Here is a 65014-nt window from a genome sequence, read left to right as displayed (position 1 = left end):
ATTACTTCATTTAGAACTTTCTTGAATCTACGTGCCAAAACATCTGCAAATATTTTGTAATCCACATTTAAAAGGGAAATGGGACGGTAGTTCTTTAGTTGTGTCTTTTCGCTTTCCGATTTTGGTATCAATGTGATAAAAGCTTCTTTCCATGATTCCGGCGCCCTCTTCCCCTCCATAATTTCATTGCTGACCTCCAACAATGGTTGTATCAGGTAGTCTTTCAATGTCTTATAGTAGATGGAGGTCAGCCCATCTGGCCCTGGCGATTTGCCCTGTTTCATGTTCTGGATGGCCTGCTCAATCTCTTGTCGTGTTATTTTACCATTCAAAATTGTTTTGTTTTCTTCTGACAGCTTTGCTAATCCATTTTTCTCCAAGAATTGTTTAATCTCAATTTCATCTTGTGGCCCTTGAGTATATAACTTTTTGAAATATTTCTGAAAACACTTTCTGATCTCTCCAGGGTTCTGGATACTTCTTCCTTCAATCTCTAGGTTTGTTACCGTATTTAGTTTTTGTCTCTTCTTCAACTGCCAAGCTAGCAGTTTTCCACATTTGTTAGCCGATTCAAAAGTTTTTTGCTTCATTATTTTAATCTTCCATTCTATTTCCTGGTTTATCAATTTAGAATATTGTGCTTGATAAAGTTTAATTTCTCGTAGAATCGGCTGGGACTTTGGGTTAGATCTTAACTTCTTCTCTAGCTCTTTAATTCTTTCCAAAATTTTGTCCTTCCTTTCATTCTGTGATCTTTTCTTTATGGTATTCTGTTGTATCAGGAACCCTCTCATCACGGCCTTGCTTGCGTCCCATATAGTTCTTTTTTCCACCCTGGTGTTCATATTAACCTCAAAATAGTCCTTTAGAGTTTTTTGGGCCTTCTTTACAATCTCTTGATCTCTAAACAGGCCGTCATTCATCTTCCATCTAAAGGAGCCGGTTGGGATCAGTGTCATGTCCATTCTCAGTGCGTTGTGGTCGGAGCATGTCTTTGGGCAGATTTCCACCTTTCTAATCTTAGGTGCCAGACTTCTAGTTATCCATATTTGGTCGATTCTTGTCCAAGTCAGTTGGGCTTCAGAGAAGAATGTTCCTTCTCTTCCCAGGGGGTTTCTCACTCTCCAAATATCAATCCAGTCCATATTGTCAGTCATTTCAAAAAAGGTCTTTGGTAGTCTTCCCTCTTTAGTAACATTTTGATTCTGTGACTTATCCATGTTGGTTGATACGACTCCATTCATGTCTCCCATCATGATGATGTTGTTGTAATCCAGATAATCCAGCATAGTCTCATGCAACTTCTTATAAAAATCCGATTTTCCTTCATTTGGGGCATAGATTCCTAATATCAAAATTTTTTCTCCTTGATGTTGTATTTCTATTGCCAAAATTCTTCCATTTTCATCTTTAAACAGAAATTTAGGTGAAAGGCTCTCTTTTGCATAAATCACTACGCCTCTCTTTTTAACTATGTCAGAAGATATAAATTCCTGGCCGAGTCTTTTATTTATTAACACTTTTCTGTGGAGCCTAATCACATGTGTTTCTTGTAAACAAATAATGTCCAATTGTTCCTTTTTTAAAATGTGAAAGATTTTTCTCCTTTTCTCCGGACTGTTGCAGCCATTTATATTCCAGCTCAGAAGCTGCAGAGACATCCTGAATAAATCTGGTTATTCTTGCTGGGGTGGTACCTTGTTCTCCGGTCCTTGAGGGTCCGAGGGCGCAGGCTCCCCTGAAGGTTCGGGCCCTGGTGCTCCAAGTCCTTTGTGAAGATCTTCTCCGTGTGCTTCCAGAAACTTGTCTCTATCCTCCAATGTTCTAATTTTGATCTTTTTCCCTCTGAAAGTAAAAGATAATCCTTGAGGAAACTCCCACCTGAAGATAATTGAGTTGCTCCTCAACAATCTTGCTAGTTCCGTGTAGTCAGATCTAAGGTCCAACAGTTGTTTAGGGATATCCTTGTAAATTTCAATTCTCTTGTCCAGAATGTCCAGTGACTTCCCGTAGTGCAGGCCCAAAATCTTGTCCCTTTCCTCCTTGGATCTCAGTATAACCAAACAATCTCTGGGCTTCTCTTTCCTCCTAAATCTTCCAAGCCTGAAAGCAGATACTATTTTAAAGTCTTTTTCCTCTAACTTCCAAAACTTGGAAAATTCTTTGGTCAAAAACTCAATTAAATTGTCTTCTTCTACTTCTGGTATTGACCGTATCCTCAAGTTGGCCTCCCTGTTCCGCAGCTCTGTCATCAAAAAGTGAATCTGATGTTCTCCAACTTGTTTGCTGAGTGGTCTAACTTCTTTCTCCAATTCTCCCAATCTTTGACTAGTATCCTCAGCCAATTTCCGGTTTTCACCTACAGCCTCCTTCAACTCTCCAATGGATTGGACATTCTGTGCAACTTGTCCAGTTAATCTATTCAGACTTTCTGTATTCTGGTCAATTTTAGCCGTTTGCAAATCAACCTTTCTATCCAAGGCCTCCAATTTTTCAAAAATTTTGTCTAAAACAGAAGCACTCCCTCCTGAGGCCATATCTTCCAATTGTAATTCTTCCGTTTCTCCCTCCCCTGCCTGTGACAGGGAAGCCGCCTCTATCTCAGGAGGCAAAGTGGAAGGCAAAGCAGGCACAGATGATCTACGCTGTGAGGCCGCAGATAAAGTTAAGGTTGTTTGTTTGGTTCTTCCCCTTTTCCTTGTTCCACTCATTCCAAAGTTATCTAAAGACCAAGGTCAAACTGAGTTGTTCCCATGAGAATGTAGAAGCCCAGATGCAACAGTCAAACAGAGGGCCGGGAAAAGGAAAGTAAAACAAAGTCACTGCTGTAAGTCCAAAATCCTCTAGAGGGAGCTTAAAATGTCTTAAGGGAGAAAGTCAAGTCCAATTCAAATTTATAGATCTAATTCAACAACCAACGACCTCCACAGAGTTGAATTTTTACAGAGTATACGTAAGGCAAAACAGTGTTTCAGACAGTGCCTAGACTGCAGATGTTTCAAAATAACAAGTTCCAGCTCAGAATGTTTCAAAGTCTAAATTCAAAGTATCCAATGTTGCAGACTGGTGCTCAGTTACTCAGGCAGCTCCAGCACCTGGGATTCTTATTTAATTTGTAATCCACTGGTTCAACAGAAGAAAGATATCCTTGTTCCCAAATAAATCCAAAAGCCAACAGCTTAAAGTCTTTCTGCCCTGGTAGCTATTTTAAATAGGTGCCAGCAATTGGTTAAAGCATCGCTTTTAGTCTCCACTCCTCCTGTTCTTTGCTTTCAAGTTCAGTGTTAGCGGAAGACGGGCTTCCTGTTTATCGTCACTCCGCTTTCAGCCAAATTCTAAGTTTTAAAGGTCTCCAAAAATTCTTAAAGTCCAAATTACTCACGGGTTGCAGCTTTTCCGAATTTAAAAATTGCAGGAAGAAAGGTCAGCGCTCACCGGCAACAGCAACGCGGCTTCGCTCCGTTGATTGCGCAACGACCCACAGCGCCGCTACCCCCTCCGCGATCCGGAGCCCCTTACGGGGTCCCTTCAACGTTTTGGGGGCTGCTTCTGGCGCCCGCCGGGTCCCGAGACTACAGGCTTCTTTTTTTTTTTTTTAAAGCAATTTATTAGGTTTTACAATAAAAATAAACATAATAAGCAATATAACATTGATCTTAGCATATTTTCACATTTTCTTTGGACTTCCTCACATCTCCCGCTCCCACTTTCATCGTTGTAAGATTTTGTCAGCAATTTATCATCTTATTTAAATTCTTATATCCCTTCTATATTTCATAATCTTATAATTCTCAGAAGGAGCTAAATTTCACAGTCTTACTTATTTTCTTAAAAACTTCTAAATTTAGTGGTGCTCAGTTATTTTGGTCTAGCATCTTATTTAGCATTCACTCAAATTACAATACTTTTGTAAATAGTTCTTAAATTTCTTCCAATCCTCCTCAATCCTCTCTTCTCCCAGGTCACGGATTCTGCCGGTCATTTCAGCCAGTTCCATGTAATCTATCAGTTGTATCTGCCATTCTTCCAGTGTGGGTAGATCTTGAGTTTTCCAATGTTTTGCGAGAAGTATCCTTGCTGCTGTTGTTGCATACATAAAAAATGTCTGGTCCTTCTTTGCCACCCCTTGGCCGACAATACCCAAAAGGAAAGCCTCTGGTTTCTTAGTGAAGGTATATTTAAATACCTTTTTCAGTTCATTATAAATCATTTCCCAGAACGCCTTCACTTTAGGGCAAGTCCACCAGAGGTGGAAGAACGTTCCCTCACACTCTTTGCATTTCCAACACTTATTATCAGACAGGTGGTAAATTTTGGCAAGTTTGACTGGGGTCATATACCATCTATAAATCATTTTCATTACATTTTCTTTCAGAGCGTTACATGCAGTAAATTTCAATCCATTACTCCACAACCTCTCCCAGTCCTCGAACGTGATATTGTGCCCAATGTCCTGTGCCCACCTTATCATAGCCGATTTAACCGTTTCGTCTTGTGTATTCCATTTCAACAGCAAGTTATACATCCTTGAAAGTACCTTAATCTTTGGTTCTAGCAATTCTGTTTCTAATTTCGATTTCTCCACCTGGAATCCTAGTTTCTTATCATTTTTAAAAACTTCTTTAATCTGAGCGTAATGTAACCAGTCTCGCACTTTGTCTTTCATTTTCTCCAAACTCTGCAATTTCCAATTGTCTCCATCCTTTTCTAGTATTTCCCAATATTTTGGCCATTTAGCCTCCATATTGGGTCTTTTTCGGGCCTTGGCTTCCAAAGGTGAAAGCCACCTTGGTGTTTTATTTTCCAGCAAGTCTTTATATTTTGTCCAGACATTAAACAATGATTTTCTGACAATATGGTTCTTAAAGGCCTTATTTGCTTTAACCTTGTCATACCATAAATATGCATGCCATCCAAAGGCATTGTTAAACCCTTCCAAATCTAACACATCAGTGTCTTCAAGAAGTAGCCAGTCTTTTAGCCAGCAGAACGCTGCGGCTTCATAATACAACTTTAAGTCTGGCAGGGCAAAGCCCCCTCTTTGTTTTGCATCGGTTAAAATCTTAAACTTAATTCTGGGCTTTTTGCCCTGCCAGACAAACTTAGAAATATCTCTCTGCCACTTCTGGAAGCACTCCGTTTTGTCCAAAACCTGAAGTGTTTGAAATAAAAACAACATCCTTGGCAATACATTCATCTTGATAGCAGCAATTCGGCCTAACAAAGAAAGTTTCAATTTTGACCAACTATCTAAGTCTCTCTTAATTTCTGTCCAGCATTTTTCATAATTGTCCTTAAATAGACTTAGATTTTTTACTGTTATGTTTACCCCTAGGTATTTTACTTTTTTAACCACATTAAGTTCCGTCTCATTCTGAAACCGTTCTGACTCTGTATCAGTCAAATTTTTCCCCAAAACCTTAGTTTTCTGTTTATTTAGTTTAAATCCAGCCACCCGACCAAAGTCATTAATCAGTTGTAATACTCTTTTCGTACTGGGCTCTGGCTTCTGCAAAGTCAAAACCAGGTCATCTGCGAAAGCTTTTAATTTATATTGTTTCTGACCGACCTGAATTCCTTCCACCAACCGATCCCCTCTAATCATGTTCAATAGCACTTCCAGAACCGAAATGAATAACAAAGGGGAAATAGGGCAACCTTGTCGTGTCCCTTTTTCAATTTTAAACTCTTCTGTAACCACATTATTAACTATCAGTTTAGCTTTCTGTTCTGAATATATCGCCTCAATCCCATTCTCAAAACCCCGTCCCACTCCCATCTCTTTTAAATTTCCCATCATAAATTTCCAGGAGATATTGTCAAAGGCCTTCTCCGCGTCTATAAAAATTAAAACTGCTTTTGTATTTATATCTGTTTGCAAAAGTTCCAAAATGTCAATAATGTTCCTTGTATTAGCAAACAGATGTCTACCTGGGAGAAAGCCGGCCTGGTCCTTATGAATTACTTCATTTAAAACTTTTTTAAATCTATTTGCCAAAATGTCTGCAAATATTTTGTAATCCACATTTAAAAGAGAGATGGGACGGTAGTTCTTAAGTTGTGTCTTTTCAGCTTCCGACTTTGGTATTAATGTGATGAACGCTTCCTTCCAAGACTCCGGTGCCCTCTTCCCCTCCATAATTTCATTGCTGACCTCCATCAAAGGTTGTATCAAATAGTCTTTTAATGTCTTATAGTACTTGGAGGTCAGCCCATCTGGTCCTGGAGATTTGCCAAGTTGCATGTTCTGGATGGCTTGTTCGATCTCCTGTCGTGTTATTTTAGAATTCAGGATTGTCCTATTTTCTTGTGACAATTTAGATAGTCCGTTTTTTGCCAAAAATTGTTTAATCTCAACATCGTCTTGCGGCCCTTGGGTGTATAATTTTTTGAAATATCTCTGGAAACACTTTCTGATATCCACTGGATTCTGGATGTTTTTTCCATCAACCTCTAAGTTTGTAACAGTATTTAATCTTTGTCTTCTCTTCAACTGCCAAGCTAGCAGTTTTCCACATTTATTCGCCGACTCAAACGTTTTTTGTTTCATTAATTTAACCTTCCATTCAATTTCCTGATTTATCAATTTAGAATATTGTGTTTGATAAAGTTTAATTTCTCTCAGAGTTGGCTGTGACTTCGGATTCACTCTTAATTTCTTCTCTAATTCTTTTATTTTATCCAAGATCTTATCTTTTTTCTCATTTTGTGTTCTTTTCTTTACTGCATTCTGTTGTATCAAGAATCCCCTCATTACAGCTTTGCTTGCGTCCCAGATTATTCTTTTTTCCACCATATTATTCATGTTTATCTCAAAGTAGTCCTTCAAAACTTTTTGGGCCTTCTTGGTAATTTCCTGATCTCTAAACAAATTGTCATTCATCTTCCATCTAAAGGATCCAGTTGGTAATAGTGTCATATCCATCTTTACTGCATTATGGTCGGAGCAGGTCTTTGGGCAGATTTCCACTTTTCTGACCTTAGGTGCCAGGCCTCTAGAAATCCATATTTGGTCGATTCTTGTCCAGGTCAGTTGGGCTTCAGAAAAGAATGTTCCCTCTCTTCCTAGTGGGTTCTTTGTCCTCCAAATGTCAATCAAATCCATATTGTCAGTCATTTCAAAAAAGGTTTTAGGTAGTCTGCCGTCTTTTGTAACATTTTGACTTTGTGACTTGTCCATGTTAGTTGATACGACCCCATTCATATCTCCCATCATTATGATGTTGTTGTAGTCTAGATAGTCCAGCATTGTCTCCTGCAACTTCTTGTAAAATTCCGATTTCCCTTCATTAGGTGCATAGATTCCTAATATCAGCAGTTTCTCTCCTTGATATTGTATCTCAATGGCCAAAATTCTTCCATGTTCATCTTTAAATAGGAATTTAGGTGACAGGCTCTCTTTTGCATATATCACCACGCCTCTCTTCTTAACTTTGTCCGACGATACAAATTCCTGGCCCAATCTTTTATTTATTAACACTTTTCTGTGGAGCCTCGTCACATGTGTTTCTTGTAAACAAATAATGTCCAATTGTTCTTTTTTTAATATATGAAATATTTTCTTCCTTTTTTCCGGAATGTTACAACCATTAATATTCCAGCTCAACAGTTGCAGAGACATCCTGAATTATCTGGTTATTTTTCAAGGGGTGGTAACTTGTTCTCAGGATCTTCAGGTTCCACAGGTGCTGATGTTGGTACTGGCGTTGCCTCAGGCCCAGAAGGTAGTTCAATTCCTTTTTGAAGGTCCTCTCCGTATGTAGACAGGAATTTGTCTCTCTCTTCCAGTGTTCTTACTTTAACCTTTCTCCCTCTAAAGGTAAAAGATATTCCTTGGGGAAATTCCCACCTGAATGGAATTGCGTTGCTCCTTAGTAGTTTAGCAAGTTCAGAATAGGCGGCTCTAAGATCCAGCAGTAATCTTGGGATATCTTTATAGATTTCAATTCTTCTATCCAAAACCTCCAGTGATTTTACGAAATGTAGGCCCAAAATCTTATCCCTTTCCTCCTTTGATCTCAATGTTATCAAGCAGTCTCTGGGCCTCTCCTTCTTTATGAATCTTCCAAGTCTGAAAGCTGACACGATTTTAAAGTCCTTTTCTTCCAAATTCCAGAACTTGGAGAATTCTTTGGTCAAAAACTCAGTTAGATGTCCTTCTTCTGCCTCTTGTAATGATCTAATCCTCAAGTTATTCTCACGATTTCGCAGTTCTATCATGGAGAGATAAATCTGATGTTCCCCAACTTGTTTAGTGAGTGGTCTTACCTCTTGCTCTAAATTTTCTAATTTTTGTCTGGTATCCTCAGCCAATTTCCGATTTTCTGCTGAGGCCTCCGTTAACTGTCCAATTGCTTGTGCATTCTGTACCACTTGTGTAGTTAATTTATTTAGACATTCTGTATTTTTGTCAATCTTTGCTGATTGCGCATCTACTTTCTTGTCCAAAGCTTCCAATTTTTCAAAAATTTTGTCTAGAACAGAAACAGATACTCCTGAGGCCATATCTTCCAATTGTAACTGCTCTGCTTCGCCCTCTCCCTCCACTTCTGAGGGCAAAGTAGGTACAGATGATCTACGTGTCTGTGAGGCTGAGGTTAGAGTTGTTAAAGTTGTTTGTTTAGCTCTCCCTCTTTTTCTTGTGCCACTCATTCCAACGTTATCTGTCAGTCAAGGTCACACTGAGTTATTCCCATGGGAATGGAAAGGTCCAGAGCAAGCAGACAACAAGGGAATCGAAAGTAAAATGTGCATGTAAAGTCACTGTTTTATTTTTTATTTTTTTAAATAATGTTTATTAAAATTTTCAAAAATACAGAAAGTAAAAAGTTAAAATACATTCAGAACCTTATTTTCATATATCCACTTTCTGGGACTCCCCCCTTCCCCCACCCCTATCATATTCCTGTTTCATATTGTTGGCTCCACAAGCTCTCAATTCTGATTAAAAACTTAATTTGTTTAGACCATTGTTCGAATTTAAAATTTCTACACTCCTCATCAATACCCTTAATAAAAAGCCAAAAGTTTCTTTCCCAGGGCCCACCCCATTTTTATTCCACAATTTCCCTTTTTTTTTTAATAATAAAGACTCCCCACATAATAAAAATATCAGAAATAAGAAATAAAAGATAGAATAGATGAAACAAAACCAGTTCAAAGAAAGAAATTGACAAGCCTTTGGATTTTAGTTCTCCCCCTCTGTCCCCGGTTTAATTTCCCCCTGACCACCAAACCATGTTATCCGCCTGGAATTCTTACAATCCATAAATCACCTATTTTCCCCCAACTCCTTGCTGGTTTTTTTTTTTTTTTTTTTCCCTTACATAATTTATTTTTTAAAGCACTTAGCTTCAGATCTTTAATAAAGCTCCCCCCATTGTTCTTTCCAAATTGTAGTCCAGTTTCCTCTTGTTCCGCTGCTGAAACGTTCTAATTCAGAAGCTTAGTAAGTCTGCAGGGATTATTGTTATTCAGGAACAAAAACTTGCGTTCAGTCCCTTCCTTTCTTCAATAGAAAATTCTATTGTCTCCTTTAGCTGTACACCCTGTAGACAAAATATTATTTCCGTTTTGCAGCTTTCCCAGAAGATAACCAGTTCTATAAAATTCCAATGGTATTTTTCCACTTACAACCATCTTTGTAATGTCCCGAAACTCCTCTAGGGGGATTATTGTAACTTTGTTTTCTCTAGTCCAAAAGTCCGATTGTTATCCATGTTTTCGCCATTTTGTATCCAAGTTTTAAAAAGTTGTAGCAAATTGTAACAAATTTAGCCAGCAAAGTTCTCATAATAAAATCCTCTCTGCTTTCCGACTTTGACAGCTACTTTGACAGCTGTCAAAATCTCCGACTCTTTTCACCAGGCTCTCTCTTCAATCACCCCGGTTCCCAGGGGGGGGGTTACGTTTCTTCTCCCTCAATTCGTCCTCCAGCACAGTTCTTATAATTTCCCATCGTGGAATTCTTAGGTTTTATCAGCAATACAAATCTTTTTGGACCTTGGTTTCCCCGTCCTTGTCTTAGAAGGTTTACAATAGGGGGGGGGGACTGACTTCCTTTTTGGATCCCCCCCCGCTCGTGTCCAAATCGAAAGGAAATTCTTTTTTTTTCCTCCTTTTAAACCCAGTTTCCAAATTACTCACGGGTTGTTGTTAAAAAGTCCGAATTTTCAATGGAAGAAGTCAGCGCTCTCCGCCGGATGGCATGCGGCTGCGCTCGGCAGGGATAGCAGAGGACTCAAAGCACCACGCTTCTCCCCGGCACCCGATCCGTAGCCTTTAAAAAGGCTCCTTCACGAGTCGGGAGGGCGCTGACGGTGCCAGCCGAGTCTCCATGTCCACGGCCCTTGTGGCCGTGGTTTTTAAGGGTCCCCGCATCGCCGGTGCGGTAGGACCCAGCCCCTGCCGAGCAGGCTCCCTCCGGAGCTCGGAGGGAGTCCGCCATTCGGCGATGGCGCCAACCCGGAAGTCTGTAAAGTCACTGTTTTAATCCAATCCTCTAGAGGGAGCTTAAAATGTCTTTCAGAGTCTAATTTAATGTCCAAGAACCTTCAAATACAAATGTTTAGCAGAGTTTATAAATGGTCACTTTGTTACAGACAGTGCTTATTTATCTCCAAAAAGAGTGTTTCAAATTTAAAAGGTCTCAATACCCTCAGATTGTTTCAAGTTCCAATATACAGTATCCAAATCTGCAGTACTGACAGCTCCCTTAGTGCTCAGGCAGCTCCTGACTCTGGGTTTCACCTTCTAATTTGTAATCCAATAAAAGGAGGAAAGTCAAGTGCAAGTAATAATCCCAAATCTTTAGCTTAAAGTCTTTACTTTAAGATGCAAGTTCAATAGATGCTTAGATCTGTAAAGCTTAGGATCTCTTTCTTTCAGCCTCCACTCCTCCAGCTGATTGCTTTTTTCAAGTTCAATGGCTGCGGAAGACGGACTTCCTGCTTCCACGTCTCTCCGCTTTCAGCCAAGTTCAAGCCAATTTAGATTTTCCCTTTAAAGTCTCTAATTTCAAGTGACTCAGTCTTTTACTCACAAGTTAGTTGCTTTTCGTCCGAATCCGTAATTTAGCAGGAAAAGGGATCAGCGCTCACCGACAATAGCAGCGCGGCTTCGCTCCTCAGGCTGTGAAGCAGCTCTCAGCGCCGCAACCCCCCTCCGCGCTCCGGAGCCCCTTACGGGGTTCCTTTTGCGCTTGGAGGGTCGCTCAAGGCGCCCACCGAGCCTCAAGACCCCAGGCTCTTGCCGCCTGGGGTTTTCCAAAAAGGGTCTCCGCTTCGCCGTAGCGGACGACCCGTTGCCTGCGGAGCCTCCTCTCCCGTTCAGAAGAGGACCGCCATTGCCGTTCGCGCCGCCCCCGGAAGTCTTAATCCCGAGACTACAGGCTTCTGCCACCTGTAGTTTTCCTTAGTGGGTCTCCGCTTCGCCGTAGCGGACGACCCGTTTTCAGCGGAGCTTCCCTCTCCTTACCAGGATCGGGCAGCCATTGCCGATCGCGCCGCCTCCGGAAGTCCTCAGACATTTGGGTTCCAAAGAAAGTTTGCAAACCAGAACACTCGCTTCCGAGTTTGCGTCGTTCAGGAGCCAAAACGTTTGAAAACTAAGCTATTCGAAAACCAAGGTACAACTGTACAGTGGTACCTCGGGTTAAGTACTTAATTCGTTCCAGAGGTCCGTTCTTAACCTGAAACTGTTCTTAACCTGAAGCCCCACTTTAGCTAATGGGGCCTCCTGCTGCTGCCACACTGCTGGAGCACAATTTCTGTTCTCATCCTGAAGCAAAGTTCTTAACCTGAAGCACTATTTCTGGGTTAGCGAAGTCTGTAACCTGAAGCGTATGTAACCTGAAGCGTATGTAACCCGAGGTACCACTGTATTTTTATTGTATTTTTATCCTGGGGCAAGGGCTCAGGGTTCCTTGCATTGCCTTTACTCCTGGAGGTCACTAGGCCAGTTGCCAGAGCCATCTTAAGCATATCCAGCGCCGTGGTGCAAATATCTCTCCGGCGCCTCCCATTTCCCAAAGTTGTCAACCTTTTAAAGGGCGGGGGGGGGGGATGAGGAGATTTCACCCCTCCCATTGCAAGAATCTGCTGACTTTCCAGAGAGGAGGGGGCGGATTGTGCTTGCTACTTATTCCGCTCCAGCCTCACTTCAAAGGGGAGACTGAGTGTTATCTCTGTGTAGATATGGTCACTGCAGAAAGCAGCTGTAACACTCAGTGCAGTCCAGCGTCTCCATTTGTATATAGTTTGTATAGTGAATAAAAGAAGATATTCTTCAGCGCTGTCGTCCGAGTGATTTATGCTCTGCTATACTCTGCTGTGCACTGCTGTCTTCTGGAAGTGAGTTCGGTGCTCACAGCTCTGAGTTGTGAGTCCACAGCACTTGGACCTGTTCCTGCAGAAGAAGGTCTCTGGAAGTGCTACCCCAGCTCGCCTCGCCCAGTTGGGGCTGAAGTGGTTGAGCCCAGTCGGTGGCACTGGCTCATAGGCGAAGCTGACATCAGTCCATCTCGTTTACATCACATGGTCCAACACGCGCTCGGCACTATACGTAAGTAAGAGGCACCCAGTTCGCAGCCCAAAGCCTCCCTGTAAGCGCCTGGCGCCCCTTAGCTACCCCCGTCCAGGGAAGTCCGCGTGACAAGAGGGCCAGCAAACAGATCAGGTGGCTCACTGGCTGTCCAATCCTTCCTCGATGCTGGGATTGCGCAGGGTGCGTCCCTGCTCCGTTCGCAGACTCCGCAGGGAGGCACGCAGGCAGCGAAGCAGCCAAAGAGGGGCAGAAGAGACACACCCTCCCCGGCCTTCCCCCACCCCCAATTGTACCCGCCAGGTGCCCAGGCAGCCCCAGCAGGAGGGGACGCAAAGGGGGCTCCCTGAGCCAGACACAGCGAGCTCCAATGGGTGGCTGAGAGGAGAGGAGCGGGCTGCCCCAGAGTGAGGAAGGGAGCGCGCCCTGACTCTCCTTCCCAGACACTCAGCCTGTGGCACCCTCCAAAATCTGGCGCCCTGGTGTCCTGTGCCACTAACGTCTATGGGTAAGACATCCCTGCCAGTTGCTCTGCTGAATGCAAAATTCTCTTAATGGTTCACACACAATGACTGCTTCCACACCTACAGAGACCAGCAAGACCCTACCACTATGTTGTTGTTTAGTCGTTTAGCCGTGTCCGACTCTTTGTGACCCCATGGACCAGAGAACGCCAGGCACTCCTGTCTTCCACTGCCTCCTGCAGTTTGCTCAAACTCATGCTGGTAGCTTCGAGAACACTGTCCAATCATCTCATCCTCTGTCGTCCCCTTCTCCTTGTGCACTCCATCTTTCCCAAAATCAGGGTCTTTTCCAAGGAGTCTTCTCTTCTCATGAGGTGGCCAAAGTATTTGAGCCTCAGCTTCAGGATCTGTCCTTCCAGTGAGCGCTCAGGACTGATTTCCTACAGAATGGATAGGTTTGATCTTCTTGCAGTCCATGGGACTCTCAAGAGTCTCCTCCAGCACCATAATTCAAAAGCATCCATTCTTCGGCGATCAAGCCTTCTTTATGGTCCAGCTCTCACTTCCATACATCACTACTGGGAAAACCATAGCTTTAACTATATGGACCTTTGTCGGCGACACTATAATCTTATTCAAATGAATCTACAAGCAACTTGTGGAGCGAGATATACCACCCTTAGAATACACACAGACCAGGACACAGGTAGTCCAAACAGTGAAAAGGTAAGGGACCCCTGACCATTAGGTCCAGTCACAGATGACTCTGGGGTTGCGGCGCTCATCTCGCTTTATTGGCTGAGGGAGCCGGCATACAGCTTCCGGGTCATGTGGCCAGCATGACTAAGCCGCTTCTGGCGAACCAGAGCAGTGCACGGAAACACCGTTTACCTTCCTGCTGGAGCGGTACCTATTTATCTACTTGCACTTTGACGTGCTTTCGAACTGCTAGGTTGGCAGGAGCTGGTACCGAGCGATGGGAGCTCACCCCGTCATGGGGATTCGAACCGCCAACCTTCTGATCGGCAAGTCCTAGGCTCTGTGGTTTAACCCACAGTGCCACCAGCGTCCCTTAGTCCAAACAGTAAATGTATATTAATCAAACAAACAGAGTAATACCCAGAACTGCAATTAGAAAGCTAAGTTGAAACAATAAAATGCCTTGTTGAAATTTGCTGATGTGCAGCCAGCAGTTCAAGCAATGCCAGCAGATATTCTTCCTTTCACAAGACAAGCCAGAGACTACTGCATTGGATGGGATTTTTTAGTTCCAGAATGCTGCAAACATTCAAAAGACTGGCTTCTCTTAGCTTAGACATAAGTTGATAATATAGCCCCATCATGTGGTGAAAAACTGGGCAGCCTCAATTCAGGAAACTGTCACCTAGAGCTTCATTAATTGGCATGGAAGGTTAATTTGGCTTGGTGTCTTCTGCAGTACAAATAATTAGCATTTGACAAATAAAAATATTGGCCCCAATTCAGCTAAGATTTGGAAGAAGGGAGTTAAATGTGACGACCTTAAGTAGCCCCATAGAACTAAGGTAATATAGTTAGCCGTTGGTTTTAGCAAGAGCAGGGGCAGAAAATATATGTTGGTGCAGAATATCTTCTAAAATTCCCTGACAGGAAAGTGATATTCTTATTGAAGGATTAATCTATAAAACCCATTTTTCTGCACCTTTAGGATTTTGCCTTGGGTTTCCTGGTTCTCTATTTCCAGATATGGTTTTTTAACTGGAGCCCTGCTCATTAGGGTCTAAAATACTGGTGCACACTTCTGGGATTTCTGCTGCAAAAAAAATCAGATAAGCTTAGAGATGCATATTGGTCTTACTAATGTAAATGAATAGGCACTCGTTGGAGAGTGCATTCTCCTTCCACTTGTGGACCTGACTTTCTGGGAACAATTTTTTTTTCCTTTTGTCCAAACAATACATAAAGGTAAAGGTAAAGGGACCCCTGACCATCAGGTCCAGTCGTGGCCGACTCTGGGGTTGCGGCGCTCATCTCACTTTATTGTCCGAGGGAGCCGGCGTACAGCTTCCGGGTCATGTGGCCAGCATGACTAAGCCGCTTCTGGCGAACCAAAGCAGCGCACGGAAACGCCGTTTACCTTCCCACCAGAGTGGTACCTATTTATCTACTTGCACTTTGATGTGCTTTCGAACTGCTAGGTTGGCAGGAGCAGGGACCGAGAAACAGGAGTTCACCCCGTCACGGGGATTCAAACCGCCAACTTTCTGATCAGCAAGCCCAAGAGGCTCAGTGGTTTAACCCACAGCGCCACCAGAATCATAGAATTGTAGAGCTGGAAGGTACCTCGAGAGTCATCAAGTCCAACCCCTTACGGGAATCCTGCCCACAGCTGTCCCTGGGTGGGCTCAAACCACTAACCTTCTAGCTAGGTGAAGAACCAGAGCAGTGCACGGAAACGGCGTTTACCTTCCCGCCAGAGTGGTACCTATTTATTTACTTGTACTTTGATGTGCTTTCGAACTGCTAGGTGGACAGCAGGGACCGAGCAACGGGAGCTCACCTCGTGGCAGGGATTCGAACCCCTGACCTTCTGATCAGCAAGTCCTAGACTCTGTGGTTTAACCCACAGCGCCACCCGTGTCCCCAAATAGTCCCAATACATAGTCATGTACAAAAGCAGCCGCAGCCTATAAAACAGACCTGTTGTGATAAAGACTTTGGGGGGGGGGAACATTTAACTAGTGGGCTTCAAAGGTTTTCTGAAAATAAATCTGTTTTATTCCTGTCAATTGTTGCAAATTACCAAGGCATCCGCCCTTTCTCAGCTTTTAAATTTAGAAGTTATGGAAAATTGTGAATTCACTTTGGACTCACTTCAGCGGGCATTGTTTTATGGTTATAATTACGTTATGTCTTTTTGTGTTTCTACATTGCAAACCCCCCTGTGATTATCAGACGAAGTGTGGTATAGAAATTTTAATAATGATAATATTCTTTAGCCTCTTCACACACCCATTCCCTCAATCTATTTTTTTTGCAGCCTAGGACTGCAAGAAGATCAAACCTCTCCATTCTGAAGGAAATCAGCCCTGAGTACTCACTGGAAGGACAGATCCTGAAGCTGAGGCTCCAATACTTTGGCCACCTCATGAGAAGAGAAGACTCCCTGGAAAAGACCCTCATGTTGGGAAAGATGGAGGGCACAAGGAGAAGGGGACGACAGAGGACGAGATGGTTGGACAGTGTTCTCGAAGCTACCAGCATGAGTTTGACCAAACTGCGGGAGGCAGTGGAAGACAGGAGTGCCTGGCGTGCTCTGGTCCATGGGGTCACGAAGAGTCAGACACGACTAAACAACAGGAAAAAAGGCACACAACTTTGAAACACCTTTGCTAAAGAATGTCATTGTGAGGTGCTATTTTCCCTTTCACGGGTCCATGTGTTTGTAGCCGTCTTTTCCTCCAAACTACCAGTAGAGCAAAAATATTGACTGCCTTCAGCTCACCACTATAATGCAGGACCCCATATCAAACATAACAGCAAATATATTTGCCATGATGCTATGTATTTGTACATGACTGAGGGAAGCAAACTGCAGTTCCAGTTGTTTACAACACAGCCCTGTACACATCTACTCAGAAGTCCCAATATTATAGAATTACAGGCTTAAATCAGATTGGGTATATTTACTGACAACTTGCGCAGTCAGTATCTCTGTTGACTTTTCTGTCCTCTTGTCTGGCAAACATTGTAGGGATGTGACTTCTTCCTGGGTCCAACTTGGCTCATCATAACCAAAGGCTAGACAAAATAAGGTGGGTCCTTCTGGGGATGGTTGATCAGGTCTCATGAGCCATTATACCGTATTTTTCGCTCCATAAGACACACTTTTTTCCTCCTAAAAAGTAAGAGGAAATGTCTGTGTCTCTTCTGGAGCGAATGCGTGGTCCCTGGAGCCAAATTGCCCAGGGGCAAAAGGCAGATTGTGCTTTTTTTTTTTTTTTAGAAAGAGGGAAGGGAGTGTTGAAACAAAGCCGCTGAGCAAGCGATCAGGAGGGGAGATAAGGGACTCTAGCGATAAAGGAGGCTGCCTGGGAGGGGGAAGGTAAAGATAGCTAACTTGCAAGGAGACAGGAAGATTAAAGCAATAAGGAGAGAAATTAGAAGAAAAGGAGGAGCAAAAAACTGCTCCAGCTAAGGAAAAGACACTAAGGCAAACAAGAGGGAAGGGGGTGTTGAAACAAAGCCACTGAGCAGCTGATCGGCAAGGGATCGGGAGGGAGATAAGGGATTCTAGAGATAAAGAAGGCTGCCTGGGAGGGGGAGCACAGGGATCCTCAGGATTTTTGCATTGGGTCACCCCAAATTCACCATCAGATCACATAGCATGTCCATGGCTATAGCCTGCACCAAAAAATCATGCATCCATTGTTTCGTGGGGCCGCAATGGCGCAAAAATGTGGTTACAAAGCACGGATCCACATGGATTCTCAGGATTTTTGCAGTGGGCTACCCCAAACTCACCGTCAAATCACATATCATGTCTGTGGCCACAGCATGAACCACAAAAATCATACATCCACTGTTTCATTCAGAATTTTTTTTTTTCTTTTCCTCCTCTAAAAATTAGGTGCATCTTATGGTCGGTTGCGTCTTTTGGAGAGAAAAATATGGTACTTCCCGCTTCACTGGAACAATCCAAGAGTGAGAAAACTGCCAATAAGAGGGACAGTGTGGGTGCATTATAGACTACAAAGGCGATGATAATCCTCTTCTGTAGTGGCTATTCATCGAGGAAGATTAAAACGCATTTGGTTTTGGAGAACCAGTCATTCCTGAAAGCCAGAATCTCTACTTCACACATACGGACATATAGAACGGGGAACAGCCTGTCCAACAGATTCACCGGTGAGAAGACAAAACCTTTCCCCCATCAAAACTGGCGCAATTAGCTGCGTTAGGCTGCAAAATACCAATTGGAACGGAACACATCTGATTTTCCCACTGGGGTTTCAGCACTGAGACAGTTGCATCTCATATCACCAAAACACGGACATATTACGACAGAAAAGGTGGCCTGGTCAGACACTGTGATTGTGAGTGGTAATTCAGAGTGTGGTTACTAAGTCTGGCTCAAACAAACTAATGTACAGTTTGGTTATCAGTACATAAAAAATGGATTTCCTACCAGTCATGGAATTTGAGGGCGAAGTCCCATTTGCTTTGGGAAGTGGTTTTGAAATCCCACAATGTAAGTTTAATTGAAAATCCATTAACTTCCCCCAAATAATTTCTCCAGGTGTAGCTGGGAAGAGATGCGTTGCAGAATTTGGGGAGAAATCTTAAGTTTGTGTGCCTCAAAGTTGAAATACACGACACAATATCCCTACAAAGAATGGTGAAAATTGGAAGGGGTGGGGCAGGCAGGAATATTTTTAAAATTCTTGGAGTTTTGACATGGGCCGTTTGAACTATAATTACATGTGTCCTTCCTGAGCTGCCCAGACCACTTTATTCAAAAAACAGCAACAAAAGACACTTACAAAAATGAACTCAAGAAAGCCTCTCCTCGCAGCTTTACACAAGGAATAAATACTGTCAAAGTGTCTCCTCACAAGGTTACAGTTCCATTGAGGAGATCACTTTCCCCCCAGAAATTAAATTACAATAACTTATACCTGGGGGAAAGTAGTGGGGCACAACGCTTACTGTACGGATTATCACAGGCCACTTTTGATAATGAGCAACACAGACCCTTCCACCCCACACCTGAAAACAAGTATTAAATTATTTTAGGGTTATGCATCTCCCACCATACATCGCCAGCACAAGAGAGTTCACCTTTAAATATTATTAACAACAGCTAGGTTATCCACCCTTCTCCAAGGTGTACCGCCATTTTGAAACAACAACACAAACTTTCTGTGGTGGTCTTGCTTTCTGCTTCTCCTGCACTGCAGCCAACTTCTAGACAGGTTTCTTCTTCTTCTTCTTTTCTTAGGTGGAACTATCAGCCTGGTTATACCTCAGCCAGTTATGTTTGAACCATGTTAGCACCATTCATAGGAACTAAAGGAGTGCATAGCACGATTTTTGAGTGTATTGGATAACGTCAGATTTTTGGTGAAATTGTGACTCCGCGGGTTAGGGATTTTTTGGAAAAAAATTGTGACTGCACGGGTTAAGGCGCCGAGGGCTGAATTTTTGGACTATAATAAAAACCCTTCTGTTCCCACTGCCAAACCTTCCAGGGGAGAACTTGCAACAGTTCGACACCATTCTTGAGTGAACTGGATAAAGTCAGATTTTTGGTGAAATTGTGACCCCGGGTCAGGGATTTTTTCAAAAAAAGGTTTTTCCGCAGGGTAAGGCGCTGAGGGCTGATTTTTTTCGGTCTGTGATAAAATGTTCTTTTTGCACTGCCAAACCTTTAAGGGGGAAATTTGCAAGTTTGGCACCATTTTTGAGTGAATTGGAGAATGTCAGATTTTTAGTGAAATTGTGACCCAGCAGGTTAGGAAGTTTTTCGAAAAAATTGTGACTGCATAGGTTAAGGCACCGAGGGCTGATTTTTTTATTATTATTTTTGTCTATGATAAAACGTGCTTTTTGCACTGCCGAACCATGCAGTGGAGAAGTTGCAACAGTTTGGGAAGCTCCCAAATGTATAAAGCAGATTTTGTCTGATCATATAGGTAAAGGTAAAGGGACCCCTGACCATTAGGTCCAGTCGTGGCCGACTCTGGGGTTGCAGCGCTCATCTCGCTTTATTGGCCGAGGGAGCCGGCATACAGCTTCCGGGTCATGTGGCTAGCATGACTAAGCCGCCTCCGTCGAACCAGAGCAGTGCACAGAAACTCCGTTTACCTTCCCGCCGGAGTGCTACCTATTTATCTACTTGCACTTTGACGTGCTTTCGAACTGCTAGGTTGGCAGGAGCAGGGACCGAGCAACGGGAGCTTACCCCGTTGCGGGGATTCAAACCGCCAACCTTCTGATCAGCAAGCCCTAGGCTCTGTGTTTTAACCCACAGCGCATAGGAAGTTCCTAAATACAACGTTGTCCTGTTTCATAATAAAATATCCTGCTTTTATATCTTAACAAAGAGTCCTTCAAAAAAATATTTTAAAGTGCAGGAGACCCTTTGCTGTTTAGTATTGCTCTGATATAATGGAAGCATAAGATGCCCGCAAAAAATCATCTACCTTTTGTGTTTTTCAAATATCTAAGAGACAAGACACACAGAACAGGGAAATTTACACTTTCCGAATTCTCATTACTACAGTTACAATGCAACTCTCTTTTTTAAAGCAAAGCAAGGGGTCAGCTGCGCTTGAAACAGCCAACAGAAAACATCCTTGCCACGTAAAATCAAAAAAACATTATAGCATCAATCAAAGCTGCAGCTATTTGTATAAATACAACATCCAGACCTCACCGGCATTTACATTTGCTCCTAAAGGCACACTTTGGTTCACGAATTCTGCTGTACATAAAAATACTACAGATTATTACATCAATTCCTGTAATATTTATATATAAAAAAATTCCTGCTTCTCTTCCATGCTGGCAAATTCAAAGTGGGTTATTGAAGCACTGAAGGGGATATGAAAAGCAGCCCTGTGAAAATCCATTATGTGCTTCTGGAAATTCCTGTTTTTCCCATGGTAGACAATTCCTCCTGATTTTTTTCACAGAATCAAGTCACAAACGCACAGCAATTGTTACACCTGCATCCATTTAGCCACATTGGTTTTCAAGTCACTAGCCCTCATGAGCTCCGTCAAGATGAAAAGGGCACTGGAAAGTATGGAACCTGCCTGCAAGCACCTTTTGACAACCTGCGGGGTAAAAAGAGAAAGTAATTCAGTCAGGATTTTTTACCGTGCAAAACAACGCTAAGCAGAAACAAGCTCCACGGTGTTCACTGCAGTCATTTCCAGGTTTGGAGGACTGTGTTCTTAATAAATCTGGGTCCCATCCTTCCTCCTCCCATCATTTTACAGAATCATGCCAATGGTCATTATCCCACAAGTCATGCAATTCCACAACCCCCCACAACTCCTATTCAATGACGCTGTCATCTGCACATGTGCAATGGATGTCTAAACTGTACACACCTCAGCTTAAGTTTTTGAATTGGGTGGAAGCTGGTTTGAGCGAATGTGAATCAATCAGCAGTACAGTGGTACCTCGGGTTAAGTACTTAATTCGTTCCAGAGGTCCGTTCTTAACCTGAAACTGTTCTTAACCTGAAGCCCCACTTTAGCTAATGGGGCCTCCTGCTGCTGCCGCGCCGCTGGAGCACAATTTCTGTTCTCATCCTGAAGCAAATTTCTTAACCTGAAGCAGTATTTCTGGGTTAGCGGAGTCTGTAACCTGAAGCGTATGTAACCTGAAGCGTATGTAACCTGAAGCGTATGTAACCTGAAGCGTATGTAACCCGAGGTACCACTGTATTTCTCAAGAAACGGCAGGATGCAGATGGATTGAGGCTAACATCTTGTGTACTCTAGTTTCAAACACCAGCAAAGGCTGTGCACTGGAGTCAGAGTAAAGCATAATGTGTACACAATCTGAATCTCCTAAAATACATGCTTAACTGTGCCTTCCCATAGTTAGAAATCTGGAGTTAGCTAGAACATAATGAGCCCCCACTCGTATTTTAGGAAAACGTTGACTAGCCTGAGCTCAGCTGGTTTGAAGACAAACAAGCTAGCCCAACCATTTTATCTGTCGCCTCAAATAAGCAAAGCAAGCGAAGAAGTAAATACCTTCATGCAATGTCTGTCTCTAGAATATCATCTGTTTTAATAGGCAGCCTCTTCTCAAATGTCATCATTTCTTCCTCTCTCCTCTTCCTGCGCCTTTTTTTACAGTAACTTGAAAAGCAATTTGCAAATATGTGTCATTAAGCGCACATCTAGTCCGTAAAATTAGAACAGAGAAATACGCACCACTGCAACACATGCACCTTAAACGTATTTTATTTCTAATAAATCTAGATCATCTTTTCAAGTACATTCCCAAGTAAGAAAGCAAGTGCTTTCTCCAAATGAAATCAGTGACAAAACCTGTTGTGCTTTGGCAACTAAGCAGACCATTGCCATAGTATTCAAACCCCACAGAAGTCAAAGGAATACAATGAGCCGTCATGTGGTGATTCGCAAGTTAGGCCAAAGTAGTCTTATATGCTTCATTTTGCCACATAACTGTGGAAGACTTTGAGGAAGGAATGGGACGCGGGTGGCGCTATGGGTTAAACCACAGAGCCTACGACTTGCCGATCAGAAGGTCGGCGGTTTGAATCCCCGCAACGGGGTGAGCTCCCGTTGCTCGGTCCCTGCTCCTGCCAACCTAGCAGTTCGAAAGCACGTCAAAGTGCAAGTAGATAAATAGGTACCGCTCCGGCGGGAAGGTAAACAGCATTTCCGTGCGCTGCTCTGGTTTGCCAGAAGCAGCTTTGTCACGCTGGCCACATGACCCGGAAGCTGTACGCCGGCTTCCTCGGCCAATAAAGCGAGATGAGCGCCGCAACCCCAGAGTCGGCCACGACTGGACCTAATGGTCAGGGGTCCCTTTACCTTTGAGGAAGGAACCATCGTTATTAGCCACTCAGAGGAATAAAAGGGAAAGGGAAAGGACCCCTGGATGGTTAAGTCCAGTCAAAGGCAACTATGGGGTTGCAGCACTCATTTCGCTTTCAGGCCAAGGGAGCCGGCGTTTGTCCACAGACAGTTTTCTGGGTCATGTGGCCAGCATGACTAAACCGCTACTGGTGCACGGAGGACTGGGGCGAGTGTCAGAGCGCACGGAAACGCCATTTAACTTCCCGCCGCAGTAGTACCTATTTATCTACTTGCACTGGCATGCTTTTGAACTGCTAGGTGGGACAGAGCAACGGGAGCTCACCCCGTCATGGAGATTCGAACCGCCGACCTTCTGACCAGCAAACCCAAGAGGGCGCTATTAACAGAGGCTTGCGGTGACATTTTTCCTAGGACGACAGTTAGGGTCAGAGTCGCATCACACCTCTCTCCCTAAGCTGGGCAGAAGCTTCTCCGGCTTTGGGGATGAGGTGCCAGGTGAAGATTTAAGAGACTAGCTTAGTTCCCCGGTCTACTGACCTCACACCACTGACTGTTAGCTTATCCAATCCAGCCTCAGGAGGGCTTTGTTTGCGTACTGGCAAGATACACAAAAGAGTTCAGTCAGGGATCAGAAGGCTGCCTAAGGGCTCATCCAGGCTTCCTTTTGAGCTGCACTTTTCAGGCAAAGGTCCACACTTAATATATTATTATTATTATTATTATTATTATTATTATTATTATTATTATTGGTATCCCACCCATCTGGCTGGGTTTCCCCAGCCACTTTGGGCGGCTCCCAAGAGAATATTAAAAACACGAAAAAACATCAAACATTAAAAGCTTCCCTAAACAGGGCTGCTTTCAGATGTCTTCTAAAAGTCAGATAGTTGTTTATCTCCTTGACATCTGGTGGGAGGGTGTTCCACAGGGCGGGTGCAACTACCAAGAAGGCTCTCTGCCTGGTTCCCTGTAGCTTCACTTCTCGCAGTGAGTGAACCACCAGAAGGCCCTCGGCGCTGGACCTCAGTGTCCGGGCAGAACGATGGGGGTAGAGACGCTCCTTTAGGTATACTGGGTCGAGGCCATTTAGGGATTTAAAGGTCAGCACCAACACTTTGAATTGTGCTTGGAAACGTACTGGGAGCCAGTGTAGGTCTTTCAGGCCCAGTGTTATATGGTCTGGGTGGCTGCTCCCAGTCACCAGTCTAGCTGCCGCATTTTGGATTAGCTGTAAAGATTATCTTCAAAGGTAGCCCCACGTAGAGCGCATTGCAGTAGTCCAAGCAGAAGATAACTAGAGCATGCACCACTCTGGCCAGACAGTCCGCGGGCAGGTAGGGTCTCAGCCTGTGTAAAGCTCCATGTCTGAGGTGTTTTTTTTGTTTTGTCCCAGCACTTTTCCCAGGAAAACCCACACTTTACCACCGAATTGAAGCAAACAGCAATCTGCAGAAAATCCGACTGATATTTGCACTGATTCAAGGGTAAAACATGGGTTTTTCTGGGAAAAGCACAGAGACAAAACAAGCAAACAAACAAACACAGAAACACGTAGCTAGAAACATGGCACAAAAGGAAGTCTGGATGAGGCCTAAGAGCAAGTTGCAATCTTTGCTTTATTCAGGTAGTTTGAAATGTGGCTTCCTAGAGAGGGATCTGCCTGAAGAAGGCATAAACTACCCCCTCAGATTTAGGGTACAGTAGGGGAGCTTGCAGATCAGAAGGTCGGCAGTTCGAATCCCTGCGATGGGGTGAACTCTGTTGTTCAGTCCCTGCTCCTGCCAACCTAGCAGTTTGAAAGCACATCAAAGTGCAAGTAGATAAATAGGTACCACTCCAGCAGGAAGGTAAACGGCATTTCCGTGCGCTGCTCTGGTTCGCCAGAAGCGGCTTAGTCATGCTGGCCACATGACCTGGAAGCTGTATGCCAGCTCCCTCGACCAATAAAGCGAGATGAGCGCCGCAACCCCAGAGTCGGTCACGACTGGACCTAATGGTCAGGGGTCCCCTTACCTTTAGCTGGGGGGGGGGGGAGAGAAGCCAAAAATTAAAAGTGGGTTTCAGATTGGGGTGACTTGTTGGTCCTAGGTTTGGAAACCAAGACCCAGACAGCTAACTTGAAAAAAGACAAGCAACATTTCCCCTTTTAGAAATAATATTATATAACTACTTTTGGAGCATTAGGAACCGTTTACAGTTGTACCTCAGAAGTCGAACGCCTTGCAAACCGAACGTTTTGGTCCCCGAAACACCGCAAACCTGGAAGTGAGTGTTCCAGTTTGCGAATGCTCTTTGGGACCCGAACATCCGACGCGGGTTCCGATTGGTTGCAGGAAGTTCCTGCAGCCAATCGGAAGCCGCACCTTGGTTTCCAAACATTTGCGAAGTCGAACGGACTTCCGGGAACGGATTCCGATTGACTTCCAAGGCACGACTGTACCTCGGCTTACAGCAGCTTCAGGTTGCGTTTTTTCAGGTTGTAGACCGCCGAAACCCAGAAGTACCGGAACGGGTTACTTCCAGGTTTCGGCGGTTGCGGATGTGCAGAGGTCCTAAATTGCATTTTGTGCATGTGCAGAAGCGCCAAATCGCAACCCGTGCGTGCGCAGACGCGGGTTGCGAACGCTGCGGGTTGCGAACATGCATCCCACACGGATCACATTTGCAACCCGAGCGTCCACTATACTGCTATTCGTGTAAAAGACCCAAAACACCAGAATCGACTCTCTGTGCTTTCGGGTCGGCATACTTACTGAGCGCAGGTGCATATACAGGCAGTCAGGACGATGAGCGTCACCATCACACCTATCAAAGACATCACCACAATCTGACCTTCATCCCCTCTCAAATAAAACAGATCCAACCTCTCACACCTTGCGCCGGTGTAGCCTTTCTCGCAGCTGTAAAGGAGGGAAAGGAGAAGTGAGGGTTGTGAGACGCAAAGGGCATTGTGTCAATGCACACCAATGGGCCCCATCAGTGCCGGATTTACATATAAGCTAAACAAGCTATAGCTTATGGCCCCACTCTCTTGGGGGCCCCAAAAAAATGTAAAGGGAAAAAAATCTGATGTTCATTACCAAAATATAAGATAAAAAACAAATAAAATAAAACCTACACACAGCAACAGTGTTTTGTGTTGTGTAGGCTCCTATGATGTAAGTAAGTAAAGGGTAAAGGGACCCCTGACCATTAGGTCCAGTCGTGGCCGACTCTGGGGTTGCGGCGCTCATCTCGCTTTATTGGCCGAGGGAGCCGGCGTACAGCTTCCGGGTCATGTGGCCAGCATGACGAAGCCGCTTCTGGCGAACCAGAGCAGCACACGGAAACACCATTTACCTTCCCGCCGGAGTGGTACCTATTTATCTACTTGTACTTCATGTGCTTTTGAACTGCTAGGTTGGCAGGAGCAGGGACCGAGCAACGGGAGCTCACCCCGTCGCTGGGATTCGAACCGTCAACCTTCTGATCGGCAAGTCCTAGGCTCTGTGGTTTAACCCACAGCACCACCCGCGTCCCTATGATGTAAGTAATGGGCCCCAATTGCTAGCCTGCTCCCTAAAATATCACTGGTTTGCTCAGTTCTATATATAGGGTGCCTACATTCTGCATGGACTTCTTAACTGTGTTTCAGTTCAACAATTACTTTGATAAAAATACATATTTTGTTAAGTGCAAATTTCGATACCTATTAGGTCAAAATATAAACAGTTAACTTATTAAACCTCACAATAATTTCATAATTATTGTATTTCTAATAGTATATCAGTAATTTTTATATAACTGTATAATCAAATCAATAATTTTTATATAACTGTATAAGCCACTCTGAAAATTCATTATTCCAAAAATGACACTTCATCTGGTTGTAAATATTAAGATTATACCAGCAAGAACGAGTCTTTTTGTAAAAAATATTATTTAAATCAAGTCTTACTGACGAGTGATTTAAATCAATTTGATTCAAATCAAATCCACCCTGGCAGAAACAGGGATCCTCATCTGACTACAAAAATTCTGGTCACTGACTGATATTAAACTGGGGGGAGACTTGACATCTTCACCTCTGCATTTCAGCAGCAGTGGTGGCAATATGCTTTTCAAAATATTCTGATGCTCTGGAACAGGGGTCAGCAACCTTTTTCAGCTGTGGGCCAGTCCACCATCCCTCAGACCATGTGGTGGGCCGGACTATATTTTGAAGGGAAAAAATGAACGAATTCCTATGCCCCACAAATAACCCAGAGACGCATTTTAAATAAAAGGACACATTCTACTCATGTAAAAACATGCTGATTCCCGGACCATCCGTGGGCCGGATTGAGAAGGCGATTGGGCCGCATCCGGCCCGCGGGCCTTAGGTTGCCTACCCATGCTCTGGAATAAGCCCCAGAACTGAAAGGCAAGCTGACGAAGAACAGGCTCAGTTAGAAACTACTCCATTTCCAGAGAGCCTGTCACGCCAGAATTCAACAGCGGACAAGTGACGCCTTTCTCTCTACTTCGGAAAGTCGACGTACACGCATGCCGGAATCTGTTCTGCCGCAACGTAACGGCATCTTCCCTTGATACAGTAGTGCTTGTACTCCTCAGGACATTTCGAAAAATGCCCTCTCCACCTCAGTCCTGTGGTGCCGCCTGGAAATAAAAAAAGGGAGATAAATTAGGGCAGGGAAGTCCAACACGGGACCTTCAGGGTCTTTTTGTGCAGTCCTCAAAGCCAGGTTAAGTGAGGTGCTGGGCTTTGGAAAGGAGGCAAAAAGCTATATGCTTTATAGGGGCGGTCTCTTAAAAAGCAGAGACATCACCTTGCCAACAAAGGTCCATATAGTTAAAGCTATGGTTTTCCCAGTAGTGATGTATGGAAGTGAGAGCTGGACCATAAAGAAGGCTGATCGCCAAAGAATGGATGCTTTTGAATTATGGTGCTGGAGAAGACTCTTGAGAGTCCCATGGACTGCATGATCAAACCTATCTATTCTGAAGGAAATCAGCCCTGGGTGCTCATTGGAAGGACAGATCCTGAAGCTGAGGCTCCAATACTTTGGCCACCTCATGAGAAGAGAAGACTCCCTGGAAAAGACCCTGATTTTGGGAAAGATGGAGGGCACAAGCAGAAGGGGACGACAGAGGACGAGATGGTTGGACAGTGTTCTCGAAGCTACCGGCATGAGTTTGACCAAACTGCGGGAGGCAGTGGAAGACAGGAGTGCCTGGCGTGCTCTGGTCTATGGGGTCACGAAGAGTCGGACACGACTAACTGACTAAACAACAACAACATACCGGGGCGGAGGAAGGGGCGGTGGGGGCGGTCCACCCCGGGTGTCTTCGCTGAGGGGGGTGACATTTGTGCGCCGCTCACCCGTGATTCAAAAGCCGTCAGGCAAGGGGGGAGCTGCGCCACTTTGCCAGGGGCATTCTCCCCTTCCCCCTTCGTTTTGACAGCTGGGGGAGGCTTGGGAGTCACCAGCGGGCAATGCGCCGAATGTCCGCTATCGTCGGCTCACTCTGCTCCCGGCTGCAGGACACACGGGCCGCTCCGTGCACCCGAGCGGCTAACCCGCCCCTGGGAGGGCACCTGTCAGGTGAGGAGGTGATTGCTCACGAGTAACCAGGCAGGACTCTGACCTGTCTTTTACAGGTTTTATTGGTGCAAACTATTTACAGTGCAGAACCCCAAAGTTCATGTCCGTCTTAGTCACTTGCAGATTCCGGGAGTGGCCCCTTCCGGTTTCTCCCCCAACATAATAACTTAGACACCCCAATTATATAATGTATAGAAATGAAAAGTATAATTAATTTTTAAAAAACACCAACCTGAAGAGTGGTGTTAGCCAGTGGCGACAGCTGGTGCTCCTGGCACAGGTGAGGTGCAAGGCATGGTGGCCAACAGTAGGTGGCGCCAGAGCCAATGACAGGCAGAGCTTGTCACTCTAGGAATCATAGAATTGTAGAGTTGGAAGGGACCCCAGGGGTCATCTAGCCCAACCACCCACAATGCAGGGATCTTTTAGGGCAATGTGGGGCTGAAACCCACGACCCTGGAATTGAGAATCTCATGCTTTACTGAGTGAGCTATCTAGGTCCATCCCCACCCTCTCCCCTGCTGATTTCCCAAGGACAACATTGAGAGTAAGGAGGAAGAAGCTGGCCACCCGTGCCACCACCCTAGACTAGCTGTTCTTACTAAGAACAGGAGTGTCACGGTCCGGTTCATGGGTGATCGAAGTCCCGGCTGGGGACGTCGGGCCTGGGGGCAAGATGGCAGGGTGGGAGAAGGAACAAGCAGTGGTGTAGCGTGGGGGGTGCAGGGGGGGCCGGCCGCACCGGGCGCAACATCTGGGGGGGGGCGCGCTCGCACTCGCAGCTCTCTGCCCCTACCTGGCTCACTCACTCTCTCTCACTGCAGTGCTGGCTGTGCGAATCCGATCCGAGCCGCTGGGTCGCCGCCCACTGTGGAGGGGGTGGGTGCCAGGCGTGCGGTGCGGAGAGAGAGCGAGGGACTATCTGGGGGAGGGACAGTGCAGCGGCCGCCCAGCGCAGCGCTGAGCGCGGGAGAGAACCACACCAGACCAGACCAGGCAGCAGCAAGAAGAAGCTGGCAGCGGCGGCAGGTTAGGGGTTAGGGGGCGCAAATTACTTGCCTTGCCCCGGGTTAGGGGGCGCAAATTACTTGCCTTGCCCCGGGTGCTGACAACCCACGCTACGCCGCTGGGAACAAGAGTCCAGAAACCAGGAGTCAGGAAGCCAAGAGTCTGAGGGTTAGAGGGCCGGGAGTCAAGAAGTCAAGGGTCCGAGGGTCAGGAAGCAAGGAGTCAAACACAGCAAGGCAGGGAACGTGTTGCTGTGGCAAAGAGCCAAAGGGAAAATGCTGACCTTATATCCCTTCCCGGCTCTTGCCACCAGGTGCTGTGAGTTACTAATCGGCCTCACCTGTGCGGCCGTGCCTTGCCTCTCCAGAACAAACTTAGGAAGGCCCCAGTCCTGCAAAGTCCTATTGGTCACAGGGCCTGGCTCCTGCACGCACACCTGACAAGGAGGCATGCAAGGGGTAGGTGGGGCAGTGCCCCATTCATCCCAGTGGAGCAGGCCCCGCTGCCACTATCTACATCTGCTTGAGGATACCCCTTTGTGCTTGCCACATGTAAAGTATCAGCTCCATCTACTATTCATGAAGGCTGCGGCACCAGAAAATTGAACTACGAAGCCTTGAATGTTCTGCGCCAGACTCTTTGGAAACCCAACAGCACAAGAGAACAGAAAACTGCTCCGTTCCACTCCGGGAACTATCATCACAGGGGTTAAAAGTTAATGCTGCTACAAAAGAATGATTAGCTGTGCGGATTGTGTTACCAGGCTGAATACTAAATGACGCTCTGCGAAGAATGCAGTCCGTACCGTGGCAGATTACACAGTCTCCACTCTCGACAGAGGAGATCTCTCACAGTGGGCATTTTCAAAGAGACGGTGCAAAGGCAAGGGAAACAGGTCACCAGAGGTTCACATCTCAACAGGAAACTCTGGGCGGCTCCCAACAGAATATTAAAAACACGATAAAACATCAAATGTTAAAAACTTCCCCAAACAGGGCTGCCTTCAGATGTCTACTAAAAGTCAGATAGTTGTTTATTTCCTTGACATCTGATGGGAGGGCATTCCACAGGGCGGGTGCCACCACCGAGAAGGCCCTGTGCCTGGTTCCCTGTAACCTCACTACTCGCAGTGAGGGAACTGCCAGAAGGTCCTCAGAGCTGGACCTCAGTGTCCAGGCTGAACGATGGGGGTGGAGACGCTCCTTCAGATATACTGGGCCGTTTAGGGCTTTAAAGGTCAGCACCAACACTTTGAATTGTGCTCGGAAACGTACTGGGAGCCATGATGGCCGTCCCCTGCTTCCACGCTTGGAGGCAATAGTCTTTCTGAATATTGGTTGCTGGAAACAACAGGAGGAAAAGGGCTCTTGCGTTCAAATTCTGCTTGCTGGTTTCCCACAGGCTACTGTGAGAACGGGGTGCTGAACTAGGTGGCCCATTGGCCTGATCCTACAGACTCTTCTTATGTTGTGCATTGACTCCTATTCTAGACATCTGGAGGAATCATAGCAATACACACGTTAGGGAAGAGAAGAGATAGGTCTGGGTTAGAAGTCTGGGGGATCCTTAAGAGTAAAAGGTAAAGGGACCCCTGACCATTAGGTCCAGTCATGACTGACTCTGGGGTTGCGGCGCTCATCTCGCTTTATTAGCCGAGGGAGCCGGCGTACAGCTTCCGGGTCATGTGGCCAGCAGGACTAAGCCGCTTCTGGCGAACCAGAGCAGCGCACGGAAACACCGTTTACCTTCCCGCCGGAGTGGTACCTATTTATCTACTTGCACTTTGACGTGCTTTCAAACTGCTAGGTTGGCAGGAGCAGGGACCGAGCAACGGGAGCTCACCCCGTCGCGGGGATCTGAACCGCCGACCATCTGATCAGCAAGTCCTAGGCTCTGTGGTTTAATAATAAAATGATTTTATTTATATCCCGCCCTCCCCAGCCAAAGCCGGGCTCAGAGCGGCTAACAACAGTAAAATGATACAACATTCTAAAATCAGTTCATTATTAAATCGGTTCAAATCAAATTAATGGCAACCATTGGGCTAGAGTTCTGTGAGGATTGCCAAAGGAGGGGGTCAGACTGTGCCTTGGCCAAAGGCCTGGTGGAACAGCTCTGTCTTGCAGGCCCTGCGGAAAGTTATCAAGTCTCACAGAGCCCTAGTCTCTTGTGACAGAGTGTTCCACCAGATCGGGGCCACAGCCAAAAAAGCCCTGGCTCCGGTTGAAGCCAGCCTAACCTCCCTGTGGCCCAGGACCTCCAAAATGTTTTTGTTTGAAGACCGTAAGGTCCTCCGTGGGACATAACAGGAGACACGGTCCCACAAGTACGAGGGTCCTAGGCCGTATAGGGCTTTAAAGGTTAAAACCAGCACCTTAAACCTGATCCTGTACTCCACCGGGAGCCAGTGCAGCTGGTATAGCATTGAGTGAATGTGATCCCGCAGCGAGGACCCCGTAAGGAGTCTCGCCGCGGCATTCTGCACCCGCTGGAGTTTCTGGGTCAGTCTCAAGGGCAGCCCCCGCACTGTGATTGTACTTCCGAAGAATGGGAAAAGGGGACTCCCATCCAGACATTCACGACAAAGAGATGGTGGAGGGCTATGTGCCTTAACTAAATTAAAACCACTGATTAAGAGCTCACCGTTAGTGGGAAAGGCGAACCAACATTTTAATCAATTTGGGAGTCTGAGATCTAGCGCAGTTTCTACCGCTGACCTAAATGGCTTCAAAACGAGCAAGATCGGCTCTCTTTGGTCTTGTGGAAGGTTCATATTGTCAGTGATTTCAGATGAAGACTCTTCACTTCAGATGCCCATAACTCTTGCTGCTAGGAAGACTAGAGTGATTTCAGCCTGAACTGAAAAAATACCTGCAGGCCTTGAATATATTCTACAAAAAATGCTATATTTGGACATGGGCAGAAAGTAGAGCAAACTCAATCTTGGCCCCAAACAATTCTAAACATTTTAATCTCCAGTTGACATTTGAATGAGTAATAATCTGTCAGTTTGCAGTGGTATCCCAAACTAAAATGAGACTTGCATAACTCAGGTGGGAGGCAACTGAGTAGCAAGAAGATATAAGGAAAGTAGCCTGCATATACCGTATTTTTCGCTCTATAAGACGCACCAGACCACAAGACGCACCTAGTTTTTGGAGGAGGAAAACAAGAAAAAAAATATTCTGAATCTCAGAAGCCAGAATAGCAAGAGGGATCGCTGCGCAGTGAAAGCAGCAATCCCTCTTGCTGTTCTGGCTTCTGGGATAGCTGTGCAGCCTGCATTCGCTCCATAAGACGCACACACATTTCCCCTTACATTTTAGGAGGGAAAAAGTGAGTCTTATAGAGCAAAAAATACGGTAGTTATTATTTATACCAGGGGTCAGCAAACCTTTTCAGCAGGGGGCCGGTCCACTGTCCCTCAGACCTTGGGGGGGGGGGCTGGACTATATTTTGAAGGGGGAAAATGAATGAATTCGTATGCCCCACAAATAACCCAGAGATGCATTTTAAACAAAAGGACACATTCTACTCATGTAAAAACACAAGGCAGGCCCCACAAATAATTGAAAGATGCATTTTAAATAAAAGGACACATTCTACTCATGTAAAAACACGCTGATTCCCGGACCGTCCGCAGGCCGGATTTAGAAGGCGATTGGGCCGGATCTGGCCCCCGGGCCTTAGTTTGCCTACCCATGATTTATACTTTTAACTCCCTGCCCTTAATACAGTGGTACCTCGGGTTAATTACTTAATTCATTCTGGAGGTCCGTACTTAACCTGAAACTGTTCTTAACCTGAAGCACCGCTTTAGCTAATGGGGCCTCCTGTTGCCGCCGCGCCGCCAGAATACGATTTCTGTTCTCATCCTGAAGCAAAGTTCTTAACCTGAAGCACTATTTCTGGGTTAGCGGAGTCTGTAACCTGAAGCGTATGTAACCTGAAGCGTATGTAACCCGAGGTACCACTGTATACTCATTCCTTGCTCTCCACACACCCCTCTCCTTTTTAAACCCTTTACACAGATATAGCCAGGGTGGCATGATGGCAAGAGTGTCAGACTATGGCCTTGGAAACGATGGTTCCAATCCCGACTCAGCCATGAAGATCACTGGCTGAGCTTGGGCCAGTTGCCATCTGTTAGCCTAAACTACCTCAAAGGGTTGTGTAAGGATGAAATGGAGAGGAGGAGACCCATGCAGGCAACCTTGAACTTCTTTGAAGATAATAGTGGTATTTACATGTAATAAGTAAATAAAATGGTTTTCCCAGTAGTGATTGTCAGGGAACTGCCATCGGAGCTAGAGGCGGAGGGAAGACTCCAGAGGGATGCCGGAGAGGGTCCCAGTAGGGAGAGGGGCAGCCCATTTGCTGGGGAAGGAAATCAGCATAACACCAGTGGAGAAGGGGGGCAGATGGGGGAATCGGAGAGGAGGCTCCAAGACTCCTCGCCGGAGACCAGCGGAGAGAGTACGGGTCCTCCGCTGCCCACACCCTCCCTGCGCAGAAGGCTTCCGCGCAGGGAGACTAGGCGGAGACTAGACGTCAAAGAACTTCTTTGCTGGAAGAAGTTCAAGAAACGCCCGCTGACGGATTCTGCCAGCGACTGAGACAGTCACGATGCTAGAGGCTGTTCAGTCAGAAAGGGTTCAACCAGGTAACCTAGCCAGGAGTGGCGACAACTTACGCACGAGCAACCCCTAAACCCATTACAGTGATGTACGGAAGTGAGAGCTGGACCATAAAGAAGGCTGATCGCCGAAGAATGGATGCTTTTGAATTATAGTGCTGGAGGAGACTCTTGAGAGTCTCATGGACTGCAAGAAGATCAAACCTATCCATTCTGAAGGAAATCAGCCCTGAGTGCTCACTGGAAGGACAGATCCTGAAGCTGAGGCTCCAATACTTTGGCCACCTCATGAGAAGACAAGACTCCCTGGAAAAGACCCTGATGCTGGGAAAGATGGAGGGCACAAGGAGAAGGGGATGACAGAGGACGAGATAGTTGGACAGTGTTCTCGAAGCTACCAGCATGAGTTTAACTAAACTGTGGGAGCATGCCTGGCGTGCTCTGGTCCATGGGGTCACGAAGAGTCGGACACGACTAAATGACTAAACAACAACAACAACAAATAAAATAGCTGAGGAGAGTGGGAGGAGACAATTGACTGGGAGTGGCTAACCATCCAATGTACTGTAGATCTGGGTTTAGAATAGCACCATCACATATAATCCATATTGTTACCTGTGCAATTTCCATTTGGGTAGCCACACGACAGCCTCTTTGTTTCCTGTTCAGCGGTTCCATTGCCATCGCCAGTCACACAGTCGAAAATGGCAAAGCCTTCAGAGGGGGTGGGTGAGAGAAAGCAAAAACATTACACACATATATTTCAAGGACCTCTTTACACCCATGATGTTTGTTTTGCCAGGCACCACCATGCATTGGAGTCAAATAGTAAAAGTAAAGGACCCCTGGATGGTTAAGTCCAGTCAAAGGTGACTATGGGGTTGCGGCGCTCATCTCGCTTTCAGGCCAAGGGAGCCAGCGTTTGTCCGCAGACAGTTTTCCAGGACATGTGGCCAGCATGACTAAACCGCTTCTGGCGCAACGGGACACAGTGACGGAAACCAGAGGACACGGAAACAGCATTTACCTTCCCACCACAGTGGTACCTATTTATCTACTTGCATTGGTGTGCTTTCAAACTGCTAAGTTGGCAGGAGCTGGGATAGAGCAACGGGAGCTCACCCCGTGGCGGGGATTCAAACCGCCAACCTTCTGATCGGCAAGCCCAAGAGGGTCAGTGGTTTAGACCACAGAGCCACCCGTGTTAGACATCCCATAGTGTAAACACAGGAGACTGAAGAGCACTCTCTAGCGCTACTCTCCAGTAACAACCCTGCATGTAGGAACCAAGCCATCAATATTCATCCTGCAGAGTCTGCCCAGAAGGAAACCAAGAGATAGACCAGAAATATCAGGGCCATACAACCCTTGTCCTTCTCTTTATTAAGAAAATCCATCAGGGCGGCCAAGGCTAATTCAATCTCCAAACCCAAGCAAGCATGGATTCAGGTTATCAGTCCCGTCTGGGAACATCTACAGTTGTTCCACCACAATCCACTTCATCACCTAGCTCAGAAATGAAGAATTTGCAGCCCAGGCTGTACAGTGGTACTTCGGGTTAAGAACTTAATTCGTTCTGGAGGTCCATTCTTAACCTGAAACTGTTCTTAACCTGAGGTACCACTTTAGCTAATGGGGCCTCCCGTTGCCACCGCGCCGCCGCCATACAGTTTCTGTTCTCATCCTGAAGCAAAATTCTTAACCCAAGGTACTATTTCTGGATTAGCGGAGTCTGTAACCTGAAGCGCCTGTAACCCGAGGTACCACAGTAGTTGCTACAGTCAAACCTCGGTTCCCGAATGACTCCGTTATCGTACGTTTTGGCTCCCGAGCACTTAAAACCTGGAAGTATCTGGTCTGGTTTTCGAACAATTTTCAGAAGGCAAACGTTCAACATGGTTTCTGTTTTGAGTTTCCCTATTGCATTGAGGCTTCCACTTTCAGTTTTTGGTTTCGGAAGTCAACGGTCTTCCGGAACAGATTACAGTGGAATCTCGGGAAAAGAACATAATTCATTCTGGAGATCCGTTCTTAACCTGAAACTGTTCTTAACCTGAAGCACCACTTTAGCTAATGGGGCTCCCACTGCCACCGCACTGCGGTGGCGCGATTTCTGTTCTCATCCTGAAGCAAAGTTTTTAACCCGAGGTACTATACAGCATCTTAAAAAGCAGAGACATCACCTTGCCAACAAAAGTCCGTATAGTTAAAGCTATGGTTTTCCCAGTAGTGATGTATGGAAGTGAGAGCTGGACCATAAAGAAGGCTGATTACCGAAGAATGGATGCTTTTGAATTATGGTGCTGGAGGAGACTCTTGAGAGTCCCATGGACTGCAAGAAGATCAAACCTCTCCATTCTGAAGGAAATCAGCCCTGAGTGCTCACTGGAAGGACAGATCCTGAAGCTGAGGCTCCAATACTTTGGCCGCCTCATGAGAAGAGAAGACTCCCTGGAAAAGACCCTGATGTTGGGAAAGATGGAGGGCACAAGGAGAAGGGGACGACAGAGGATGAGATGGTGGGACAGCATTCTCGAAGCTACCAGCACAAGTTTGACCAAACTGGGCAGGCAGTGGAAGACAGGAGTGCCTGGCGTGCTCTGGTCCATGGGGTCACGAAGAGTCGGACACGACTAAACGACTAAACAATAACTACTATTTCTGGGTTAGCGGAGTCTGTAACCTGAAGCGTCTGTAACCCGAGGTACCACTGTATGTTCGACAACCGAGGTTTGACCGTAGAATCCATTGGACCCAGGAAAAGCTATGTGACAGTAAGACAGCCTCCAGCCACCAATTCCAATGGACAGTCTTTACTCTAATCCCATCATAATACCCGTTTCCCATCTTTCAATTTCTCCCCCTTTAATTCACTACTTTTCCACCAGCAACCAACGAGAACAAACTGAGGCCAAGGTTTTTAAATCAACCAAAGCTCCAGGGCTATGGAAGAACAGGAGAGCAGCCCAAATGCACTCCCCCAACAGAGGAGAAAACTGATGACGACTTATCTCAGAATCACAGAACGGTAGAGTTGGAAGGGGCCACACGGGTCATCTAGTCCAACCCCCTGCAATGCAGGAATCTTTTTGCCCAACCTTAGGCTTGAACCCATGACCCCCGAGATCATGAGTCTCATGCTCTACTGACTGAGCTATCACCACTTCAGTTTACTGTATTTTTCGCTCTATAGGACGCACTTTTTCCCCTTCAAAAATGAAGGGGAAATGTGTGTGCGTCCTATGGAGCGAAGAAGTCATAGCCCCGCGACCCTCTCCCGGCTGGAGAGGTGACGCGCGGCTATGGCAGGAGCCTCTTTAGCTGCGCGCCACCACTCCAGCCGGGAGAGCGCGCGCGGGGCTAAAGAAGCCCCCCGCAACCCTCTCCCAGCTTGAGAGGTGACGCGCGGCTATGGCAGGAGCTTCTTTAGCCGCACGCCACCACTCCAGCCGGGAGAGCGCGCGTGGGGCTAAAGAAGCCCCCCACGACCCTCTCCCAGCTGGAGAGGTGACGCACGGCTATGGCAGCAGCCTCTTCGCTGCACGCCTTTCCGCTGCTCCCCACCTGCTCTTTGGGGCTGGTGGTGGGCTTCCCCCCGCCAGCTCCAAAGAGCAGGTCGAAAGGAACCTGAAGCCTGGAGAGCGAGCGGGGTCGGTGCGCACCGACCCCTCTCGCTCTCCAGGCTTCCGAGGTAGCCGCCTTGTTTTAGAGGGGGAAAACAAGAGGGGGGAAATTCTCCCCCTCTCTGCGCAGCGCCTCCTGCCGCTTCGCTGAAGGGGCGCTGGGCAGAGAGGGGGAGATTTTTTCCCCCTTGTTCTCCCCCCTCTAAAACAAGGTGCGTCCTATTGTCCGGTGCGTCCTATCGTGCGAAAAATACGGTAGCTTTCTGATATGATCTAATCCCGGGCTCTCTGACACACCAGGTAAGCTCAACCTGAGATGGAATCTACCGATAGAAAACTTGGCTGTGGAGCAGCATGAGAATGGATGGATTTGATGGCTAACCAGCAGCCAGAATAATAAAGCAATTGTTGGTGAACACAAAAGCGGGGAAGGCTCTTTGCACTTTCAAGCCTTCAAGGAAACACTTCATCCTCCCAGCTCAGACTGGGAGGCCTTCACCGGGGCCTGTTTCAATGGACTTCAATGGGATTTATTTCTGGGTGCAGGATCGCAGCCACGATTCAATCCATTTGCTCAGAGACCCAGAAGTCTGTGAAATTAGATTATATCAAGAATGAAATACAGATGGTTTATTTGATTTAAAAAGTACCCAACAGGCATGCATGCACACACACACACACACACACACATAGACACACACAGACACAGACATTCCTCCTGGCAAAAAAATTACCTGACAGCTTTTTAAAGAAGATAAACAGGTCGTAAAACCAAATTTAGACTTGAAATGTGGTTTGCACACCTGAGAGTAGCAAAGCTTCAAATACAGTACAGGTAAAGGGACCCCTGACCATTAGGTCCAGTCGTGACTGACTCTGGGGTTGCGGAGCTCATCTCGCTTTACTGGCCGAGGGAGCCGGCGTTTGTCCGCAGGCAGCTTCCGGGTCATGTGGCCAGCATGACTAAGCCGCTTCTGGCGAACCAGAGCAGTGCACAGAAACGCCGTTTACCTTCCTGCTCATCTCTTTATATTCAGTAAATTTACTTGTTTGATGCAAAGATCATAGTGATCCTGAGAAAGAATTTTGCAATATCCACCCATCAATATATGGGAGTCAATCCTATTGAACTGGTAAGACAGTTTGCAAAGGCTATCCCATCTTGTTTATCTGGAAAAAGGAACCCAAAGGACCTCCTGTTTGAGACAGTGTACCATTAGTCCCTGAACCTACATCTGATTCATAGGAACTGAGAGACAGGAATGAGCACTGAGCAGAAATTTACCTTATTTGATACTTGGAGAGAAACATCATGCAAACTGACAATATTTGCAGGACAGAAAGGCTTTAAAAAACCTATTGTTAGGTTTTCCTGCGATGAGGCTGGTGTACCTACAGATATACAGTAGTCGCTCATGAGAACATCAGCGTTCAAAATGGAAATGCGATTGCGCCATTAGGAAAATTTAGAGACCTAATAGTTCTGTAAGCCAACTCAAGTGTTAATTGAGTTTGTAATTTCACTTTTTAAAATGCAATGCAATTTTTGCTTAGTTTTTTTTCCATTTATGACATGCATTAGATAGCATTTTGATTTGTAGTTGACATGGGCCAGTTTTCCATGTTGGAGGGAATTTGAAATAAAAGAAATTTTTTTATATAAAAAAAAAAATACTCCGAATCAGAGAGGAAGAAGAAGAGCATTCAGTTCTGGGTTTTGACAGCTGGAGGGAAAGGGATTAATACCGAAAAAGCCATAACGCACGCCTGAGAGAAAAAAGGGTTATATATCTAAGGGCGATTTAGAAAAATAAATTGCAAGCACCATAGCACACTCTGCTATTTATTTTCTTTGCTGGAGCTCTTGTTTAACTGATCAAGAATGACCAACTGAGAGATCCTGCAAACCATTTTAACTTAATTATTACATTGGTGGCATATTTAAAAGTTGGAACATCTTCCAGTTCTGTGCCATTTACTGTACTTTGAATGATGAACCTGAATCACATTTTTTTGGAGGCGGAAGAATTCCTGGAATGTTCTGATACTAGCACTCTAAGCTTAGCACCGAAACATACCTTTCTGCTCTGCTCTGCTCACTTTCCCTGCGGGATGCCGCCAGTGTGCGCCTGCCTCAATAAAGTGTGCTTTCCTTTCTACAGGTTCTTCCCTGCTTCTGATGAATAGCCTCTAGATTGCAAGTGCTCCGAGGTAGAAATGGTAGGAATGCAAACTTCCAACAGGCTATGGCAGTGTTCTCCCTTCCCTGTTGGAAGCAAGGTGTCTCTGAATACCAGTTGCCGAAAAATTCACAAGTAGGGAGAGTGCCACTGTAGTGATCAGGTGGGATACATGCCACTGCTTTCTGCTCCTGCCCACAGATTTCCCATAGGCATCTGATGGGAACTGGATGGGCTACTGTCTTGTTCCAGCATGGCTCTTCATTGATAGATTAATCCGGAAGAGCTTTAGCTGCTTGTTTAGTATGGCCCAGCGACGGAGCTGTTTTGGTACTCTTAAGTTCCTCTGAAAGAAGAACAACCCCCTTTTTTAGCATTAATTTATTGTCAGCAGTAGTCTTACGCTTCCTTCCAAATCTGAAAAAAGGCATCTCTTTTGAAGGTGTTTTTTTTTTAACGATGTGGGCAGTTATTTAATTAATTAAAAGGCAGGTTAAACAAATTTATTTGCACTGATATTAGCAGCCATGCTGATACCTATTCAGGGGTGCCCAAACTTTTTTTCAAAGAGGGCCAGATTTGATGAATTGAACATGCCTGAGAGCCCGCCAAAGTTTCTGAGCTTTTTTTTTGGATTGAAGTTGCTAAGCTTTTTTTAGGATTTTACCCCAGGACATATACTGCCATGGGAACTGGATTAAATCACCCCTGGCCGGATTAGGCCCCTGAAACAGACTTTGGACATGCCTACTGTATTTGACGCTTTGCTACTCTCAAGTGTGCAAACCACATTTCAAGTCTAAATTTGGTTTTATGACCTGTTTATCTTCTTTAAGGGACGCGGGTGGCGCTGTGGGTTAAACCACAGAGCCTAGGACTTGCCGATCAGAAGGTCGGCGGTTTGAATCCCCGCGACGGGGTGAGCTCCCGTTGCTCGGTCCCTGCTCCTGCCAACCTAGCAGTTCGAAAGCACGTCAAAGTGCAAGTAGATAAATAGGTACCGCTCCGGCGGGAAGGTAAACGGCATTTCCGTGCGCTGCTCTGGTTCGCCAGAAGCGGCTTAGTCATGCTGGCCACATGACCCGGAAGCTGTACGCCAGCTCCCTCAGCCAAAAAAGCGAGATGAGCACCGCAACCCCAGAGTCGGTCACGACTGGACCTAATGGTGAGGGGCCCCTTTACCTTTACTGTTCTAATGGATTGTTGAATATTACTTATTTAATATAAGTTGCTTATTTTAAAGTTATTCTTTATTATCACATTTTTGTATTGGATTAGATTATTAAAAGGTGTACATTCTTTGATTCTTCAGCTTGCAAACCGCCTTGGGTATTGTACAGGTGAAACTTGAAAAATTAGAATATTGTGGAAAAGGTCATTTATTTCAGTAATTCAACTTAAAAGGTGAAACTAATATATGAGATAGACTCATGACATGCAAAGCCATAATCATCACAATTATAACAAATAAAGGTTTGACATATCTCACTTTGCATGTCATGAGTCTATCTCATTCATGTATTAGTTTCACCTTTTAAGTTGAATTACTGAAATAAATGAACTTTTCCACAATATTCTAATTTTTCAAGTTTCACCTGTAAAATAGAAAGACGGTACAGTGGTACCTCTGGTTATCAACTTAATTCGTTCCGGAGGTCCGTTCTTAAGCTGAAACCGTTCTAATCCTGAGGTGCACTTTCGCTAATGGGGTCTGCCTCTGGTGCGCGATTTCTGTTCGCATCCTGGGGCAAAGTTTGCAACCCGGAGCAGTTACTTCCCGGTTAGCGGAGCTCGTAACCCGAAGCGTGCATAACCAGAGGTACCACTGTATACAAATCAAAAGTGAAATGAAAATGAAATGAAAAGGCAGACTTATCCAATGACTCTTTCTTGGAAGCACGGCTGCTACATGGGATATAGTTTTGCCCTGAGCGCGTCTCCCAATCCAATCCAAGGCACATGATGAGCCAGCCTTTGGCGGGGTAAAACTATGTTCTCAGAAGCTCAGTGGTTCTTTTGACACCAGCGACATCGTGAAGGCTGTACGTTATGGAGTGTGAGGCACAGCTCACATTGACACCAGTTCAGCAAAATTCCCTGTACTATTGTCCTTGGGGCGTGTGTGAGAATGACCGGTGTAACTGGACACTAGACCCCATCCTATTTATGTTTCCAGTTTATGTCACCCTTTCTTCTCTGGGACTTGGGTTATGGTTTTTTTCCACACCTTTCACCCCTCTTCACTGTCAAAATCCAGAAGTGAATAATATTCTTCTCTCTGAATGGTTGTTCTTGAAGATTATTCTGCAGGGGTCAGCAAACTTTTTCAGCAGGGGGCCGGTCCACTGTCCCTTGTGGGGGGCTGGAATATATTTTTTTGGGAGGGAAATGAACGAATTCCTATGCCCCACAAATAACCCAGAGATGCATTTTAAATAAAAGTCCACATTCTACTTATGTAAAAACACCAGACAGGCCCCACAAATAACCCAGAGATGCATTTTAAATAAAAGGACACATTTTATGTAAAAACACGCTGATTCCCGGACCGTCCGCGGGCCGGATTTAGAAGGTGACTGGGCTGGATCCGGCCCCCGGGCCTTAGTTTGCCTACCCATGTTATTCTGCTTATGTTGCAAGTCTTCTCCAACAGGTAAGCTAGGGAAATAGAGAGCTAAGCCTCTGTGGATTGTAAACCGCACTAGTTTCTAGGAAGCAACTGTTCCATGAGTCTGCAAAGAACACAATTAACTTTGGAATCATTTGCTGCGTTATTTAATGCTGGTGGGTTTTGATATAAGTTTGTTTAACATTACAGAGCTAGGTTAATGTACACCTGCACGTCACAGCAAAGAAACATAATATATCCAGCAACATTCTCAAGCGAGAAAGGTTGTAAAACCACTTAAAACTGCATGTGATATACAACACCAGCACTCCGGGGCTCAGTCTGTTTTTAAATTCCCTGAACTACCGTTGATTCTAAGGCATCCTAAAATAAACACACAAGCTAAATATAGAAGACTGGCCCCGTTCAGTAGGTACCCTGCTGGACACGGCCACAGCACGGGCAGCAAACCCTGCTGGCCTGGCATAGCTTGATACATCAAAAAATAATAATATATAAAATCAAATCTCTCCTGCTAGGGCTGCTTATTCCCCCTCTCCTTAAACAAGCCGTTTGGGGTTGATTTGTGCTTTAAGTAAGTTCAGAACTATAATGCGCTTTTAGTATTAGGGCTGAGTCCCAGAATGAACTAAATTAAAAGCTGCATCTGAGCATACACAGAGTGCTTTCCTCCTTGTCATTAAGTGAACACAGCTTGCCTCAAAGATCAAGCAGCCAGACTTTTTAGCATACAAAATGAGCCCTGGAATATGTATATTTTTAAGAAGAAGAAGTGAAGCAATGGTCATATATATTAAGAAAGAAGATGTAAACTCCGGCCAACCACACTTTTCCAGATTGATGCAACTAACCTCTTTCATCCAGAGACTTCACAACCGCTGCTTTTCCCCCTGGTCCTTCCCACAAACCCTTCAGTGCTGCTGCTGACACCACAAGCAGAAATGGATCAAGGGAAACTGCACCTGCTGAATTTCTGCCTGATAGGTACCATAGAGGCTCAGGAACCCCTTGCAAGGAGGTGGGGAGGTAAGACTAAAAGGTACTCCTGCTAGTGGCAAGCAGTGTTTTTTTCCTGGGGGGGAGACGCTTACCCCTAAACCTTTTGTGAATCTAAGTTTGGCCTCATTGAGGGGCACTATTTCAAACTGAGTAGGAAAATGAGAGTACCCTTAAACATTTTTTTAAAGAAATAAAACACTGGTGGTATCGCTGCCTGTCACACACCAGACCAGGGTCTGATTCCCAGACAAGGAGACTGATATTATATAGACTAGCCTCTTCCTTTTTTCTTTTTCCTTTCTCCTCCTGTGACGAGGCTGCATTTTAATATTTTAATGTTGTATTTTAATCTTAAGTTGTATTCATTCAACTCGTTTTTATTATTGCTTGTTAGTCGCCCTGAGCCCGGCCTTGGCTGGGGAGGGTGGGGTATAAATAAAAAATATTATTATTACTATTATTATTAATCTCAGGGTCCTGGGTTCGAGAGCCACCTCGGGCAAAATATTACAGGGTTGGGCTAGATGGCCCTCATGGCCCCATCTACAATTCTATGGCCCCTCCATGAAAAGGAAGGCAAGGAATGGAGATGCCCTTGTCCCTTTTTCTTCCTAGGTGCAGCTATCAGTTTGGCAACACAGGCAGAGACGCTGCGGCTGCACCTGTTGGACACCTGCCTGCCGCGAAGCTCTTAAAGGGCCGGGAAGAGAGGAGAGGGACCACGCTGGGAAAGACCCCCCTCCAGCCCCACCGCGGACCCCCAGCGCCCCCCATCCTCACCCAGCAGCAGCAGCAGCAGCGGCGGCGGCGCCGGCTCCATGGCAGAGCGCAGTCCCGGGCGCGCACAGCTCCGCACCTCGCCGCGCGCCCGGGCGCCCAGCGCCGAAGGAGGCGCCCGAGATGCCCGGGGCGCTGCCTCCGCCTGGCCGGGGGGAGGAGCCGCGTCCCTCCCTTCTCGGCTGGCTGGCGGGCGGGCGGGCGGTGGGAAGGCGCAGTGGGTGGAGCAGAGGAAGGGCAGGGCGGGTCCTGCCCCACCTGGGGGAACCAGGGGGGTTCCGGGCGCAGGCTGGATGCAAAGAGAGTTGCCGGTGGTTGTCAGAGGTGTTGCTTTTTTATATATTTGTTGTAGTTTGCATTGTATTGTAATTTGCATTGTTGTAATTTTGCATTGAATATATATATTCAATGCTTTTGTTGTTGCCTATATATATATATAATTTGTAATTTGTTGTAATTTGCACTGAAATTTGTTGCAATTTTGCATTGAATATATATATATTCAATGCTTTTGTTGTTGCCTATATATGGTATATAATTTGTAATTTGTAATTTGCATTGACATTTGTTGTAATTATGCATTGAATATATATATTCAATGCTTTTGTTGTTGCATATATATATATATATATATATATATATATATAATTTGTTGTAATTTGCATTGAAATTTGTTGTAATTTTGCATTGGATATATATATTCAATGCTTTTGTTGTTGCCTATGTGTGTGTGTGTGTTTTGTGTTGAATATATGCTTTATGGTAATTTACGGACCTAATAGGTATCTAAAGCCATTTGCACATAACACATAGGAGCCTACACAACACAAAACACTGTTGCTGTATGTAGGTTTTATTTTATTTGTTTTTTTATCTTATATTTTGGAGATATATATATATATATATTAAAGGTAAAAGGACCCCTGACCATTAGGTCCAGTCGTGGTCGACTCTGGGGTTGTGGCGCTCATCTCGCTTTATTGGCCGAGGGAGCCGGCGTACAGTTTCTGGGTCATGTGGCCAGCATGACTTAGCCGCTTCTGGCAAACCAGAGCAGCTCACGGAAACGCCGTTTCCCTTCCTGCCAGAGCGGTACCTATTTATCTCCTTGCACTTTGACGTGCTTTCGAACTGCTAGGTTGGCAGGAGCAGGGACCGAGCAACGGGAGCTCACCCCGTCGTGGGGATTTGAACCGCCGACCTTCTGATTGGCAAGTCCCAGGCTCTGTGGTTTAACCCACAGCGCCACCCGCAACCCTAACAATTCCATTACAATTTGCCAAACTGCGAAGCCTGACTTTCGCTCCATTGTTTTTTCACTGCCAACGATCGAGAGGAGCGGGTATACAGTAGGAATACATTTGGCACCCCCCCCAGGATTGTATTGTAAGCCTCTGCACCACAGATACTACTTGCTAGAATACGCCAGCTTCCTTAGAAGTGAGTTGGAAGGAAAGAAGAGATTAAGCTCTGGCATTTCTTTCGGCTGTGAAAACCTGTTCTTAACCATCAGTATTTCCTAACAAGAGAAGCAACCAGAATGCAGTTACACCATTGTGTATATTGAAGAAGCAGGACAGGATTTTCAGCATCAGGCCTGTTCTCCCACTGTGAAATGAAATATCCAGTTACTACAGCAAGCATAGGATGAGTGAAAATATTTTAATCCCTCGTACCTGTAAAGGTTAAGCACTCTGAGCAAACCTTTGGAGTGAAGACATTCCAGTGCCTAAAATGTGCTTCTCCACCCCCAGAAGACGTTTTCCACATGCATTAATTTGTGGCAAAACCTGTGTTTGCTATGAAACTTTGCTCAGTTGGGAGCCATGCCTAATCCTGGTTCCCTAAATAGTGAACGTGTGTGATATACAGTGGTACCTCGGGTTAAGTACTTAAGTTGTTCCGGCGGTCCGTACTTAACCTGAAACTGTATTTAACCTGAAGCACCACTTTAGCTAATGGGGCCTCCTGCTGCTGCTGCTGCGCCATCACCACACGATTTCTGTTCTCATCCTGAAGCAAAGTTCTTAACCTGAAGCACTATTTCTGGGTTAGCGGAGTCTGTAACCTGAAGCGTATGTAACCTGAAGCGTATGTAACCCGAGGTACCACTGTACCGTATACATTGGAAAACACACAAATTAGTTCTCATGCGTTTTTCATACATTACACAGTTTCAAGGGCACACTTTAAAATACCCAGGTTTACAGTGAAAACAATAGTCACTTTTTGCAAATTGCTTCGTGTCAAGACACAAGCTAGGCTGAATCTACTTCATTGGTGGTGATGCTACCATCCATAGCAATTAATATCCAAGAAGGGTGTAAAAGCATACTGTCAGGGAACTGACATCGGAGCTAGAGGTGGAGGGAAGGCTCTCCAATGATGCTGGAGAAGGGCCCAGCAGGGAGAGAGGCAGCTCAGCAGATGGGGAAGCAATTCAGTGCAACACCAGGAATAAGGAGGGGCAGATGGGGGAATCGGAGAGAGGGCTCCCAGACTCTTCACCGGACACCAGCGGGGAGAGCACGGGTCCTCCGCTACCCACGCCCTCCCTGCGCAGAAGACTTCCGCGCAGAGAAAGTAGGAGGAGACTGGGTGTCAAACAACTTTTATGTTGGAAAAGGTTTAAGAAACGCCCACTGACGGATTCTGCTAGCGACTGAGGCAGCCACGAATTGAAGGGCTGTCCAGACAGAAAGGTTTAACAAGGCAACATAGCCAGGAGAGGCGGCAACTTACGCACGAGCAACCCCATACCATTATACATACCTTACAACATTCCTTATTTATACCCTGCCCATCTGCCTGGGTTGCCCCAGCCACTCTGGGCAGCTTCCAACATATACTGTATAAAAACATAATAAAACATTAAACATTACAGTGGTGCCCCGCAAGACGAATGCCTCGCAAGACGAAAAACTCGCTAGACGAAAGGGTTTTCCGTTTTTTGAGTCGTTCCGCAAGACGAATTTCCCTATGGGCTTGCTTCGCAAGACGAAACGTCTTGCGAGTTCTTGCGAGTTTGTTTCCTTTTTCTTAAAGCCGCTAAGCCGTTAATAGCCGCTAAGCCATTAATAGCCGCTAAGCCGCTAATAGCCGTGCTTCGCAAGACGAAAAAACCGCAAGACGAAGAGACTCGCAGAACGGATTAATTTCGTCTTGCGAGGCACCACTGTATAAAACTCCCCTATACAGGGCTGCCTTCAGATGTCTTCTAAAGGTTGTATAGTTACTTATCTCCATGCCCTCTAGCACTTCATGTGATCAGACTAAAGCTATAGGGAAGGAAAGAGGGAGACTTTTTTTAAAAAGCAAAAATGCTATCTCACAGGGAGGGGGACAGTTAAGTCCAGGCCGAGGGAGCCGGCGTTTCTCTGCAGTTTTTTCGGGTCATGTGGCCAGGATGACTGAGCAGCTTCTGGTGAAACCAGAGCAGCGCACGGAAACGCCATTTACCTTCCCGCCTAGAGTGGTACCTATTAATCTACTTGCACTTTGACGTGCTTTCGAACTGCTAGGTTGGCAGGAGCAGGGACCGAGCAACGGGAGCTCACCCCGTCGTGGGGATTTGAACCGCCGACCTTCCGATTGGGAAGCCGAAGGCTCAGTGGTTTACACCACAGTGCCACCTGCGTCCCAAAAAAGTGATACGGAAGGAAAGAGGGAGACTTTTTAAAAAAAGCAAAAATGCTATTTCACAGGAAAGCCTTGCCCAATTACCGTATTTTTTGCTCTACAAGACTCACTTTTTCCCTCCTAAAAAGTAAGGGGAAATATGTGCGCATCTTATGGAGCGAATGCAGGCTGCGCAGCTATCCCAGAAGCCAGAACAGCAAGAGGGATTGCTGTTTTCACCGCTTAGTGAGCCCTCTTGCTGTTCTGGCTTCTGAGATTCAGAATATTTTTTTTCTTGTTTTCCTCCTCCAAAAACTAGGAGCGTCTTGTGGTCTGGTGCGTCTTGTAGAGCGAAAAATACGGTAATTATTTTCTTCCCCAAAAAGTGCAAGGGGGTGGTTCAGGTGTGAGAATTACAGCTATTTCATTGAAAGGAGTTCCCCCGCCTCGCCACTTTTCATTAATTCGGATAGCCAGAAGATTCCTGCTTTTCTGAACTTCAGCTTTGTTGTGAATGGGGTGTGTGTAACGTTTGGGTGCTTGAAGCAGCACCATTAAGAACTTGAAGTGTGAGAAAGCCCCACCCCACACGCCTACTGCCGTTTTCCACTACACTTGCAATCACGTCATGAGGTGTGGCACCATAAAGTAAGTGCAGCTGACTCTGTGAAAACACACTACCCGAAAAAATGTGCCACAGCTGTCAGAATTATTACATCCCGTGGATGCGAGGCAAAATCTGTACTAATAATTATGAGAGGCAGGACCACACCGCTGGCACGAACTAGGCGCTGCAAACTGGCATTTTTAAAAACAGCATCCAGAATGCCCTTGAGGATTTAGAATTAAGTGCTTATCAGCCAACTGCATTATTCATCCTTCGAACCAGTTTTTTTTTCATAATTAACTGCACTATGCAAAAGTGCGATGAGTTGGAAACTGGAAATACGTTCCCAAATAACCCCTTGGGAGCAGACCAAGGCCATTGCCCTGTTTTAGGTTTCCCATTTCCCTGAATTTCCGGGGCAGGTTTAGAGCGTCAGTTTCTTGGAGGGGAGAAATGTATTGGTGGTGATTCATTCGGGTTTTCTTTTCAGCAACAGCTATTTATTTATAAGTATATAGGTAAAGCAGGTGGCAAACAGGTTGTGCTAGTTTGAAAGCGGCCTCGGCAATGTGCACGCTACAGCTGTAAAGCACATTTGAAACGCATTATTATTTCCCAGAGAATTCTGGGCCCTGTAGTTTACCCTTCACAGAGTTACAATTTCCCAGCAACACTAAATAAATTACAGTTCCCAGAATTCTTTGAGGGAAAGAACATGCTTCAGAGTGCTTTTAAAGGTATAGGGTGAGTATCAGGAGTTCAACCTACACTCGAGTAGGACCCTGGCAGAGACACATGCCCGACTGGCATGTTCTCTCCCTCCTGGTCAATCATTTGGGGAGCTTCATAAGCTTTCTTCAGCCCGAACATCACAGCGACCGATGCCAACCGACACCGGCACACTTAGGGATCCGCAGAGTCTGTGCATTTTGCGTGACAGACCTCAGCAACTCAGCATTTTGGCTAATCTACTTTATTTACATATAAACACACACAGAGCACTGCAACATGGCTTCCTCTCTCTCTAGCATCAGAAAGCAAAGAGAAAAAGAACACAGGACAATAGTCCCATTTCATGGAACACAGTAACACAAACACCCTGTCTCTGTCGCTTCCCACTCTGTGGAGTCAAAATATATACTGTCATGTGAAAGACAACAATCCCATGACTGCAATCACGGAGCAGGAATTCTAACAGTGAGTAGACAGCCTCAGTCTCCCCCCAAAAAACAACAAACCCTTGCAACAACCTCAAGCTATTTCCTGCCAGCTTCTTGTCAGCTTGAAAACTCATTCTGTTTCTCTAATTGCCTCTTTTTGCCTCCTTGTGGCCCTCACACACTTGGGTAGGTGTAACTTACATTCCAGACATTTAAAAGAACTGAAAATTATCGTAATGAACCATTATCTCAATGAACCATCAGTGGTTAGTGCAGTTTATCAAGTCACATCCTATGTTTGTTTATTCAGAAGTAAGATGTTTTGCACTGTTCTGTTTTTTTCCAGCTCCTAGCAAGCATTTCTAGGAGCTTCCAGATGACCTGTTTATTGCATTTCCATCCTGATTTGTTGGCAAGGAGATTAGACTACGTTGGCCATCAACTGAGCATTTGTTTGCAGGGAGGTTAGATGTTGTTGCATCAAAGCAAGTGTTATCTCCACACTTTCCTCTGCGCTTCCCATGGTGTACGAAATCCAGACTCTGGAGGAAGTGGGTTTGTCACACAATACTACAATCATCTATAATTGCACACCCTCATTTTGTTGGTATGTGATTGAATGCCACTTGAAAATAGTCACAATCTGAAAGCACCCTCTATGGACAACCCTTGTTAATTTGGGGCATTGACACCAGTGGGGAAGGATGAGTGAAGAGCAGTGAATGACTGCTTATCCGCACCATCTCAAAAACCACCTTGCAACTTGCATTTTCCTGCATTTTTGTGGTATGAACCACATGGCATTTCCACTATCCTGTTGACACCTTGGTTCTCCTGGAGCCCAAACCTGTTTTTCACCTGACCGTAGTGCAGAAAGTTTTCCTAAAAGGATCACATTGCCTCGTGCCATGCGATACGAGTTTGGCATGCCACGGTTTTGGGGTTACATCAGGTTTCCCAAAATTCAGCGCCTACCTCATCTGTGCCCACAATCATGTCGCACTGTGTTTCCCACTTCTCTCTGGCTACAGATGCTGTACATGAATAACAATTTACAGATATTCTGGCATATCTCCCATCTAAATATGTTGCGGGTGTTATGTACTGAAGTTCTCACCCTGGGCCAGCAGGGGGATACTGTAGATAGTTTTCACTCAGGTCCACATATGCAAATAAGGGATTGAAAGTGATGTTCAGTGATTGGATAGTTACAGAAAGTGGTTACAGTTGCGTTGTAGTGGAGCTCTATATAAGCAGGCTGGCTGAACCCTTCAGTTCAGTTCTGTTCTGGCCTGTGAATAAACAAGAGCAGTTTGAAGAATCGCTGTGTCGTCTGATACGTTCACCCACAACTTAACAGCGGGCATAGCCTGGAACAGGGGTAGGCAACCTAAGGCCCATGGGCCGGATGCGGCCCAATCGCCTTCTAAATCCAGCCCGCAGACAGTCCAGGAATCTGCATGTTTTTACATGAGTAGAATGTGTCCTTTTATTTAAAATTCATCTCTGGGTTATTTCTGGGGCATAGGAATTCGTTCATTTTCCCCCCCAAAATGGTCTAAGGGACGGTGGACCGGCCCACAGCTGAAAAAGGTTGCTGACCCCTGGCCTGGAATTTCAAAGCTGGTAATGCCTTCCTCGTTGCAGGAACCAATCATTCAAAAGAGCAATGTGGATTTGTGAGATCAGTGCCGAAGAGCCCTGAGATTGATCAGGTACACTGACCCTAATGGAAGGTTTCTCCCAATATCTTTCCCCACTAAATCTGAGAATTTACGCATGGAAATGGCTGCAGCAGACAATGTGTTCTTTAAACATAATAATTGCGTTGTTAAACTCACATGATGCAGACATCTTTCTTTTGTGGCGCTATCATGTTTTCCCCAGTGCATAAACCACAGTATTTTATTATTACAGCAATTACTACAGGTGAAACTTGGAAAATATTGTGGAAAAGTTCATTTATTTCAGTAATTCAACTTAAAAGGTGAAACTAATATATGAGATAGACTCATGACATGCAAAGCGAGATATGTCAAGCCTTTATTTGTTGTAATTGTGATGATTATGGCTTTGCATGACATTTCTGTTGGTCTTTGGAAATATATTACTCACGAAAGAAGAATGGCAAGCTAAACTTATGGAGTACGCAGAAATGGCGAAACTTATGGGAAGACTTAGAGACAATGGCAATAGAGACTTTAAAAAAAGATTGGGAACCGTTTATGCTGTATTTACAGAAACATTGTAAAGAAATGGACTCATTAGCAGGGTTTGAGTAAACACTTACAAGTAAGAAAACAAATGGAAAGCTTAAGAAATAACAATTTGGAAATTAATTAAATGTAAGACATAATCGGAAAGATAATATGGTATAAAAATATATAAGAACATAAGAGCATTTAACTAAAAAATTAACAAAAATAAGGAAAAATAAATTAAGCAGAAGTAGCAAATATTTAAAGAACCGGAAAGGGAAGTCATAAAGTGGGGGGGATATTTGGATTCTTTTATTATTATTTTTTATATGATAAGTGTGTGGAATATTAAATTGTAAAACTAATAAAACTTTTTTTTTTTTTTAATTACTCCTTTGAGGCTTTTGGAATTTTTTTCTGTTGAATAAGCACAGCTGCCTAAACTGGGTGGTTGTTTTCATTTGTGGCCAATAGATGGCGGCAGCAGTTTATAATGGGAAACATAGAAGCATATTAGGTCATTTATTCTACAACCCCAGTTAAGCAAAATATGATGAATTTCAATTAAATAATAATAATAATAATAATAATAATAATAATCATCTTCACAGTGCAAAATGATTTTGAGATCTGCAAGAACACTGATGTTATCTGCAAATTTGTTGATTTCTTTTGTAGGTAGCATTATAAAAAAAGAATGCCCGATTTTATAGTCTGAAAAGCATAAAATCAATACAGTACGATACACATACAGTTTCATGTGCATTTATCTTGTGCAATTTCAACTTTGCACGGTTGAAGGCTGCCTGGTCAAAATTGCTCAAATTAAAACGCACAGAAGATTTTCCTGGCATTGAAAGAGCTTTCAATATTTCCGCCTTGCTCACTGAGCAAGGCCTTCTTGGCATGCTAGGAGCCAGGGGGTGGTCGCGTGAGATCTCACAGGAACACACACAGCTCTACAAGATCTCACAAGAGGTGCGTCCTATAGAGTGAAAAATACAGTAAATGCTTTTAGTGTGTGAAGGTAGTGTTAACGGAAAAATCCGAGGGCTCTCTTGGACAAAAACAAAGACACCAACCAGGATTACTTGGAGCAAAACAGCAGCCTGTAGGCTTGGCCTTTATTGAACTGTTGCAACAGGGCACTCCCCTCATTTGCAGGAGAGAGGAGGGACCCAGAAAAATAGTGTGCAAGGTCTTATAAAGACTTTTGAAATTGCCACCCTGTAGATCAAGACCACCCCCTGAAACGTCATACATACATCACAGAAGGGGTGTAACCTAAGACCACCCCTCAGATACATCATACCTACATCACAGAAAAGGTGGTCTACAACAGAAATTTTGATATTGTTTTTCTCCTGTTGTTGTTTATCTTCTGTCTGGCAGGTTACTTGATTGGATTTCCTGGGGAGCCTGACCAGTCTTTTGTAATGATAAATACTTAGTTCCTGGACCATGTCACAGGCTCACACCCTATTCAAATTACAGATAGGTAGCCGTGTTGGTGAGGTTTGAGTGGGTAGGAGTTTAGGAAACGTTGTTCTAAATCTGCCATGAAGATGTTGGCATACTGTGGGGCCATGCGGGTGCCCATTGCTGTGCCGCTGATCTGAAGGAACAGGTCATCACCGAATTTGAAGTTGTGGGTAAGGACAAATTGGCAGAGTTTGGTGGCAAGGTCCGCTGTGGTTTTATCTGAAATGGTGTTCCTTATAGCTTGTAAACCATCGTTGTGTGGGATGTTGGTATACAGACCCTATATATACCCTATTCAAACCCTATATATACCCTATACAGACCCTATATATACCCTATTCAAACACAGACATACCCTTAAGACAGGATTTGTGAAGGAAAAGACAATGGGGAGGCTTTTCCATTTTGACCTTGCAGAGAAAAGATTTGGTCAGTTTAGGAATCAAAATGGTTCCAGGTTGGCCTTCCTGTGCTGATGTGCTTGGTTGGTACACTTATGAACATTACCATATATTTAAGACCATAAAATTCCTATCACAGTAGCAATTGTGAGTCACAATAATAGGGGAAGGTACAAGCTGGCTTCAGTGGGGCAGAACTAACCACCTAGAGTGTATTTGGAAAATATATGTGCGGAAGATGTGAAAAGGATCTAGGAGTCTTGGGTGACCACAAACTTGACATGAGCCAACAGTGTGACGCGGCAGCTAAAAAAGCCAATGCAATTCTGGGCTGCATCAATAGGAGTATAGCATCTAGATCAAGGGAAGTAATAGTGCCACTGTATTCTGCTCTGGTCAGACCTCACCTGGAGTACTGTGTCCAGTTCTGGGCACCACAGTTCAAGAAGGACACTGACAAACTGGAATGTGTCCAGAGGAGGGCAACCAAAATGGTCAAAGGCCTGGAAACGATGCCTTATGAGGAACGGCTAAGGGAGCTGGGCATGTTTAGCCTGGAGAAGAGGAGGTTAAGGGGTGATATGATAGCCATGTTCAAATATATAAAAGGATGTCACATAGAGGAGGGAGAAAGGTTGTTTTCTGCTGCTCCAGAGAAGCGGACACGGAGCAATGGATCCAAACTACAAGAAAGAAGATTCCACCTAAACATTAGGAAGAACTTCCTGACAGTAAGAGCTGTTCGACAGTGGAATTTGCTGCCAAGGAGTGTGGTGGAGTCTCCTTCTTTGGAGGTCTTTAAGCAGAGGCTTGACAACCATATGTCAGGAGTGCTCTGATGGTGTTTCCTGCTTGGCAGGGGGTTGGACTCGATGGCCCTTGTGGTCTCTTCCAACTCTATGATTCTATGATTCTAAGATGCCCTCCTGTTGCTGATGGCTAGTGTGCCCTGGTGCCCATGCAGAGCAGGAAGAAGGAAACAGATCCTGGAAGAGATTTGTCTTTACTTTCTTCCTGCTCCTGGTGGTCCAGCCCTTAGAGTTCTAAATGAGTGATGGGAAGCAGTCTCTCTTCAGGGTGAGGCATTTATCCCTGCAGGATGCAACTTAGAGGGTCATCACAGCCCCTCAGATGCAGGCCATTCACAGCATTTGTATGAGAATCAAAGAATGGTAGAGTTGGAGGGGACACTGGGGGTCATCTAGTCCAACCCCCTGCATTGCAGGAATCTTTTGCCCAACGTGGGGCTCCTGCATTGCAGGGGGTTGGACTAGATGACCCTTGGGGTCCCTTCCAGCTCTACAATTCTTGGATCGCTTCTATGCCCATATACTCGGAGACTAAAAGTTTAATTGTACCCGGTTCTTTCCAGTCCGATTTTCCCCACGCGGTTCTGACCAGCTCTAGAGTGGACTCCCTTATTTCACCCCCAGACACTTTTCAAAAGTTGTTCCACTAATTCTTTGAATTCTCTCTCCTTATTGGGATTTAATTTGGGAAGTTTTCTCACTCTGGGGACAGTCTTAGAGGCTGTGTGCTGATGAGCTGATCTCTCCCCCTGCTGCCACGGCCCGTTTCCCAAATTGAGATAGCCTAAACTCTTCAGAGCTTGGGCTGCCCCGCTAGGGAGCTCGGTTTTTGTTTTGTTTTGTTGCATTTATAGAAAATTTTACTCATTGTTTTTAGAAGATGGCATGTCATCAAGCACAAGGAAAGAAAGATTAAACAGCGAATACCTGGGTTATACATGGCAAAGAACAAGAACATTCAACCAAAAAGCACCTTTTCTATAGACTATTTAATGTCTACAGTTCCACAGTTGCAGACATATTGCCCTGAATAGAAATATTTCCCAATGTTTTTAAAAAATACCCACTTACAAGACATTTGTACTGACAGTAAACACAGAACAAAAGTAATATATTTAAGTATTTAATGTGCCTTTTTTTCATCAAGGTAGACATTGTGTGTATCAAAACAACTGCTGTACAACTACTGATTAGATGGTTTAGCTGAACCCACAGGGACACAGGTAAGAAATATTTTCATGAACAGAAGGATGGAGGATGTGCGCATTATACGAAACCAAGTTTGTGTTCAACCAAAAGATGAGGATCTCCCATTCCTTCCCTCTATACTGGGTCGTTCAGAATATCTTCAAAACCAATGCAGTCACAGTTGCCTTTCCAGATATCCAGGGACAAGTTAGAACTAGGAAGGAAAGGAAAACGCTGGACCTGCTTCACTGCTTGGAATTCCATCTGCAGCTTCAGCGGTGCATGCAGCCCCGGAATATTTCTCAGTGTAGAAAAATTCATCTATATAAATTTAGCAATAACAACAATAAAATTATCCGGTGTGTCCAAAGTATGAACAGGGAAAAGTTCGCTCTTCACATTTGTAAAGCCTCTATTTATCACATCACAGCTTTCAAATGCTTCAGCAGCTGACAAATCAGAAACCGGAATACAGTCCTTCAGCTGAGATCCAAACGCTCTGGAATCCTCAAGCTGTGGAATCCTCAAGCTGTGGTTTTTTTATTAAAAAAAGAAGGGGGGAAAGGACAGTGGTCGAAGACAATGGGAGCTGTAGTCAAGCAACCCCTGTAGGAAGACCCCCAGCCTTCTCCCTGCCCCATGCAAAGGTTCCCTTCCTCTTACCTGGTCTTTTGGGGGGAGGCTTGGGCAGCAGCCACAGCGGTGCACGATCGAGATCCTGCAAGAAAGAAGGGATCTTTGAAGCACTGCTTCTTGGGCTCAAATCCTGTTGGCTGCTTTCGCAGTGGCATCTGGGTGGCCCCTGGGAAAAGAGGAGGCTGGACCAGACGGGCCCTTGGCCTGATCCTGCAGGCCCTTCTGGTGTGTTTCCTAAGGCCCCCCTCCTCCCCCCTGTCCCATTACCTCAGGGGCGAGAGGCCGTCATCTGGGCTCCAGTCCCTCCAGGAATGCAGCGGTTCCACGGCTGAACTTCTCCCTCGCTGCAAAACAGAGACATCAGAAGGCGACTGGCCCCCAGCCACGCTAGTCCCAGTCTGGGGCAGGAGGGTGGGGGACCTGGGAAGGGGCATTTCCTCCTACCTGATCTTATCTGGGCTCCCCACTTCTCCACCGTACGGGCGTCCGACCGGCCTAGCACAGAAGCAACAGCCAAAGTCTCCTCCCTCACCTGAGAAGCTGTTTTAATGGGAGGAAACTTTGGCTGCTGCTTCTGTGCCAAACCGGGCCGGGATGGAGCCATGCCCGTACAGAGGAGGGGCAGTGGGGACGTGCCGCGAGGGACGACAGCCGGGAACCGCCGGGATGTTGTTCGGTTCTTCATTCCGGGAGCCGGCGCTGGAGCCTCATCCCTGGAGGCGTGGCCCTGTGGAGGAAGAAGGACATCACATGAGAATGGAACCCACAGGTGGGAGAGTGTTTCTAGGACTCCCAAAACATGTTTCACAAGGATCCCTTCATTCCCTCTGCCCTCGTACCTGATGTTCGCCACGTCTCTCCAGGGATTTGGCCAGAACAAAATACGCATTGGGGAAAGGCTCCCACACTGCAAACAGGAGCAGGCGCCTGGCTCCCTGCCATGCTAGCCCCAGTCTGGGGCATAAGGGTGGGGGACAAGGGAAGGAAGCATTCCTAAAATATGGGGCACTCAGTTGGCATTTCCACTTACCTGAGGTGGGAGCCTTTCCCCCTTTGCTCTGGCCGGCCTCTCGCCTAAGGAAGAAACAAGCTCAGTTAGTATGATAGGGGGAGACAGGGAGAAATCTGGGATTGATCTCCACCAGAGCCAGATTATTCAATGGACAGAGTAGGCCTATGGGCCAGGCAACAACGGATCAGAATAAGTACTGTTTGTTTTGCCTATTAATTATTGTTGGTTGGTAAAATCAAAAACGTATCAGGATATGATTTGCAAGGAGCCCAGGGATATTTTGAATGCCTAGGGGTTGCAACAGGTTTTAATCTGGAACTGTGCCCAACCAAGGGCCAACTTTGGGCTCTGAAATGTCAAGGGTGCCCTGTACGCAGAGTCATAGCTGGGTGATCTTGCGCCCCTGGAGAACCGTCCAGATCGCGCCCCCTAGCCACGGACAAATGAGCTCTTCTTTCTGCCTCTCCTCCAACCCTCCACCCTTTCAGTTCACCCTCTATTAAAAACCTTTTCTTATGAGGCAATAGCCCAGTGTGAGGGCACCAGCCATGCCATCCTCAGACTGCCCCACCCCTGCCACAGAAGGGCACAGCATACCTGCAGATGTTGGTTTGGGACGTGGCACCGCTGGGCTGCTGCTTGGCCGGAGCCCTGACCGGCGCTTCCAAACCACGGCCCTGCAAAGAAAGGACATTTTACTCTCCTGCCAAAGGCATCCACTCTAGGGGACAGGGGTCCCGTGGGCCCTCCCCAAAGATTTTCTCCCCCCCCAAATGTTTTATTAATTTCCCCCCCAAAATTTTTTTAAACAAACAAACACAAATCTCAACCGTATTTAAACCAAACTTAGTAACGTTGTTAAGTGACTTCCTTGTATCCCCCTGGTTGAATTTCCGTGTATATCATTTTAACAGTTTTCCAAAACCTATATTCTTTAAAAATTAACTTAATCACTTAACATCTTTCTTTCTTTACAATTCAGCATTAAACATATTAATTCATCACATTATGTATTTAAATCCTAAGGCTATCTGGTATTTGCAAGCTTTTCCAATTATTTTCTTCTGGGGCAGATCGCCCTCCATATTTCCTCTCCCCTCCTGTCCTCAGTCCGCTGCCTCCCCCCAGCCACATCAGGGGGCGGCCAGCCAGCGGAGGGACCTAGGGGGCAGGTGGGAGGGTGAAGGCCGCTCCCTGCAAGGCCCTTTCCACCTGGCCAGGGGGCCAGGCCCAGACCCACCAGCCAGCCCCACTGAAGAGGCTCCTCCTGAGGCCAGAGGAATGTCGCCCAGCTAGTGTTTTATTGATTTATTGATTTATTATGCTGTAAACCGCTTTGAGATTTTTATTAAAAATATAAAGCGGTATAGAAATATAAATAAATAAATATGTGGGAAATGGATTCCCCATGGAATTAACATACCACGACTTCTAGTTTCCCACTGCGCCAGAGCAACTGCTGTGCCCTTCCTTTCTGAGAACCTGTGAGACAGAAAGGAAAATAAAAACAGAGGAAGTTACCAACCAGTTATTCACAGCAGAAAATATCTTCTGGGGTCCACAGCTGAGGACCTGCCATGCTATCAACATCTGTGGACAAGCCAAGCCAGGGAGCCAAGCCACATGCATCAGTGATGGGTGATGCCAATAGCAACAACAACAACAATATGCCACTCATCTCCTCTGGGCCGTCTACCATCAGCATTCATTTTTCTCTACAATTCTATAATCCTATGTGAAATATACTCAGAGTCGCAAAGTGATTTCATGCTCTTTATTCAGCTCATAGTGGTGAGGAGGAATGAATGGAAGTCCCCTCACAGTATCTGCTTTATATACATTATTTACACAATGGGCTGCACATGATTGGCTAATTCCGGAATTCTACTGTAAGCCAATCAGGTTGTGGATTCACTTCTATCTGGAGCAGGATTGGGTGGTTCCTGCCAACCAATCATACTGCTGCATTGTTCCAGGACCAATCAGACTGCTGCATTCTGAATCCTATTGTTCTAGGACCAATCAGACTGCTGCAGTTTGGATCCTATTCAACTCAGTACATAACACTATGATTTAAAGTGCATCTAATGATTATTTAAAGCACATGATGTCCCCAAAATGATCCTAGGCATTGTAGCTTCCAGGCTCTCACCATTGCGAAACTCAGCCATAGTAGATAGATACTAGCTGTAGAAAGATTCAGGGTCCTTTCAGGCTATTAAAGTAAGTCTGAATGTTGGGGGGGGGGGGAGGCAGTTGAGAGTTGGTTGAGAGCGGTGGGTTCTAGAAGGGGGGGCAAGGGGGGGCTTGCGATTGGCTGCAGGAGCTTCCTGCACTCAGAAGGAAGCCATGTCAGATGTTGGGCTTCCAAAGAATGTCTGCAAGCCGGACACTCACTTATAATTATTTTATTGCTTGAATTTATATTGCACCCTTTCCCCCGAAGGAGGCCAGAATGACATGGGATGTGGGTCTATTCTTGGCAGTTTCCCGTAGATATGACACAGCTGAGGCGCAACTGGGAACACTGTGTGAATAAAAACCACTGACTTCAAAGTGCCAAAACTTACCTGCTTCTTTAGATGTGTGTCAGCAACGCAGACAGTAGTGGCTAGCTTTCCGATTCTGTTGGATTGCTGCTAGATTCTGGCTTCCTCACACGTAAATGTGGCAGACACAACTAAAGAACAAATACTGTTGCTCCCATCATGCCTACTTGGACCCATCAACCCTTACATCCATGCCCTGTTTTGCATGCTTAAATAATTCAATAAATAAACTCAAACAACAACTGTGGAGCTGTGAAAAATTCACTCTCTGTGTTTTGCTCCTTTTTTGTTAGTTATTCCCCTTGCAGAAGAAGAAGAGGGTGGGGCTCTTCGTCTTCCTGCCCATCCCTTTCCCCGCAGAAGCAGCCTTCCGCTTTCCTTTCACTTGGCTGAATCAGGCCCCACAGGTTTAATCAGATGTGCATCCAAGGGCCAATTCTGACTATCTGTACTATCTGCACCCAGTTTACTGTGCGGTCCTCTAAGGAGGCCTTTCCCATCCACTGTCCTGTTTTCCAAAGAGCGTTGTTGGTAGCGATGGCCTTGGCTATCCATGCCAATGAGCCTTTGATAGTATGTCCACCACTTAGGAGTCCCAACGGAAGCAGAGCAGAAGGGGGGCTGCTGCCGCTATGGAGCTTGTACTGAAGAAATGAACCTATGCTGCCAATTCTCGTAGTAGACCAGCATGAAGTAAGCAGCACAAAAGTGGCACACAAAACACTACCAAACCATTCTGCATTCTAAATCTTATATTAATAATCCAAAAATTGAGGGAACAAGGTACAAGATCTACTACAGAAGCCACAAACAGAAAACTGATTCAAATTGTGTCCAAAAGGAAGATTCAGTCTTTAAAGTTCCTTTAGCCAGGCTCCTGTCGATATCAACAAAGGTAAAGGTAAAGGTAAAGGGACCCCTGACCATTAGGTCCAGTCATGGCCGACTCTGGGGTTGCGGCGCTCATCTCGCTTTGTTGGTCGAGGGAGCCGGCGTACAGCTTCCGGGTCATGTGGCCAGCATGACTAAGCCGCTTCTGGCGAACCAAAGCAGCGCACGGAAACGCCGTTTACCTTCCCGCTGGAGCAGTACCTATTTATCTACTTGCACTTTGATGTGCTTTCGAACTGCTAAGTTGGCAGGAGCAGGGACCGAGCAACAGGAGCTCACCCCGTCACGGGGATTCAAACCGCTGACCTTCTTTTTTTTTTTTTTTTTTTTATTGAGTTTCACTTACATAACCAAAAGAAAAAACAAATTAACAATTTCAAAAAAAGAACATATCCAAGCATAACACAAAGTTAACATCAGTTTCCATTACAGTTCTTTGTCTTCTTACTTATATCTTTATATCTTTAAATATTTAAATCTTTCCTCTACGCACCTATTGACCTCCTTCCCTCGCGATTTCGGGCTTCTTAATAAAAATACTTTCTTTTTCCTGCAGCTATTAATTGTTAATGGTTTGCGCATCGTAAGATTTATATCAAACCTGCTATAGTTTTTAAGTTTCTATAATTCCCTTCAATGTATACCATAAATTTATTCCAGTCATTAATAAACTTTGTATTTTTTTGGTTACTGATTTTTTGTGTCATTTTTGCTAATTCAACAAATTCAAATAATTTTATTTGCCAATCTCTGATCGTTGGGGTGTTTGGACTTTTCCAGTTTTGTGCAATTAATATTCTAGCCGCGACTGTAGCATACTGGAATAATGTCTTATCTTCTTTTTTAATTTCATCCCCAATTATTCCTAACAAGAAGGCCTCTGATCTTTTGGGGAAGGTATATTTAAATATTTTTTTTAGCTCATTATAAATAAGTTCCCAGAATTTCTTCATTTCTTCGCAGGTCCACCACATATGGTAGAAATTGCCTCCTTTAATTTTACACTTCCAGCAGGCCTTATTTCCTGTTTTATACATTTTCCCTAATTTTGCCGGTGTGATGTACCACCTATACATCATTTTCTCCAAATTCTCTCTAAGTGTGACACATGCCGTAAATTTCATTCCACTAGTCCATAATTTCAACCACTTATCATATTCTATACTGTGTCCCAAATCCATTGCCCATTTTGTCATGACCTCCTTTATTTCTTCATCTTTAGTGTCCCATTCTAGTAAGATGTTATACATTTTGGATAATAACTTGGATTTACCTTCAATTATTTCTATCTGAAATTTAGATTTTTTTCTCATTTATCCCTACTTTTTGTCTTCCTTCCATACTGCATTTATTTGATGGAATTGCAGCCAGCCTGTTAATTTGTCTTTCAACTTATATGTTCTCATTTTCCATCCGCTTTCTGATCTTATCAGTAGGTCTTCATAGGTCAATCTTTCTCCTTCCATATTTGCTTTTTTGGTTGTTAAAATGTCGATTGGCGATAGCCACCAGGGTGTTTTCCATTCTAAAAGTTTTTTATTTTTCTCCCAAACTTCATATAGTGGCCCTCTGATACTATGGTTTGAAAAACCTTTGTGTACCTTTTCTTTATTTAGCCACAAATAGGCATTCCAACCAAATCTGTTGTTGAAGCGAACCGCTGACCTTCTGATCGGCAAGTCCTAGGCTCTGTGGTTTAACCCACGGCGCCACCCGCGTCCATCAACAAAGGTAAGTTAGATCAAACGAAGAGATAACTTATTGAAGAAGCCCAAGACTTTTAATGGGTGAAACAGGTGACAAACGTCGGCACCCTGTCTAACTCTTGTGCGTAACATCGCCAACACTTTGTTTGATCAAACTTAGAAGCATTTCCCTTAAAACCAAAGGCTGTGTACACGCCATCCATTGCTGAGAGGCAGGAACCTGGCAAGCTATCTACAGCTGTCAACAAGTCAAGCCAAGGAACCAAGCCACATGTACCAGTGATGGGTGACACTAATGATGATGATGATGATGATGATGATAATGCCACTCATCTTCTCTGAGCCTCCTACCTTCAGAATCCATTTCTCTCAAGTCTCTCACTGTCATCTGACAGGCATCCCTCTTGCAGGGCACTATAAGGCTTGCTTGCAAAGCAGCACTTTGTGACATCAGCTGGCAAACAGGGGCCAGGCTGCTGGGTTGCCAGGCAGATGAATTAAGAAAAATACAATCAGGGGGGTCAAAGTGTGCTGGGATGAGGCCATCGTGGGTCAGGCCAGAGGGTGCTGTTGGGGTGTGTGGTTGTGCCTCCCCTGGTTCTGCTTCTTGCTCCCCCGCCCCTTCCTTTGGCTGCTTGATGGTAGAGTTGGAAGGGATGCCAAGGGTCATCTTTCTAGTCCAACCCCAGCAATGCCAGGATCCTGCCCACTGCCAGCCCTGGCTGGGCTCCAAACTCCAACCATCTCCTTACCAGCCAGATGCACTGACCCCTTGCAATTCTGCCTGGGGTGGAGAAAGGGGAGAGAGAAACGTTTTGATCTCTGTCCCTCAGGACATGGATATGAGAGCCACACCATGCAGCCCTGACAATATCTCAAGGGCCGTCACAGGGAGGGAGGAGGAAGCTTGTTTTCTCCTGCTCCAGAAGCCCTCAGGACCTAATGCCGTGGCTTCAAGCTACAAAAAGGAGATTCCGACTCAACTTCAGGAAGAACTTTCTGACAGCAAGAGCTGTTTGACAGTGGGAAGAAATCCCTCAGTGGGCAGTAGACTCTCCTTCCTTGGAGGTTTTTCAGCAGAGGTAGGTTGGCCATCTGCCATGGATACTTTAGCTGAGATTCCTGCATTGCAGGGGGTTGGTCTAGATGACCCTCGAGGTCCCTCCCAACTCTACAATTCTGTGATCCTATGATTTAAAGTGCTTCCCTCTCAATTCCCAGAACCCTTCACAAACTACAATTCCCAGGATTGTTTGGGGGGGGGAGATACGTTTTTTTGAAAAGGGATGAGGAACATGAAGTCTGCTTTCCCCAATTTCCTGGGAACCAAGAACGGGAAGCTGGTTCTACTGCAACGTTTGATGGCGAAAACACTACGTTTCCCGGCACCGTCCAAAAGGAGCCTTTGGCGCCCTAACTCGCAGGGTCAAGATTCCGCCAAAACTCCGACAGCATCCAATTCACTCCAAAGTGGTGCCAAAGGCAGGGCGGAAGGCCCTCTGCAACGTTTGGTGGCGAAAACACTACGATTCACAGTGCGCCACAAAATGAGCCCAGTAGCTCTTGCTCAGCAGCGCTGAGTCCACAATAAGCTCCTATGCGAAAGTACGCCAAGGGTATAGGAGAACAAATGGCCCACTCAGAGGAGCTTGCAAGCTCAAAATGGACACAGAGGCCTGCTGGACTGGGCCAAAGGCCTATTTGGTCCCTTGTCCTGTGTCCCATGGTAGCCATCGAGTTGTCTAAGGTTATTTGTGGGGCATAGGAATTCGTTCAATTTTTTTTTTTCCTTTTCAAGCCCCCACATGATCTGAAAGATGGTGGACCGGCCCATGGCTGAAAAAGGTTGCTGGCCCCTGCTCTATGGGCTGCTTCTGCGGTGGAGCATTTATTGTGGAACAGGCGAGCTTTTCCACTTTTAATTTAATAGCAGTCTGCATGGTATGGATGTGAGGGCGATCTGGCTGCGGCATCTGTCACCCCATTGATCGCCAGGGTTGATTCGGCTGATCTGGCTGGCTAGGCGGGTGTCCCCTTCCTCCCTCACCGCTCCATGTGCGTCCCTCCCGAAGCTGCACGCTCGGTGGAAGAGGACGACCATCCCAGATAGAAGGAGTGTACCGTTCTTCGGTCAAGGGTATACGATAGCTGCGCTCCCCTGCTAGAACCTCCAAACAAGCTCAAGGTCCAATCCAATCCAATCTGCATGGTATCAGGAACAAAACATCATGCTTCCTTTTCTTGTTCAACCTCTGCTCTTACTCAGAAAAAAGATCCTTTTTAAAAACACAACAGAACAGTCGTGTAAGAACAGCTTGTTCAGCGCACTGTTGGGCTGGTTATAGTCTGCAGAGATTGCTCCAGACCAGGGGTCAGCAAACCTTTTCAGACCTAGTGGGGGGCTGGACTATATTTTGGGGGGAGGAAAATGAATTAATTTCTATGCCCCACAAATAACCCAGAGATTCATTTTAAATAAAAGCACACATTCTACTCATGTAAAAACACCAGGCAGGCCCTACAAATAACCCAGGGATGCATTTTAAATAAAAGGACACATTCTGCTCATGTGAAAACACGCTGATTCCCAGACTGTCCGCAGGTCGGATTTAGAAGCCGATTGGGCCGCATCCGGCCCCCGGGCCTTAGTTTGCTTACCCATGCTCCAGACCTTCCCTTTTCTGTGGTCCATCTCACCTCCCTAGGAATCAGTCCCAACACTTTAACACTTCACTTTCAAAACACCA

The 65014-nt window shown here is 45.5% G+C and overlaps 2 protein-coding genes across 4 annotated transcripts; both read right to left on the bottom strand.

Moving 5' to 3' along the window:
• Nucleotides 1–16529: 16529 nt before the first annotated feature.
• BTC (betacellulin) lies at nucleotides 16530–50391 on the bottom strand (the record flags this gene model as incomplete). Its single annotated transcript, XM_080978973.1, has 7 exons — nucleotides 16530–20824; nucleotides 21758–21865; nucleotides 25327–25473; nucleotides 27094–27211; nucleotides 34418–34516; nucleotides 44014–44299; nucleotides 50371–50391. The coding sequence occupies 6 exons, from the start codon at nucleotides 50389–50391 to the stop codon at nucleotides 21760–21762; spliced, it is 777 nt and encodes a 258-aa protein (XP_080835099.1). The 3' UTR covers nucleotides 16530–20824; nucleotides 21758–21759.
• A 5399-nt stretch (nucleotides 50392–55790) lies between these two features.
• On the bottom strand, nucleotides 55791–57878 carry LOC308460553 (uncharacterized protein). 3 transcript variants are annotated; one of them, XM_080977118.1, is made up of 7 exons: nucleotides 57719–57878; nucleotides 57140–57183; nucleotides 56949–57016; nucleotides 56554–56836; nucleotides 56377–56453; nucleotides 56137–56191; nucleotides 55791–56002 (listed from the first exon to the last, which is right to left on the bottom strand). In XM_080977118.1, exons 1-4 carry the CDS (start codon nucleotides 57813–57815, stop codon nucleotides 56791–56793), a joined length of 255 nt encoding a protein of 84 aa, XP_080833244.1. In that variant the 5' UTR covers nucleotides 57816–57878; the 3' UTR covers nucleotides 55791–56002; nucleotides 56137–56191; nucleotides 56377–56453; nucleotides 56554–56790. The 3 variants fall into 3 exon arrangements, with proteins under 3 accessions (XP_080833244.1, XP_080833242.1, XP_080833243.1); XM_080977116.1 differs by having other exon boundaries at nucleotides 56554–57016; XM_080977117.1 differs by having other exon boundaries at nucleotides 55791–55986; nucleotides 56554–57016.
• Between the last annotated feature and the right edge of the window lie 7136 nt (nucleotides 57879–65014).

The sequence above is a fragment of the Podarcis pityusensis genome (genome assembly GCF_964106645.2).
Source record: "Podarcis pityusensis genome assembly, chromosome: 13".
NCBI lineage: Eukaryota > Metazoa > Chordata > Lepidosauria > Squamata > Lacertidae > Podarcis > Podarcis pityusensis.
This window is presented reverse-complemented; position numbering and strand designations above follow the sequence as displayed.

Coding starts and splice junctions, on each gene's coding strand:
- LOC308460553 (XM_080977116.1), bottom strand. CDS start 57,815: ATGTCCTTTCTTTGCAGGGCCGTGGTTTGGAAGCGCCGGTCAGGGCTC. Junction 57,184..57,718: donor TCCCAAACCAACATCTGCAG/GTATGCTGTGCC, acceptor TTTCTTCCTTAG/GCGAGAGGCCGGCCAGAGCA. Junction 56,454..56,553: donor GGGAGCCCAGATAAGATCAG/GTAGGAGGAAAT, acceptor TCTGTTTTGCAG/CGAGGGAGAAGTTCAGCCGT.